This window comes from Dipodomys spectabilis, unplaced genomic scaffold (genome assembly GCF_019054845.1).
Source record: "Dipodomys spectabilis isolate Male_0828 unplaced genomic scaffold, ASM1905484v1 ptg000009l, whole genome shotgun sequence".
In the NCBI taxonomy this organism is placed as follows: domain Eukaryota; kingdom Metazoa; phylum Chordata; class Mammalia; order Rodentia; family Heteromyidae; genus Dipodomys; species Dipodomys spectabilis.
Genome location: NW_024870686.1, coordinates 29,962,319 through 30,034,407, shown reverse-complemented (window position 1 = coordinate 30,034,407; position 72,089 = coordinate 29,962,319). Strand labels below are relative to the sequence as shown.

At 38.5% G+C, this 72,089-nt stretch overlaps 2 protein-coding genes across 3 annotated transcripts; one reads left to right on the top strand and one right to left on the bottom strand.

The window, feature by feature from the left end:
* Nucleotides 1–44,836: 44,836 nt before the first annotated feature.
* Nucleotides 44,837–46,963, bottom strand: Tktl2 (transketolase like 2). Its single transcript, XM_042700788.1, has one exon. The coding sequence runs from the start codon at nt 46,961–46,963 to the stop codon at nt 44,837–44,839; it is 2,127 nt and encodes a 708-aa protein (XP_042556722.1).
* An 11,755-nt stretch (nt 46,964–58,718) lies between these two features.
* Tma16 (translation machinery associated 16 homolog) lies at nt 58,719–71,771 on the top strand. Of its 2 annotated transcripts, XM_042702040.1 has the most exons (7): nt 58,719–58,829; nt 65,169–65,281; nt 66,741–66,778; nt 67,269–67,353; nt 68,418–68,566; nt 70,245–70,287; nt 71,546–71,771. In XM_042702040.1, the coding sequence occupies exons 1-7, from the start codon at nt 58,827–58,829 to the stop codon at nt 71,739–71,741; spliced, it is 627 nt and encodes a 208-aa protein (XP_042557974.1). In that variant the 5' UTR covers nt 58,719–58,826; the 3' UTR covers nt 71,742–71,771. The 2 variants fall into 2 exon arrangements, with proteins under 2 accessions (XP_042557974.1, XP_042557975.1); XM_042702041.1 differs by lacking the exon at nt 58,719–58,829 and having other exon boundaries at nt 65,200–65,285.
* The last annotated feature ends 318 nt before the right edge of the window (nt 71,772–72,089 follow it).

Below are 72,089 nucleotides of genomic sequence, written 5' to 3'. Positions count from 1 at the left end.
GTATATGTATATGTATTACATTATATGTATATATGTGTATATATGTATATATACATATATATATATATATATATATATATATATATACCTTTCTCAGAATCAGTCATGAAATAACTGTTTAAAAACTGTGAATTCCTGGTTCCCACTCACATCAGAGGAACTGAAAGGCAAGTAGAAACAAAGAAAGCTTAGTTAAAAATATCAATTATTATTTGCTTTAAACTTTTAGAAATCTTCCCTGAGTTCATGAAGTTATAGGCATATTAATTCATAGGAGAAACATAACTATTAAATCATTTGATCCTTTTTATTGTCAAGGTGATGTACACAGGGGTTACAATTACATAAGTAAGGTAATAAGTACATTTCTTAAACTTGTTACCCCTTCCTTCAGGTTGTACAGATCATTTCCAACACATTGTCTTGTGTATATCACTATTGCATTGGTTCCCCCCTTGTCCTTTCTCTCACCATTCTGTTATTTCCTTTTCCTTCCTTAATTCAAATAAGTTTATATACAACACAAGGGTACCAAAATCAAATACAATGACAACAGGGCATATAACATAGGGGGGAAAACATACAAAAGAAACAAAAAACGTAGCATATTAAAAACAACAACAAAGAAAAACCTCTTTTGTACATGTCTTAGAGTTCATTTCTCTTAGCATCATCTTATATGGTACATATGATACATATGTACATAGCTATTGAGTTACTCTGTTCATCTGCTGATTATCCTAAATGTATAGTAATTATTGCAAATAAGGAAAACCATGGGACCTAGTTTCTTTGGGTCTGGCTTACTTCACTTAATATGTATTTTTTCAAAGTCTTTCCATATCCTTACAAATGAAATTTTCTTAATAAAGACACAGAAATACAACAGATCGAAGAAAGGTTGGACAAATGTGATTGCATGAAACTGTAGAGCTTCTGCATGGCAAAGGACATAGCTAGCAAGATCAATAGAAAGCCCATGGATTGGGAGAAGATCTTCACTAGCCATACAACGGACAAGGGTCTCATATCTAAAATGTACTTAGAGCTCACAAAATTAAATCCCCCAACAACAAATCCTCAAAGAAACAACTGCTCCATTAATACGTGGTCTAAAGACTTAAAGAGAGACTTCTCTAAAGAGGCAACAAGAATGGCCAATAGACACATGAAGAAATGCTCAACTTCTCTAGCCATAAAAGAAATGTAAATCAAAACAATATTGAGATTCCACCTCACCCCAGTTAGAATGGCTATAATCAAGAACTCTAATAACAGCAGATGCTGGAGGCAATGTGGCCAAAAGAGAACCTTATCGCATTGTTGGTAGGAGTGTAAACTTGTTCAACGACTCTGGAAAGCAGTATGGAGGTTCCACGAAAGACTACACATAGAGCTCCCCTATGACCCAGCAATCCCACTTCTGGCATTTACCCAAATGACCACAAACAAGGCCATACTAGAGCTAAAAACACAACTATGTTTATTGCAGCATTATTTACCATAGCCAAGATATGGAACCAACCCAGATGCCCCTCGTAGATGAATGGATCAAGAAAATGTGATATATAGATATATAAATATATACACACATGCACACACAGAATGGAATTCTTGCTTCCATCAGAAAAAAATAACTGCCTCTTTTAAATCATTTTAAAGTAGAGGAACTAGTTCTAAAACAAAATGAACAACAGTAAATTTGACATTCATGTTTACTCCGTTCAGATAAAGTTATGACTGTTTGCAGTTTTAAAATCTTCTCTGAAAAGCTGGTGTTATAGCTCTGTTAGAGTATTCGCCTAATATGCATAAGGCTCTGGGTTCAATGAGCAGAACTGCAAGTAAACACCACCACCACCGACAACAACAACAAAACCAATCACTACTCAGAAATTAGTTTCTTGGCTTTAAATTTACTAACTAGCACTGCTTATATTCACCTATTAGAATATATTTCCCAGCCTATATCTACTCCAGTAAACTTCAACTTAGTCATTCTTCACATTTTTCTATCTCGCATATTTCTTCTTTCTAGAAACTGTCACTGTTAGCCTGTGGCTCTCTCTCTAGCTTTCATTAAATTTACCCCCTTGGGCTAACAACATAGATTTAAGCTAAAATTCTCTCAAAGGGCAACAGAGACATATTTTCTCCATGAAAATACATAGGCTAATAATTTTCAGCAGTCAGACTTTCATTTAAAATATGAAATAAACTGATTCTGTCAGCATGAATCACTTTCTTAGGGGAGAGTGTTTTATTTTACCTTGATGGATTTTCATTATCCTAATTTGAAAGATTCTCTTTGCTTAAAATAAGGTTCTTCTTACCAAATCTCACAAAAAAATTCTGCTCCCATCTGCTGCTATTTCAAGCAAGAATTTGTGTATCTAAAAAACCTACAGAAGCCATCTGGCTTACTTGGTCCACTGTTGTCTTGGGGACAAAATAATTTGACCAAACAGTAAGCTTTAGGATGGAATATCTTCCACTCCCACTTTCCTCTGAAGACATTCCTTCTTCCGTTTCAGGAACTTATTTCCTAGCAGTGATGGGGGAGGGGGTGACTACTGAAGGCTCATGGATGTCCATCTTCAGGAATTGCCCTAACTCCTCCAATGGATCCTCTTCGGAGGATGGCCTGAATGATGTAATTGGCTAAGCTGAGATACAAAGTTTTCCTTTCTCAACTTGGGGCAAACCTATAGGGGCATCACTGTCTATGGGATTTGTTAGGAATATTATGGGAATCACTTTTCTTCCTATTTTTCCCAGTTTTCTTGGACAGTATTTTCCAAAAAAACCTGCTGAGCATTAATCTTTATCTGTTCTCTAGAAGAAAACAAACAGATGTTTCCTGACCTGAAACAGCTTATCTTGTAATGCCTGAAAAAAATTCAAAATCATTTCAGCCTTAGACGATAAATATCTTCAGCTCTAAAGGGTCAAAGTAACAAAAAATGGATTTGGGATCTGAATACAAAATTTTAAATCTGTGAGAAAGAAAAGTCCTATGGTCATGTGTTTGTTCACCATTTTGTAGACAAGACACTGAATGTGTAGTATAATCTATATATAGAAGGACAGACAATTAAATCAGGCTTTATCAAATTTTTAGAACTATTGCTCTTCACAAGACATAGCTAAGAAAATGAATAATAAGCCCCAGACTAGCAAATAATCTTTCTCAAAGCAAACTATCTGCTAAGAAAAAATTGTGTTAAGATCCATAAAGAACTTTGAAACATTAATAAAAAAATGAAGAACTCATTGAAGAAGACACTGGCCGCACTGCATATTGGTGGGAATTTGGAGGAAGGAGAACTATCATCCAAACTGTGTGAGAATATAAAATGCTCAGTCTAGAAAACCATTTGGCTGTTTCTTAAAGGTCAAACATACCCTTGCCATAGAACCAAACCAGTGCATTCTGGGTAGTTCTCACTTACATAAGAGAAAAGACAAATACTTATCTTTAAACATATGCACTTACATATTTACAGCATTTTAATTTTTAATAGCTAAAAGCTAGAATTAATTCAAATGTTCTTCAGCAAGTAAATGGTTAAACGATAAATGGTTATAGAGTCATAAACTTGAATACTACTTAGCTATAACAAATTAATTATCAATTCAACACATCTATTATACATGACAAAAAATTCTAGAATAATGTAAACAAGTTTATGGTGATAGAATATAGATCCATTTTTGTTTGAATCGCTTTTTATTACAGTTACATAAATAAGGTAATAAGTAAATTTCTAGATCCATTTTTGACTAACAGTAGAGTGGCCATAGTTGAAGGAGCATTGTAGAAGATTGCAAGGAGATAGGCACTCGTGGCTCACACCTGTACTCCTAACTACTCAAAAGACTAAGAGCTAAGGATTATGGCTCAAAACTAGAAAAGTATCAGTGAGAAAAGAAAAGTCTGTGAAACTATTATCTCTACTCAATAACCGAAAGGCAGAAGTAGAGTCATGGCTCAAGTGGTAGAGCATCAGCTTTGAGCAAAAAAATCTAAGCAAGAGCAAGAGTAAAAGATCCTGGGTTGAAGGCCCAGTACTGCACTAGTGTGTGCACACATGGGTGTACACGCATGCATGTGCACACGCAGGCGCGCGCGCGTGCGCGCACACACACACACACACACACACACATACACACGTTACCAGAATAGTTTTGGGGTAATGGATATGGTCATCTTTTTAATGTTGATGATATCGTTATGCATATCCCCAAACCTATTAATAATACAGCTTATTTTAGGTCAGTGTTGTCTCATTAAAGCTGTTTTTAAGGCTCAATTTAGTTTTAATGTATACTTTAAGCACTACTGAAGGAGTACTGACAGAGTATGTAGAGAAACCCTGTAGTTCTGTGCTGTCTCTCATATTGTTGGAACATGACAGTTGCAAGTGACAGTTGCAAATGAAGTTTGGGGTGATTTCACCAAATATTGAAATAGCAGGAAATAAAAAAAGTTGAGTGGTAGTCCTAAAATGGGTTGCATGGTTTACTTGATTAAAAATGATGAAAATTATTTAGCCTGGAAAAAAACACCAGCTAATAAAATAAGCTACAGAGTGAAAATCCCTTAGGGGATGGTGCCAGTCCTTAGATAAAAGATTTCTAAAACCACTAGCACAGTAATTCAGTCTGTCTCACACCAAAGATACTAGACCCCCAAATCAACCTGAGATGTCTGACAGTAGTGGGGAACAGAGGTCGTTTATGATTTTATCTCCAGACCCTGAGAGCTAGCAGGTGAAAGTGCATATCATGAACTCTTCTTGGAAGACTGATTACCTGAATACACAAGAGCCAGTTATAACTTCTCTCTGTCATGATTAGAAATACTCCTAGAACTGCTGTACACATACATCTTCGTGTATGTGGCAGATCTGTTTTTATGTGGGTACCAAACAAATATTGAACAATCTCACTGAAACTTTTGTCTCTGGGAACTCAATATATGCTATAGCTTCTATATAATACTATGTTTCTATTGCCATGTGTTAGGGTTAGTTAGGTGGCCTAATTAATGTTTGTCTAAGCTAAAAGTAATGTTTGTTGTTTAGTTTCATACAGAGCTTATATAAAGAAAAGTATAGTGATTTTAAATAGAGCTTAGAGACTAGCAGGGAACTAAATTGGGTCTTTTATTTGAGGCATGCCTCATCGAAATTGTGAGTGAATCCTAGATCCAAATCCAGTGACCACTGAATTAGGTAAAAAATAAAATAAATAAAGCCAGTACCAGTGGCTCACGCCTGTAATCCTAGCAACTCAGGAGGTTGGGATCTGAGGATCATAGTTCAAAGCCAGCCCAGGCAAGACAGTCTGTAAGACTCTTATCTCCAATTAGCCACTAGAAAACTAGAAGTAGTACTGTAGCTCAAAGTGGTAGAGCACTAGCCTTGAGCTGAAAAGATCAGGGACAGTGCCCAGACCCAGAGTTCAAGCCCCACAACTAGCAAAAAGATAAAATAAAATAAAATATTAAAAAATTAATACAAAAAATATAAGCCTTGTTTGTCTGGCTAGATTCATCCAGAACAATAAAAGGGTAAGCCTCTTTTGTATGCTTTTAAACGCCAGTATAAATGTGAAATGTCTTAATCCTTTCTTTATCTCTTGCTTGTAATTTCAAGGTTATTCAGCAAAACTATGATACTGATATTGGAGGAAAGGGTTAACATCAACAGAACATTCATTTTGCAAAAAAACACGAATGTGAAACCTGAAGAAAATTATCCCTGATATAAATCACATTTTTGAAGTACAGATTTGGTTCCATGAAAAGCTGATTCATTTCTATTACCATGGTGACCCAAGAAGAACATGAAATTGGCATGGATTAATGGTTTTGCTTAGGGGTCAATTTTCAAACTAATAGATAGATGTCCAATTCAATCCCTTCCCTTGTTAACATTTACCAATGGTGTATAGCAACTTTTAAAAGATATTGTTTCTGTTTTGTTTTTAATCACTAAGTCACATGAATGAGTTCAAGATACTGAAACAGAGAAAATTATTTGCCTCTGACATTTCAGGAGATATTCCCCCAAAGCATCTAGTGAATACAAAAAAACATTCAAGCTAAGTCCATTTTCCCTGACATTGAAAATGTGGCAAAGACTGCTAGCGTTTCATTAAAATCCATTGTCCTCTTCTTTCTTGGCACAAAAACCTGGCTATTTCATTGCAGTCAGCTTTAGCTTTGTGAGTTGGGTCGTACCCAGTGGAGGTCACAGGTGCCATTTCAATTATAATTCACCACGTCTCCTACACATGTTCCTCCAGGTTCCTTCCCCCTTCTGGCTGAGGGGAAGACACTGCCCTGGGTGCCCTCAGATTAAAAATGCCCGAGAAGCTGTCAGCTTCATCAAGCAGTCATTTTATAAAGAAAAGCCTCTTCGCTCGCTTTGATGCCTGTACCTTGGTACAGTTACAGAAGGAAAAAGAAGCGTCTTGCTTTACAAAAGTTTCTAAATTTAGGGAGTTGTTGAAGCTTAGCCCATTCTAGCTAGTATTATCTTCACCATGTAGTAGGGAAATAAATGGCATGTGTGTGTTTCCTATCAGCCAAAACCATGAGTTAATAGAAGTTGAATTATAAGGGACATAAGAGGAAACAGATGGAATCTTTAAAACTGACCTGATATCAGAGAGTAACATCAGCAATTTTTTAAAAAGTGTTTTAAGATTATTTCTTCAGTTCAGTTATAAACAAATTGGACAATGTTCCAAGTGTAAGGTATTTAGGAACTGAACTGTGAAGTCTCTGATCAACAGTATGCATACACCTTCTACAAATTTAGGATTCTGTCATTGGTTGGAGAGTTCTATATGCTCACCTACCTGGATGGGTCAAATTGTGACAATTTGTCCACTGTCTCTTTAATTACCATAAGTAAGTCCTAAATGGCTTCAGTATCATCATTTTGATTCATTCCCACTCCCAAATGCACATATGTAACATTAGGTAAGAATGATAATTTTAAGGGTAGTTATCAGCAAATATGGTACATACTTGCAAGCATGAATTTCCTTTATTCTTCATAATAAGGTTGAGGTCAACATTAAGGATCTGCCTCGTGCATCTGAGAAATTGAAACTCAGAATTGAATCACTTGTCCAAAGCCCTAAAAAAGTATGTTGAGCAACATACTCTGGACAAGAAATCAGATCTGGACAAGGCCTTGACTTCATTGTTTATGCTCTTAATTTTCCACAATTCCACCTCAGAGAGCAACATGCCAGACACAGTCATTTTTGCAATTTTCTCTGGGTGTTTTACAGACAGTCCCGTGAATGTTGAAGGCACTGTGACTTCATATGGCTTAGCTACAATGGGACTCTCAAATCCTGAATTGCTTAAGTCATCTCTCCTGACTCAAAATGAGAACAAAATGGCATAATTTCAAAATGACAGAAAGTTTTCCTTAAAGTCATAATAATTAAACCTTTTCAAAATGTTAAAATAACACATAATACTTTTTGTTATCCTATATCTACAATAGAAAGCACATCTCATATCAAAACACTTTTCTTTTTAAAAACTTTGATTGTGAAAGTGACATACAGAGGCGTTAGTTACATAAGCCAGGTAATGAGTACATTTCCTTTTGCAAAGTGTCATTCTCCAAGTGGGGGGGGGGAGGAAACTGGGAGACAATTTTTCTTTATACAACAATAATCTCAGGTCTTTACTCTTACATTTAATCTGATTTCCATACAGAATTCCAAATGCTACCTCAATATGAGAATGAGAAAGATCTGACTAACAGCTCTTATGTACGCTGTCTCTCTCTTTGTCTCTCTCTCACACCCACACCCACACCCACACCCCCCCACACACCCACACCCACCCCCCCCACACACACACCACACACAGACATACACACACACACACACACACACACCACACAGACATACACACACACACACACACACACACACACACACACACACAGACATACACCCACCCACCCACACACACACACACACACACACACACACACACACAGACATACACCCACCCACACCCACCCACCCACACACACACACACACACACACACACACACACAAATTCTTATCAGAAAATGGCTTCTCATCCTGATCTTATCATTTTTGGCTCCAGTGAAACAACTGACTCCAATGAAGCCTTTGTGGTACTTAGTTTGTAGTATATTTAAGCCATTTACCAAAATGACGTGTATTTCATTATTTTTTTGGGGGGGGTCCGGTCGTGGGGCCTGAACTCTGGGCCTGGGCGCTGTCCCTCAGCTCTTCAGCTCAAGGCTAGCGCTCTACCACTTGAGCCACAGTGCCACTTCCGGCTTTTTTCTTTTTGCTTATGTGGTGCTGAGGAATCGAACCCAGGGGCTCAGGCTTGCAAGGCAAGCGCTCTACCACTGAGCCACCTTCCCAGCCCCGTATTTCATTATTTTTATTCCTGCTTCTAATTGTCCATAAACTGTTGTGTGCATATAACCTTCATTCAGAAGAAATTTTTAAAATCTAAATTTGGCTATTCAGTTAGTTAGCTACAAATTAACATTGAGAGCTGATAGTCTTTGAATTAGGTAAGAACTCTGGTTCCATATTTATCTTTACACTTCCAAAAGGACCTAGTGGATGACCTAAATTTAACTAGGTCATGATAAATATCTGCTCTGTAATGAATCACACATAAATATTTCAGTTTTAAAACTCCCTGACACTCAAAGATAATAACAATTCTGAACAAAGAAGATGCAGTCATCAACTAAAGTACAATTTAATCAAGCACAGCATCAGGACATAGCTGAAATCCATATCCATTATGATTTGAAGAATATTAAGATAATGATTAAGTTTCTGCCCAAATGGTAGCTAATGTAAAAAAATCTGTGATCCTGGGAACTATAACATTTAACAAACATGACATTATATACTAACAGGTATTTCTGGAGTGTGATTTTTAAAGCAGTAAAAATGAGAACAATTAAATAAGTGTCAGTGTTTACCTAGTAGTATGCAGATGACAGATATCCTGGATTATTTACTTGATAGACATGAATATTCAAGTCATTGCTAGAAAAAAAATGTTCTCTAATGAGGAGGAAAAGCTATTCTTCAGATATAATAGGTTAATATTATTCATATCCATTTGCTCAATATTCTGATGCCATTTTTGTTACCTATTGTGGATTTTAAATTTGAATAGCAATAACCTTTGAGGAATTACAGTTACCATTTCCATTGTAATAATTTTTTAGCATGCAGAGAAGTAACTTAGTGTGGAACAGAATTTATGTGTATTCCTAACTTATCACTAAGAAATTACTGTAATCTTTGAGTCACTTAATATCTGTCATCTACTTTCCTCTTCCACAAAATGAAGAAGTAGAGCTAGCATTATTTTACTGTATTTTTTTTAAACAAAGCATTTGGTTAGAAAACATCTTGATGTGAAGCAGGACACTAGTTGAGTCAAGATATTTTCTGGCAAGACAATGTTAATTGTGATGAAATATGTTCATTGTGATGATAACTTTGATAAAGAAAACTAGAAATTTCTAGAGATGAATAGGCTTTGAAAGGTTGGAAGCAAAAAATAAAATATTTTTTAAGGCTAGAACCCATTTATCTCTTCTTTACATGCATTTAGGGAACGTATTTCTTCAAATTAAAGTTTTATCCAAAATACTAATCTTTTGTGTGAATACCAACTGAAGTGCTTTAAATTACATGATAAACATTCATCTCATTTTTAATCACAAATGGGTTTTTGTAAAGAGCCAGGACTCCTATCCAAATTAGCGTCCTCTCTTCATTTCATATATTTAAAAATGAATAGGGAGGGTCACATATATTTTGATGGAGGGAAAAACCTGATTCTAAGTCTGTGTGAAACCCAGTTCAGTCACGGTATAATCTTTAAATTTAGAGATACCTCAGAAGCATTATTAAAAGTTTTAGATTTATTGTGTTCTACAATAAACCTGGCTTTTCAGGGCTTCCCAAACCGCAAACCAGATGAAGTCGAGCCATAGTATGAATTCTCTCTACTTGGGACCACTTCTCATCTAAGTTTGTGTGAAACATATACTAAACCGGAAAGCTCATTTTTGCTAGCCACAACTCAACACTCAAGGTAACAGACTTTTCTGTGTTTTAGAGATTGGTATATCTAAACACCTGGGATTTACAGTTTAGAGTATTTCCCCTGCCAAAGACCAGTTTTAACTCTATATACTGCATCTCTGGTGTTTCTTGTCAGTTAGCAACAATTTTGTCATTACAACATTGCCTTATCAACAGGTAATAGCATCTATGTTTATATTTTATCTGTCTTCAATTTCTGCAATTTGTGGCTTCCCAGCTTGTTAATTTAATAAGTTAAGTGGCTTGTGAGCAACAATAAGTTATATGGGGAAAGTTTCCTAAAAAATTAATTAAATCTATGTGAAATTTGTTGGCTAAGATATCTTACAGTGAGTACAATTTATTTTCTCAAATTTTATTCATCAATACATCCCACATCAGCATAGTTCTTCCGACATTTCAAAGAAAACTGTATAAAAGCATGAAATGTGAGTATGACAGAACCAACTTATTATTTATTCTAAAATCCCTAAATTTAAGAATTTTTATAGTAGAATCTGATATTAGAAAAAACAGTATTTACAAAGCACCTGAAAAAAAGCTATTTTGAAGAATAAAATTATCTTGGAAATTCAGTAATATTTGAACAACAAAATCAATGTAGATCAATATAGCTTTCTCTCTTTTTTTGATTTGTACTGGTACTAGGACTTGAACTCAAGTCCTAGGCCCTGACTCTTAACTTTTTTCCCCCTCAAAGCTGGTGCACTACCACTTGAGCCACAGCTCCACTTCCAGTAGCTAGAATTATAAGCATGAGTTACTGGCACCTGGCTTAAATGTTTTTTCTTTTTTAAAATTTTCTCTACTTTCTATTCTGTCCTACATAGCTCATTTTGCTTCCATTTAAAATAACATTAAAAATTCAATAGATTGAGCCAGGCACCAGTGGCTCATGCCTGTAATCCTAGCTACTCATGAGGCTGAGATGTGAGGATCATGCACCGTTCAAAGCCAGCCCAGGCAAGAAAGTCCATGAGACTCTTATCTGCAATAAACCACTAGAAAACCAGAAGTAGTGCTTTGGCTCGAGTGGTAGAGTGCTTGCTTTGAGCTGAAGAGTGCAGGGAGAGCACCCAAGCCCAGAGTTCAAGCCCCAAGATCAACAAAAAAAATCAATATATTGCATAAGAAAACAAGAAAAATATGTATTTGAAACACTGGTTCTATCCTGCATCAGGAAAGGCTTTATTAAACTGTCAATATTACATAAAGAAAAAAATCAAAGGCTTTGAAATTAGAACCTAATGGAATCCAGTAATTAGTTATTTTTACTATTACATGTGAAAAAAATCACTAGTTCCTTCAGTATTTAGAAGAAATAGTAGCTTTTGTAAGTAGTTCAAGACTATAGATGATATATGCAAAATAATGAAATAATTCACATGCCTTTGAGATTTTAGAGCATACTATATGTACTTAATAGACAGTATTGGCCATTACTACTAGCAGAATCTTACTATAAAAGACTATGGATATGTGGATTCTTTTTTTTTTAATTTAATTTAATTTTATTTGTGAACATACTGTACAGAGTGGTTACAATTACATGGGCAGGATAATGCGTACATTTCTTACCAAGCATTGCAGCCTCCTCCTTTGGTTTACCCTTCACATCCCTTCCCAGACTCCCCCCTCCCCCCCAATCCCAATCCTTCTCCTTCCCCCCTTCCACCCCCCCCCCCCCCACCGACGTTGTAAAGCTCGTTTTGGACATGACATCTTGTACTTCTCATTGTTGCAACAGGTCCACCTGTATCCTTAAACAACTGGTTTTTCCCCATCTCCTCCACAAGTTATACTGACATCAAATATAGTGAAAGCAGGGGTTATACTGTGGGGGAGGGACATACAAAGCAACAAAGAGATAATCTTATAAATGCGTTAGAAACACATGCATGTAAGAAAAAAACATTAAAATACATATCTAAGGGTTCATTTTCCTGACATCACATTATCTGACCTTTTCCGTTTGACTCATATTGACTAGATATTGCAAATAAGGGAAACCATGGGACCTACGTTTCTTTGGGCCTGGCTTACTTCACTTAATATAATTTTTTCCAAGTTTTTCCATTTCCTAACAAATGGGGCAATGTCATTCTTTCTGATGGAGGCATAGAATTCCATTGTGTATATATACCACATCTTCTTGATCCATTCATCTACTGAGGGGCATCTGGGTTGGTTCCATATCTTAGCTATGGTAAATAATGCTGCAATAAACATTGTTGTGCTGGTAGCTTTAGTGTGGTCTTGTTTGTAAACATTTGGGTAAATGCCCAAAAGTGGGATTGCTGGGTCATAGGGGAGTTCTATGTGAAGTCTTTTGAGGAACCTCCATACTGCTTTCCAAAGTGGTTGAACAAGTTTACATTCCCACCAACAATGAAGTAAGGTTCCCTTCTGTCCACATCCCCTCCAGCATCTGTTGTTGTTAGAGTTCTTGATTTTTGCCATTCTAACTGGGGTGAGGTGATATCTCAATGTTGTTTTGATTTGCATTTCTTTTATGGCTAGGGATGTTGAACATTTCTTCATGTGTCTATTGGCCATCCTTCTTTCTTCTTCAGAGAAGTTTCTCTTTAAGTCTTTCGCCCACTTATTTATTGGGCAGTTGTTTCTTTGAGGATTTGTTGTTGGGGGGGTTAATTTTTTGAGCTCCAAGTATATTTTAGATATGAGACCCTTGTCCGTTGTATGGCTAGTAAAGATCTTCTCCCAATCCGTGGGCTTTCTATTGATCTTGCTAGCTATGTCATTTGCCCTGCAGAAGCTCTGCAACGTTAGGCAATCCCATTTGTCCAACCTTTCTTTGATTTGTTGTGTTTCCGGGTCTCTATTCAGAAAATTTCGGCCTGAGCTAAGGAGACCTAGGGTTTCTCCTATTCCATCCTGTAATGTTTTCAGAGTGTCTGCTTTGACTTCAAGGTCTTTGATCCATTTGGAGTTGATTCTGGTGCAGGGTGATATATAAGGATCTAGCTTTAGTTTTCTACATGTAGTTAACCAATTTTGCCAGCACCATTTACTGAAGAGGCTGTCTGTCTTCCATTCTATTGTTTTAGCTCCCTTATCGAAGATTAGATGGCTATAGGTCTGTAGGTTCATTTCTGGGTTTTCAATTCTATTCCATTGGTCCTGAGGTCTGTTCTTATGCCAATACCAAGCTGTTTTGATTACTATGGCTTTATAGTAGAGTTTGAAATTTTGTATTGATATTCCTCCAGTAGTGTTCTTTCTGTTGAGGAGCGTTTTTGCTATTCAGGGTCTTTCATTGTTCCATATGAATTTTTGGATTGCCTCTTCTATTTCCTTGAAGAATGAGGTTGGCATTTTGATAGGTATAGCATTGAATTTGTAGATAGCCTTGGGAAGTATTGCCATTTTCACGATGTTAATCTTTCCAATCCAGGAGCATGGGAGGTTTTGCCATTTTTTAAGTTCTGTGTTGATTTCCTTTTTCAAGATTTTAAAGTTTTCATCATAGAGGTCCTTCACTTCTTTAGTTAAGTTAATTCCTAGGTATTTTATTTTTTGTGGGGCTATTACAAATAGAGTTGCTTTCCTAATTTCAGCCACACTTTTCTCATTGTTGGCATACAGAAAAGCCATTGATTTTTGGGGGTTAATTTTATAACATGCTACTTTGCCGAAGTTTTGAATCAGCTTGAGTAATTTGGAAGTGGAGTCTATGTATGGGATTCTTTAAATACAAGATCATGTCATCTGCAAAGAGGGAGAGTTTTATTTCTTCTTTCCCTATTTGGATCCCCTTTATGTCTGCATCTTGTCTTATTGCTGTAGCTAGGCATTCTAATACTAGATTGAACAGAAGTGGAGAGAGTGGGCATCCTTGTCTTATTCCTGAGTTAAGAGGAAATGGCTTTAGTTTTTCACCATTGAATATAATGCTGGCTGTAGGTTTGTCATATACAGCCTTTACTGTATTGAGGAATGTTCCATGGATTCCTAATTTTTCCAAAACCTTCATCATGAAGGGGTGTTGGATCTTGTCGAATGCTTTTTCTGCATCTATTGAGATAACCATGGTTCTTATTCTTGCTCCTGTTGATGTGATGAATAATATTAATTGATTTGTGTATATTGAACCAGCTTTTCATCCCTGAAATGAATCCTGTTTGATCGTGGTGTATGATTTTTTGGATGAATTGTTGAAGTCGATTGGCCAAAATTTTGTTGAGAAGTTTTGCATCAATATTCATCAAAGAAATGGGTCTATAGTTCTCTTTCTTTGATGAGTCCCTGCCTGGTTTTGGGATGAGGGTTATGATGGCTTCATAGAATGTGTTCGGTAGTACGCTTTCTCTTTTAATTTCATTGAAGAGTTGGAGGAGTATTGGTGTGAGCTCTGCTTTGAAGGCCTTGTAAAATTCCTCTGTAAAACCATCTGGTCCTGGACTTTTCTTAGCTGGGAGGTCTCTTATTGCTGTTTCTATTTCAGTACTTGATATGGGCCTGTTAAGATAGTTTAACTCATCTTGGTTTAGTTTTGGCATATCAATATTTGCTAGGAAAAGGTCCATTTCTGTCAAGTTCTCAAACTTATTAGCATAAAGTTTTGAGAAGTATTCCCTTATAATGTTCTGAATCTTGGTTGTTTCCGTGGTGATGTTTCCATTCTCATCTCTGAGTTTATTTATTTGGGTGTGTTCTCTTCCTTTTCTGATAAGATTTGCTAAGGGTCTGTCAATTTTGTTAAGTTTTTCGAAGAACCAACTCTTTGTTTTGTTGATTATTTCTATAGTTTTTTTGGATTCTAGTTCATTTAATTTTGATTATTTCTTTCCATCTACTGGATTGGGGTTTATCTTGCTGCTCTTTTTCAAGGAGGTTTAGATGTGTCATTAAATTGTTAGTTTCAGATCTCTCCAATTTGTTGATGTAGGAGCTCAGAGCTATAAACTTGCCTCTGAGTACTGCCTTTGCTGTGTCCCAGAGGAGCTGGTAATTTGTGTGTTCATTTTTGTTGAATAGCATGAACATTTGAATTTCCTTTCTAATCTCTTCCATGACCCACTCATGATTCAGCAGTGTGTTGTTCAGCCTCCATGTGATGCCGGACTTTCTTTGGTGGCTTTTGGTGTTGAGTTCTAATTTTATTCCCCTGTGGTCAGAGAGGATGCAAGGTATAACTTCAATGTTTCTAAATTTAGACAAGTTTGCTTTGTGGCCTAAAATGTGGTCTATTTTAGAAAACGTTCCATGTGCTGCTGAGAAAAACGTGTATTCTGATGCTGCTGGGTGAAATGTTCGGTAGATATCTGTTAGGTCTAGTTGATCTATGCAGCTGTTTAGATCTGCGGTTTCTCTGTTGAGTTTTTGCCGAGTTGATCTATCTAGTGGGGAGAGTGGTGTGTTAAAATCCCCAACAATTAATGTCTTTGGATCTATATGGGATTTGAGGGAAAGTAGTGTTTCTTGGATAAATTTGGGTGCTCCATTGTTTGGCGAATAGATATTTAGAATTGTAATATCCTCCTGAAGGAGAGCTCCTTTAATTAGTATGTAGCGACCTTCTTTATCTCTTCTCACGAATTTTAATTTGAAGTCTATTTTATCTGGTATTAGGATTGCAACTCCCGCCTGTTTATGGGGGCCGTTTGCTTGGTAGATTTTGTTCCAGCCTTTAACATTGAAAATGTGTTTGTTTTTATGGGCAAGATGTGACTCCTGCAGGCAGCAGATAGAAGGGTCTTGTTTTTTAATCCAACTAGACAGTCTATGTTGCTTAATTGGAGAGTTCAGTCCGTTAACGTTAAGAGATAGGACTGAGAGGTATTTGGGAGTTCCTGCCGTGTTATCCACCTTCTTGGGGGCTGCAAAAACTGGGTTCTTCCTATGGTTCTTGGATTCTCAGTTTGGGTGCAGTTTCTTGGCCTTTATTGCAGTCTTGTTGGTTTTCTATGTGTAGGACATCTTTAAGAATCTTTTGTAGGGCTGGTTTGGTGGAGATGTATTGTTTCAATTTTTCTTTGCTATGGAAGGTTTTTATTTGGCCTTCAGTTATGAAGGAGAGTTTAGCTGGGTACAGTATTCTTGGTTGATAGTTGTTTGTTTTTAGGGCATGGCATACATCATTCCAGGCTCTTCTTGCTTTGATTGTCTCTGCTGAGAAATCTGAGGTGATTCTAATTGGTTTTCCTTTATAGGTGATTACCCTTTTCTCCTTGACAGTTTTAAGGATCTTTTCCTTGGTCTGAGTTGATCCTGTGTGGAATATAATGTGACGGTGGGATGTCCTATTCTGGTCTGGTCTATTTGGGGTTCTCAAAGCTTCTTGTATCTGAATAAGATTATCTTTTTGCATGTTTGGGAAGTTCTCTGCTAGGATCATGTTAAACAAATTTCCTAGACCATTAACTTCTGTTTCTAGGTGCTCCTCTACACCCATTATCCTTAGATTAGGCCTTCTGATGGTGTCTTCCAGGTGTTGGATAGATCTATCATATTTCTTGGACTTGTCTTGGATGGTTTTATGTTCTTTCTCTATAATATCTAGGCTGTCTTCAATCCCTGAGATTCGATCTTCTGCATGGTCTAACCTGCTGTCAAGACTCTCTACTTTGTTTTTTATCTCTTTTCCTTCCATTTGGTCGGCTTTGATGGCTTCAAGTTCTTTGTTGAAGCTCTGTTTTAGGTCTTGTATGAATTTCTTTACTTCCTTAATTTGGTGTTCAGTGTTTGTCCTCAAATCACTTAGTTGATTGGTTATGGTTTCTTTGGACTCCCATTCCTTCTGTTGGGTTCCATTCAGCATTCTCTTTGTGGCCTCCCTGACTTCCTTCAGCTCTTTGTTAATGGATTCCATGAATGCCTTTAGTGATCTTTGTGTGTTCTCTACCTGGTCTCTCAATTCCTGTATTACTCTTTGATTAGCTTCCTCCCGTTCGTGGGATTCCTGCAGTTCTCTTTCCTCCCATTCATGGGATTCCTGCAGTTCTCTTTGAGTGTTCTCAGCCTGCTCACGCCATTCCTCCCTTTCTCTTTGAGTATTCTCAAGTTGTTCACGCAAATCCTGTATCAGTTTTTGAGTAGCTTCCTCACGCTTATGATATTCCTGTATAAACTTTTGGGATGCCTCCTCTCTCTCCCTTTCATGCTCATACAGAGTCCTTTGTAAGTTGTCAAACTTCTCATTTATCATGTTTGCCAGCAGTGTTTGTAGAGCTATTTGGGAACTCTCCTCTGGATTATTCATTATGTGTTCTGACCCTTGATTATCAAGATTGGGAATTGAGATATCCGGATTTGCCATTTTTCTTGTGTTTTTCCGGCTTACTCTGCCCATTTGAGATGAAAATAGCACCAGTTTTGTGCTAGAACACTATCTTAAGGCAACCATCAATCAAAGTTTGCATTTGTACAGTCAATAGTCTACAGATACAATCTAGTTCAACAGATACATCTATTCAACATCAAACAACTATATGTTAATGGGCTTTGAACCGCAGAGAAGAATTTGGAAAACCAGAAATTCTTAGGGTTAGGGAGAGATGTGGGTAAACAATAGGAATAGATTGGTGTGGGGAGGCACAGGGAGAGTTAACTATGTCCTAATCCCAATGCAGGAAATAGGTTGGGTAGGATGCAAGTAGAGAGAGAGAGAAAAAGAAGAAAGGGAAAGGGAAATGAAAAGAGACCAGAAAAAAATAGAAACGTAAAAATTAATATTATTATGGAGATTAAAAGACCATCTATTTAGAGAGGAATGTGAGTATATTAAGAGAACGGAAGGGACATAGAGGAGAAGTGAAAAACTTAAAAAAATGCTTAAAAGACTCTCCACCGGAGCGGAGAGGCTCCATCCCGCCAAAGCCGTCCGGCACCAGCAGCGCCACAAAGGGACCTGTCCACAGACCACCCGCCCAATCGCGATCGCAACGACCCGGCGGGCGGCCGCCCAACCCAGCCCGCAACCACCCCAACTGAACTCGGACTGCAACAACAACTGACGGACTGCAACAACAACTGACGACCTACAGGGTGAGTACCCATCAGGGGACAGTGAATCCATCAAGGGAGACCAGAGCTGGAGGGAATCCCCAGACCCTGACCTAGACTCCCTACCCCAACACCCGGACCACAGGACCCACTAAAACTGGGAACTGTTCGAGAGCTCCACCAGCCGGTGGAGCACACTCTGCTGGCCAGGCCAGAGCAAGAGCGCCCCTGGAAGGGAGCTTAAACGCTCAAGCCAGGAACAGTGCCCCTGGGTCAAGACTACCAACAGTAGAAGAAATTTGAACTGTGTCCTCCAGGCTGTATAACCAAGGTGGTATACACATTAGCACAGGCCTAACGAGCGCGCTCCAGGCTGGGGCCGGAACCAGGCCAGGGGACCGGCGCCTGAACAAAGCAAAAAGGGTCAGAAGTGGGGCTGTGGCTCAAATGGTAGGGTGCCAGCCCTGAGCTGAAGAGCTGAGGGACAGCACCCAAACCTAGAGTTCAAGCCCACAACCAGCCCAAAACAAACAAACAAAAACACATCAGGAGCCCATAGCAGACTCCAGTATTTGGGAGAGTGCATCCAGAGCATCTGATCTTCCCAAGAGCACCCGCAGGAGCAAACACAAGCAGTCTAGGCTGCTCAACCCTTCCAAAGGCGGGAATTGCTACAGCAGAGAGCTGAGAATCCTAAGTGAATAGCAGCTGGAAATAGGCTCCCAACAGAATCCAGATCAGGCACAGACTCTCTCTACCAATACAGAATCAGCAACCAAGCAAAGACAGACACACCAAAACAAGATTGAAGAGCAGTCTCCTGAACCCCCATGCGAAAATCACAGAGAAAAATCACAAGGTTTACCACTACCCAGGACAGCAAGCTCACCTCAAAAGCCAGCAGCCACGCAGGGGAGAGCCCCAGTGGGAGCAAAGCAGGAATGGAAGACAAAAACTACATCCAAGGGTTGCTGGAGGCAATGACTCAAGAAATAAAGCGAGAAATGGATCAGAAATTGAAAGAGCACAAGGATGAACTATCAAAAGATATACAGGATATCAAACAAAAATTGGATGCCAAAATAGAAGCTGCACAAACCTCAGTAAGAAGTGAGATAAACGTCAAATTAGAGGTAATGCATACTGATCTCACCTCATTGAGAGGTGAGATCAGTACTCTGAGAACCAACATTGAATCCATAAAGGGATCCATTTCCACCATGCAAACCACAATAGAAGCCACGGTCAACAGAGTGAATGAAATGGAAGGTAGAGTGTCAGATACAGAAGACAGAATACACCAACTGGACCAAAAAGTGACAGATATGGAAAAATCACTCAAATTAAACCAAAGGGAAATTCAAGAGCAAGCAGATAATGCTAAAAAATTTAACCTTCGCATAATCGGAGTGGACGAAGGTGAGGAATTCCAGAGCAAGGGAATGCAACACCTATTTAACAAGATAGTCAATGAAAATTTTCCCCACCTCAAAAACGACCATCTTAACTACATCACAAAAGCTTATCGAACACCCAACAAGCAAGATCCCAGGAGAAACACTTCTAGGCACATAATAGTAACAATGATGGATCTGAATAATAAGGAAACAATCCTGCATGCAGCAAAAATGAAGAAGGAGCTATACTACAACGGGAAAAAAATTAGAATCACTGCAGATCTCTCCACACAAACAATGAATGCAAGAAAAGCCTGGGAAAGCACCATACGAGCCCTGAGAGCCAATAACTGCCAACCCAGACTGATATACCCGGCAAAGCTAGCATTCACATTCGATGGAGAACTGAAAACTTTTAATAGCAAAGAAAAACTAAATGAATACATAAACATTAAGCCAGCATTACAAAGAATTCTAAGAGGGGGGACACAACCTGAAGAAAGCAACCAGGAACTGGGACCTGCCCCAAACAGGCATTACTCAAAGTCTAACTGAGCAAGCACAGGAGGAAAGGAAAGAAGAAAAACTTAGGAAAACGGAATGGCAGGGACAACAATGCATCTCTCTATACTTTCTCTTAATATAAATGGGCTGAATTCGCCAATTAAAAGAAAACGAACTGAGGACTGGATCAGAAAACAAGACCCATCTATCTGTTGCCTTCAGGAGACCCACCTCTCAGCCAAACATACAAACAAACTCAGAGTGAAGAGGTGGAAAAGGATCTACCAATCAAATTCCCCCAATAAGAAAGCAGGTGTAGCTATGCTGATATCTGACAAAATAAACTTTTCATTAAAATCAGTACAGAAAGACAAGGACGGACACTACATATTAATAAAGGGAACAATCCAAGAGGAGGATATAACCATCATCAACTTATATGCCCCAAATATTGGTGCACCCAGATATGTTAAACAAATGCTCTCAAACTTACAGAATAAAATAGATCCCAATACGATAATACTAGGAGACTTTAACACGCCACTCTCACCAAAGGACAGGTCTACCAACCAGAGGATTGGCAAAGAAGCTACCGAATTAAGTGAGGCCATACTTCAAGCGGAATTAACTGACATCTACCGAGTATTTCACCCTAAAACAACACAGTACACATTCTTCTCAGCAGATCATGGAACTTTCTCCAAAATAGACCATATCATAGTTCATTCAAGGAACTTAAGCAAATACAAAGGGATCGACATAATCCCCTGTATCCTATCTGACCACAGTGGAATCAAGCTAGCTCTCAATAACAAAGCATACCGCAGAAATTTCTCTAATACATGGAAATTGAACAGCACACTCCTTAACAAGGCCTGGGTAACAGAAGAGATCAGAGAAGAAATAAAGCATTTCCTAGAACTCAATGAAAATGAAAACACCTCACAAAGAAACTTGTGGGACACAGCAAAAGCAGTCCTGAGGGGCAAATTTATTGCCCTCAGTGCCCACATCAAGAGAATGGAGACAGACCAAGTAAATAATCTCATGTTGCAACTAAAACAGCTAGAAAAACAAGAAAAAATGGGACCTAAAGCTACTAGACGAAGCCAGATAACCAAATTGAGAGCAGAGATTAACCAATTAGAAAATCAGAAAACCATAACCAAAATAAACCAAACAAAAAGCTGGTTCTTTGAAAAAATAAACAAAATTGATGGCCCGTTGGCAAGATTAATTAAAAAAAGAAGAGAGGAAACCCATATTAATAGGATTAGGGATGCCACGGGAAACATCACAACACGTACCCAAGATATCCAAACAATTCTAACAGACTACTTTCAAAAGCTATACTCTCTAAAGGAAGAAAATCTGGCGGAAATGGATGCATTTTTAGAGAAATACAAGTTACCCAAACTGAGCAAAGAAGAAGTTAACCAATTAAATAAGCCAATATCCTATAATGAGATACAGGAAGCTATCAAAAGTCTTCCAACAAAAAAAAGCCCAGGACCAGATGGATTCACAGCAGAATTCTATAAGACCTTTAAAGAAGAACTAATACCCATACTCCTCAAGCTCTTCAGAGAAACAGAGAAGGAGGGAGCTATCCCAAACTCATTCTACGAAGCCAATATCACACTCATCCCCAAACCAGGCAAAGACCCAACCAAAAAGGAGAATTACAGGCCAATCTCCTTGATGAACACAGATGCAAAGATCCTTAACAAGATTCTAGCTAACAGAATCCAGAAACACATAAAAAAAATAATACACTATGATCAGGTAGGCTTCATCCCAGAGACACAGGGATGGTTTAACATACGTAAGTCAATAAATGTAATCCAGCATATCAACAGAGCCAAGGTCAAGAATCACATGATTATCGCCACAGATGCAGAAAAGGCCTTTGATAAAATTCAACATTCATTCATGCTAAAAGCTCTGGAGAAAATAGGAATAGAAGGAACATTTCTAAAAACAATAAAAGCCATTTATGACAGACCAATAGCCAATATTATACTTAATGGGGAAAAGCTACAACCAATCCTCCTAAAAACAGGAACAAGGCAAGGATGCCCACTGTCTCCACTCCTCTTCAACATAGTCCTAGAACCCTTAGCCAGGGCAATAAGGCAAGAAAAAGACATTAAAGGGATCCGCATAGGGAAAGAAGAAGTGAAACTATCCCTTTTTGCAGACGACATGATACTATACCTCCACGATCCCAAAAACTCCATCCCCAAACTTTTAGAAATCATAAGTCACTTCGGCAAAATAGCAGGATACAAAATAAACCCACAAAAATCAGTTGCCTTCCTATACACTGATAACGCACAGGAAGAGAGGGAAATAAAGGGAGCAACCCCATTCACAATAACCTCCCAAAAAATAAAATATTTAGGAATTAACCTAACCAAAGATGTAAAAGAACTATTTAATGAGAACTATAAAAAGTTAAAGAAAGAAATTGCAGAAGACACTAGGAAATGGAAAGACCTCCCATGCTCCTGGATAGGCCGACTTAATATAGTAAAGATGGTGATACTTCCAAAACTAATATACAAATTCAATGCAATTCCTATTAAAATCCCAATGACGTACATCACTGAAATACAGAAAACAGTCCAAAAATTTATATGGAACAACAAAAGACCTAGAATAGCCAAAACAATTCTAGGGGATAAAGACAATATGGGAGGGCTATCCATGCCAAACTTCAAACTCTACTACAGAGCTATAATCACAAAGACAGCATGGTACTGGCACAAAAACAGACCCGAAGACCAATGGAACAGAATAGAAGATCCAGATATAAATCCACAGGCCTACAGCCAGCTGATATTCGACAAAGGAGCCAAAGACATACAATGGAAGAAACACAGCCTCTTCAACCGCTGGTGCTGGGAAAACTGGGCAGCCACATGCAGAAAACTAAAAGTGGACCCCAGCCTATCACCATGCACCAACATCAACTCAAAATGGATTAAAGACCTTAACATTAAACCTGAATCTCTGAAACTACTGCAGGACAGAGTAGGAGAGACACTTGAACTAATAGGCACAGGAAGGAACTTCCTGAACAGAGTCCCAGGGTCACAACAAGTTGGAGAGAGACTCGACAAATGGGACTACCTTAAAATAAAAAGCTTCTGCACAGCTAAATCTATCGCAACTAAGCTAGAAAGACAACCAACTAATTGGGAAAAAATATTTACCAGCAATATATCAGACAAGGGGTTAACATCCTGTATATACAGGGAACTCAAGAAACTAATCCCTCCCAAACCTAACAAACCAATTACTAAATGGGCAAGGGAACTAAAGAGGGACTTCTCAAATGAAGAAATAAAAATGGCAAAGAAACACATGAGGAAATGTTCATCATCCCTGGTGGTGAAGGAAATGCAAATAAAGACAACCCTGAGATACCACCTTACCCCAGTCAGAATGTCCCACATCCACAAATCAGCCAACGACAAATGCTGGAGGGGATGTGGAGAAAGAGGAACCCTATTACACTGCTGGTGGGAATGTACACTTATACAACCACTTTGGAAAGCAGTCTGGAGGGTCCTTAGAAAGCTAAAGATTGACCTCCCTTACGACCCAGTCATACCACTTCTAGGCATCTACCCTGAACAACAGGAACCAATATACAAGGACACGTGCACCTCCATGTTTATTGCAGCACTGTTCGCAATAGCTAGGATATGGAAACAACCTAGGTGCCCCACCACAGATGAATGGATCCAAAAATTGTGGTATCTATACACAATGGAATATTATGCAGCCATTAGAAATGACAAAATAATGGCATTTGCAGGGAAATGGATGGAGCTAGAAGGAATCATGTTGAGCGAGGTAAGCCAAGAACGAAGAGACAAACGGTACATGGTCTCCCTCATAAGTGGATGCTAAATCCAAAAGGTTAGGTGATACGACAAAACTAACAGGACTTAAGAAACAAAGAACTCCCGCTCATCTGGTTGAACCACTACTAAATATCTTCATGCTGCTGATCACAAATATGGTATATAACATGTGAACACTGTTATATATTACAGACTGTGGTAGACAATTTGCTCCAGGGAAGTTAGAATGAACTTGTGACTTTGAAATTATGTAATCATTTAATCACAATCAAAAAAAAAAGAACCTCGGGGAAGGGAGGGAGGGAGGGGATGGTAGGGGGAAAACAATGGAGGGGGTAACAATGTTCAAGAGGAAGTGTACTCATAACCTCACTCATGTAACTGTAACCCTCTGTATAGTAGCTTTACAATAAAAAAAAAATGCTTAAAATATTATCTAGGTATAAAGAGGTAGTACTGCTATTAAGGAATTTAAGTCTCAGAGGTTTTGAATTGAGTAATAAGTTTGTGGATTAAGTGTGTACACAATGGGGGATAGGGTCTACTAGTTAACTACGGGTTTATCTGAGGATGTGCAGGACAAGAGTTAAGTCACATAAAGAAGATCAAAAGAGAGGAAAAGGTGAAAAGGTTAAGAAAGGGAGAAAAAAAGATCAGAAGTTCAGTAGAGCTAGACAAAAAACAAAAAGATAGTTAAGAAAGAAAGAAAAAGAGAAAGAAGACAAGAAAAGAAAGGAAAACGCACATTCACGTATTCCTAAAATAAAAATTATAAGAGGAAAAAAAAGTTACTGGAAAGCAATTATTTTTTCAAAAAAGGCAAAAATTAAAGATTAATAAAATTTTTAGAAAAGGAAAAAAATTTTTTTATATATATAAGGTACCAAAAAAAAAGAAAAGAAAAGAAGAAGAAGAAAAAAAAAAAAGTTCTTTGATTTTTTTTTTTTATTTTTTTGGGAGGGGTGGGAAGAATCCTGTATCTCCCTTTTGTCTGTAACGAGCCTCTTGTTGGAGTCTCTGGTCAGCTTGAGGTTCTGTGGCTTGATTGGTTTCTTAAGTCAGTTTGTTCGAACAGGCAGAAAAATGCTCTGCTTTACCCAAGATTTTGAGATCCCCCTCCCAGATTAGTTTAATGGGAGGGTGATCTGCTTTGAGAATCACAAAAGAGGGGGATGCAGTGGTGAGGCTAGGTTCTGGGTAGAGTTGAGGCCTTTCAACAATCAGTAGCTTTTCCCTGGGGCTCTTTTGTGAAAAAACTCACAGAGCCCAGCCTGGAGCCATTCTCAGGGTTTCTGTTTTTCAATTGATTGTTGAGGCTGCTAGAGGGAGGGGCAGCCTCTGGCTCTGGTTACCCAGTGAGGAAAGCCACTCCAATGGCTGGCGCCTGAGCTGGGTGACTTTTCCCTGGATGGAGCTGAGTCTGGCAGGTCACTTCGCCGTTAAGTTCTTGTGACCTGCTAAATGACTCGTTTTATTCCAAGGCCTGAGTTGGAGCTGGCAGCTCCTCCGAGCTTTGTCAGTATTCAAGATGGAGATCACCAGTGCTGGGGGGGGGAGGGGTGGCCTTCCCTCCTCTGCTCCCTGAGAAGGAGTGAGGACGTCGGGCTTCTACTCACGCCGAGTCTTGGATCCTGGGTCGTCTCTGGTCTGCAAACTGCAGGATGAAGATGTCCGCTCCTTGTCGGTTCTTGCTGGTGTTGAGTAGAATCCACTCGCCTGCTGCGTCTGGCTCCTTCGTCCTGGACTCTCTGTGTGAGCACTCAGGTATGGCCCCGGCTGCGGTCTCCGCTGCGGCGGCTGCTGGCAAGCGCTCAGATGTGTCTTCTTGCCTTGGCTTTCCCTCTCTTGTCTAACTCTCTGTCCTGTGATGGCACACTTGGTGTGATTCTCTGGCTTAGGACTGTTCACTGGAACTCTAAAACTGCTTTCTATGCGAGAGCTTGTTCAGATTCCAGCTTCTCCTCCGCCATCTTTCCGGAACCCCCCCCCCCCACACACAGATTCTCGATATGTGGATTCTTATAAGAGTCTACACTGAAAAATAATGACTATCTTTTGGGACAGATAGTTGGAAGCTAATAGAAAATAATTATATAAATCATCACTGGATAAAGATGGGTGGAAACTTCAGTTTGGAAATAATGTTAACTTATATTTGTAACTTTTGTAACATGTTTGCCACTCTCCCACCAAATTTTCAGATCAATTTTACAAAGGAATTCAGCAAGGGGAAATTAAGCTTTTATGTCATACTGAGCATCAAAATAATAGATGGAGAAGGTAAAGAGACATATATGGTCTAATTCTTGCCAGTAAATTATTTGCAGATGCATTAGGAGATAATGGAGACATTTTGAAAGTTAACTCTAAAGGGAAAAATGTAACAAATAACCAAAATGATGTTGCAGCTAATAGATATGGAAGGAGAGCAAAGGAAGAGTAGACAGTGATAGCCCCTGGTAATGGATCAGATATGGCCATATGGATTAAGAAGGCAAATCCAGGATTGCAACCAAAGTGGCAAGACGAAGACTGTATGTAGAGCAGAAGAGCTGAAGGTGAGAGTGGGGAGATGGAGAGACAACCAATGATGTGGGACCAGGTGGCAGAACCTGCCTTGGGTCAATTGACACGTAGGATTTCTGTTAGGTTTAAAAGTAACTGAAATCAGATCGGAGCTCAGAATCTTTCTAGGACATCATTGACTTTTAGAGACATGCTTATATCTCTGCCTTTCTGAGTCTTCATTTGTGATATGTGGAAAAGAATAGTGAAGTGAAAGTTGCGTGCAAATACACGATTGTATAATTCTCAAAAGACTATAACCACAAAAACAAGTCCTACAAGAAAGGTAAAGAGGCTGGGCCCCAGTGGCTCAAGCTATTCCAGAGGCTGAGATCTGAAGATCATGGTTCAAAGCCAGACCAGGCAGAAAAGTTCACAATAAAAGCCAGAAGTAGAGCAGTGGTCCAAGTGGAAGAGTGTTAGCCTTGAGTAAAAAGTGGCTCACGGACAGCACCTAAGCCCTGAGTTCAAGCCCAGGACCAGCAAAAAGGAAAAAGAAAGAAAGAAAGAAAGAAAGAAAGAAAGAAAGAAAGAAAGAAAGAAAGAAAGAAAGAAAGAAAGAAAGAAAGAAAGAAAGAAAGAAAGAAAGAAAGAAAGAAAGAAAGAGCTAAATAGGATGAAAAGGTTTCCATATGAGACTAGAAGGAAGGCGGATAGATTTATATATGGAAATCTTACTAATTTAAACTAATAAGTATAATTTTTAAAAGTTTCAAGGGTATGGCTTCCAAGATTTGAAAATTAAGAAACCAAGTGCTTTGGGGAAAAAGCTTTTATTTAGAGTTGGCTGACTGTCACTGGTTCGCTCACTCTCAGCCCTGTCTCCCTTCCATTAAATCATATCTCCTTTTCCAGGTATACAAGGGTCTAAATGTACAAGAAGCCATTTGGAAGTTACTGATGTCATAGGAAATCACAGACAAATAAGTATAACTTTGTATTCTACATTATCTTGCGTACTGTGATGGTATTTCATGTTTTTCATAACTCAATCACAAACCAAGATAAAGATTTGAACAGAGAAACCTACAAAGCAATTCTTCTCATAACTTTGTCTCAGTAATGAAATACATAGGAGCAATCTACTCAAAAAGAGGAGGCAATCTGCATAAGATAATTAAGTATTTGAGAGAACCTTCAAAGCCATTTGAACTGTAATAAGATTTCAAGGTTAAGGGCTATATCATCGTGTTGAAGGGCTGGCAAAGTCTGCAGGAACCAGGAAACTCATTTGCTTCATGATGATGAATTCTAGGACCTTGAAAGATACTCTTTACTATGTGGAGGGTTATTCCTTTTAGAGAAAAATATTACCTTCCAGAAGTTAAAAAGCATTTCAGTTCAATGCTGGTAGATCATTCCTATAATCCTTCCTGTTCAGAAGGCTGAGATGTGATGGGCCGTGGTGCCAAGCCAGGCTAGGCAGAAAAGTCTGAGATTGTCCATCTCCAATTTAACTAGGAAAAAGGCAGGTTGGAGCTGTGGCTTAAGTAGTAGAATGCCAACCATGAGCAAAGGAAGTTGAATCCGAGTGGCCTTCAGTTCAAGCCATGAAACCAGAAGGGGGGGAAAAGTTAAAAGCATTTCATGTAGTTGTGATTCTCACCTTTTAAAAACCAAAGTGTATCAAATGATGGCATACACCTGTCATTCCAGTACTTTCAGGGGAGAACTGGAGGATCGCCAGTTCAAAGAAAGCTGGGCTGCATAGTAAGACCCTTTCCAAGGAACAAAAATCCAGACAAAACAAAATCCCACCAAAATAACTACACAGCAGTCACAAAATAATTATTACCTGCAAAGAAACCCTCTCTAAGAGATAAAAATAAAAACAGAAACAGCAGGACTTCCACCTGAAACAACTCATAAAAATGACAGTATTGTAGGACATGTAATTTTATAAAAGAATAAAGCATAGATCACGATCTAAGATGTTAAAGTAAACAAGGCCCCTTAAAAAATGGATCAAGAACGTTGCTCATGAGTAGACCTTGGCATTTAAATACGATCACCAAAGGCACATATCTTTGGAAGAGGCAGAGCAAGAGATTCCACAGGTTGGGAATCAGTTTGAGGAAGACATTGTAAGAGTTACCAGCCAGATGATGGTTGTCTACACTAACAGGAGGTTAAAAGCAGTCTTGAGCTATAAAAACAAGAATACAAGGGAATGGAAAGAGATTCTGCCAAGCTGAAGGTACTCCAGCAGAGTGGGCCTCAACAGAAACCCAATGGCATCATGATAAGAGATGTTTTGTTCAACTTGAAGCACTTCTATTCTGTAGGGATGAAATCTACGCCAGGCAGAAGTTCTTGGTGCTCACCTGTGGTGGAATGGCACTTGTACCCATTACCTTCCCTCAGGGGAGTGGTGAACTTTCTCATGTCTAGAACATTACTCTAGATTTGCATTTTATCTTTGTGTTGCCTTTCAGTTTTGGCCCTAAAACAACTTGTTTTGTAAAGGAAGGTATTATTTAGGATATTAGTATGAAATTGTATCTACCTTCTCAGTTTAATAAAGAAAAGTTTCTCCACTATTTTTCTTGTTTTTTTTAAATCTGTCTTATTTTGTTTAGATTTATTTGTTTGCATATGTTTTTCCTACTATTTAAAATGCAGGTGAGGGAGTTAAGCCAACAGACACTACTCTGTCTACATAGAAGTCACTTAGCTTCTGTGATGAAACTCCATAGGAGACTGGGACACATTCTCAGTAAACCTCGGGCTGAAATTTAATTTTGCCATCTTCAAAGCATAAAAGAGGATTTCTTTCTCAGTGTGTTACTGGCTAGAGAAGGAAGCTTCTCAGAGTTCCTAAATTAAATCAAACCAAATGTTCCTTCTCTCTCTATACCAGGTAAAGAATATTTTTTAATGCACTGTCTAATTAGTCCACAAAGGAAGTGCCCTAACAGTTATAATGTTGCTTTCAATAACCTGAAACTATTCAGAGCTTATCTTATCAAGATTTCTAATACCTTAGTTTCCATAAGAGATACAATTTCTTAACACAATGTTTCATGTTATGGTGGCATTCTCTCTTCCTAAGAAAAAGGAGTGTTAATTTATTAGACCTGGTATCATTTTCCAAAGATTTTTATAATTTCCCTAATGTGAAAAGCCTCCAGTCATAGCTCTGACAACAAGATAAAAAGAAAAAATTATGGCTAACCCAAGATTTTTACAGCAAATTTCTCAAGAGAGAAGACTCCTACAGGCTTATAAAAAATCTTCAAAGGGTACAGATAAGAGATGCCGTACCAATGATTATCCAATTAAACTATATTTTTGTTGTGCTGCTTAAAGAAGAGAAAGTGGGTATGATAGGCATGACTGGCTGGAGAAAAATACTAAAGAGATAAGACTAAGTCCAGAGTTCTGAACTCACATTAACTTCATCACTCACAGAAAAACATGCACCCAGCATTGAGCACTCTCTTCCCTGTGAATTCCAAAGAAGATGAAAGATGAAATTTGTTAAAGGTCAAATTTTTTGAATGTTTGAAATATCTCTGAAAACAAGGTAAGTAATATAAAATTGACCACAGTGGTCATTTCTAGAAAAAGGAACTCGTCATCTGAGAGGAAAGAGATAGGAGAAAGACTTTACTAAGCTGTTGGACTCCTTCAAATCCTTTGAATTTTGTATTGTATGACCAACTCATAAGTAACCCTTCACATTTATGAGTGCTTCCATTCACCCATAGAGAAATAGAGTATAATCATAGATACCATGGGCCAGGTATGCTATGTCCCTTGTCTCATTCCTTTTACTCAGTGCCACCTGCCAATGTGTTTGTGTGTTTTGAAGTAAAAGAAATACAACCATGTTTATCACAGCATTAATCACTATAGCTAAGATATGGAACCAACCCAGATGCCCCTCAGTAGATGAATGGATCAAAAAATGTAGTGTATATACAGTGGAATTCTATGCCTCTATCAGAAAAAATGACATTGCCCCATTTGTTAGGAAATGGAAAGACTAGGAAAAAATTATATTAAGTGAAGTAAGCCAGGCCCAGAGAAACATAGGTCCCATGGTTTCCCTTATTTGCAATAACTAGTATACATCTAGGATAATCTTACCAGACAAGCAGAAAAGGTCAAAAGCTATGTATGTATGACCATATAAGATGATGCTAAGTGACATGAACCCCAGGATAGGGACACAAGAGGTTTTTCTTCTTTGTTGCTGTTGTTTTTAATGTACTGCGTGATTTTTTTGTTTCTTTTGTATGTTCTTCCCCCCATGGTATAACCCCTGTTGTCACTGTATTTGATTCTGGTTCCCTGCATCTTGAATATACATTTTTCTAATTTGAGGAGAGGAAGGGAAATAACAACATGCTGAAACAAAGATACAGGTTGGCCCATGTAACAATGAGAACTATGTTGAAAATGAACTTTACTACTTGGGGAGGAGGGAAGGAGGACTTGGGGAAGTGGGGAGGGAAATGATAGTAGAGGAAAAACAAAGGAGAAGGTAACAATGCTCGGTAGGAAATATACTCATCTTACTCGTGTAACTGTATTCCTTCTGTACAGTATCTTTACAATAAAATATTTTTAAAGATAAATAAAAAATTAAAATGAAAATTAAAAAAGGAGTTAGATGGTCAAATCTTTCCTTTCTTCCCTAAATGCAAAGGAGAAGGTGACCCAGAACAACCTGTTTGTTAATGTATTAACTGAACCTCTGCATAAAAAAGTCTCTAAATTCATAATATTACTATCTAAAGATATTTTAATAGCATATGTGATTAAGCATAACATACAATGAATAAACACAGAAGCTATAGTCTTAGGGGGATAGAAAATGTTACAAAAGGTGGAGATGTGCTGTGTACAGTACACCCCAAATATCTTACTTTGAAAGTTCACATATTATTAGAGGATCTGTTTGATGCAGGGGGCAAGACAAGCCAGCCTTGAGATGTTACACTTTCTATGTGTTGCCTTGGATCTGTCTAGCTTCTAAGACCTGTCTTTCTTCAGAGATTTTTCAATTTAAACTTACTGCACTAGTCAAGTTTCTGTCGCGATGACGGAATACCTGAGTCCGCTTAAAGGGGAAAAGGGTTATTGTGATCATGATTTTTCAGTCTGAGGTCATCTGTTTCACCACTTTACACTTAAGGAATGGCAGGAAATCATGGTGGTGGAAGCGTGTGGCGGAGGAGCTCACTCACTCTATGGCGACCAGGAAGCAGAGTGAGAGGAAAGCTTCAGGGACAAAATATACCTTCAGCTCTGGTATTGCCCAGGAATTGATGTGAGGAGAGATCTCATGTTCCAGTCGTCTCTCAATGGCCACCTCTGAACCCCGCTCCCCTGGACATCAAGCAGCCCACAGATGGGCCTCAGGAGGATTCCAGAGTTGAATAGTAACAACAAACATTTTGAACAGTACTCATATGATGATTTCAAAGCCGAAATTTTGTTAGAGAGACTTATCTGAAAATGAGTACACCTCTAATTATTTGTGAGAAAGAGAAAGAGATTGTCAATAGACAAAGGTGAGACAAGATCAGAGGAAACATAGAGTGAGCCCCAGTGAATGGTCATTATTCCAATAATCATAAAGATTTGTCGCTTCTAACTATTATAAGGGTACCCTCTATTAATGCATGACTTCTGAAATCCAAAAGTTTTTGCTGTACTTGGCCTCTAATTTTCCATCAGCCAGAGGCATTGGTGACTGAGATCAGGACACCGAGATAAAGAGAGTCTCCTAGATTAGTTACACAAGTTATCCAAAAAACCTTACAGAGGTTAGCAAGAGTGTCAAAGTCAAGAAAAAGGTATAATGACAGAATCAAAGGTTGGAGTGATGGATGTATTTTAAAAATGGAGGAAGGGGCCAGAAGCCAAGAGTCATCTAGGAGCTAGAGAAAGGAACGGATAGGAATACTTCCTGGAGCCTCCAGAAGTGTATTACCTTGATTTTTGGTTTACTGAGCTGTATTTGGAACATCTAACATCAAGAGCTATAGCACAATAAATGTATGCTTTCTTATGTCACTAAGCCTGGAAGACTCAGAAAAGTAATAGAAAAAGTAAAACGTACTGACTTCACAAAGTCAGGATCATCCAAGGGAAATGCTGACACCCTGTAATTCCTCTAGTGATATCAATTCCACTAGTCATCTCCATGACAAGGGAGAGGCAGAGCAATGTTTTCATAGAGGAACACAGTCTCAGTTAAATGGACTGTTACTGAGAACAAAGCATTTTCTGGAAACATTTCAGTACAAAACATTTTTAAAGGTTTTGGCGCATTTATTTTGGCCTCACACCAAAAATAAAAGAGTAAATGTGCTTTCTGCTTTTCTTTCTTTCTCTTTTGTTTTTTAGAAAAGAATCACTTTGTGAACCTCACACTGAGTATATCTAATACCTAGCATTTACACAAATGACTTCTTTAATCAAAGGCGATGCTTTATAGGAAGTAATTTTACAGCCTTGATCGTCATTTGAATATAATTATAGCAATTTTTTTCAGATGGGAAAATTCCACTGTTTTGATGGCTTATCAGGTTTATACAGAATTGAAGAATAACAGAATAAAGGCAGACGATGTCCAGAATCGTCCTTGCCACTCTTTCAGATTATATTCACCAATATACTAATATTTAACATAAACTTTCCAGCATCACTATGACACACTCCTTGACATCATAATGATGTTGTACGTTATATATATATACATATATATATGGATTGATATTTACATATTGCCAAGAATATATATGCATTTTTAATTTACTTTGCATAAAAAATATACTGTTACTTTTCCATCTGGTAGTACAAAATAAAATTACCTATCTCTTTTATAAAACCAGCTGGAGGAAATAACATAATTTTGTTAATGGAAAGGTCCTTGTTTTGTAAGCCAGTGTTGCTCTTTGTGAAAACAGTTCAAAGGCAACCTAATCATTTGTAAACATCATCTTCATAATGCCAGACCTATTGTAGCTATTTAATTTATTTGAAATCACACTGTTCTCATAGCTAGTTCCTGGCAGCTGAATATTTGTTTTTATTTTTTAGATACAAAATGTAGAAAGGGAATTACTCTTTAATGACACAGGTTAACTGTGTGTACATAAACTTTGAAGTCATTTCTACAAAGCACAGGTCTTCCCAGCTTAGTGATATAAACTGTTTCATATTCAAGATAATTCAATAGATTCCAAGGCCATCATGTGAATTATACTTAAGTACAAGGCTAATAAGTTATACTACTCTTGATTGTTTTCAAGTCTAAATGGCAGATTTGGTGACCCTGAGAAAAACTCAAGTGATTTTTGTTGTTGTTGTTGTCAGTTGTGGGGCTTGAACTCTGGGCTTGGGCACTGTCCCTGCGCTCTTCAGCTCAAGGCGAGTGTGCTACCACTTGAGCCAAAGCACCACTTCTGGTTTTCTAGTGGTTTATTGGAGATAAGAGTCTCATGGTCTTTCCTGCCCAGGCTGGCTTTAAATTGTGATCCTCAGATCTCAGCCTCCTGAGTAGCTGGGATTACAGGTATGAGCCACTGGTGCCTGGAAAAATACTCAAGTAATTTAACTCAAATTTCCTAGTTAACCCTTAGTTTTCCAGCAGAACCTTGGTGTTGATGCTCCCTTTGCTCTTATATGCCTACAAACATATTACTGTTTTAATGCAAATTATGCAAACAACTACAAAGTATATGCAAACAACTATAAAGTCTACAACTACAACGTCTAAAGTGATGTCCAGATCTCCCCAAGCCTTTACTTTTGTAGAGTAGGAAACTAAACTGCATCCAAGTTATTTTTTATGAATAAAAATAGCATAGGAAAAGTTAGAAGATTAGATTTTTTAGCCCTGTGATCCCATATTTGTTACACACACTTGGTTTATCTTCAAATCAGCTCAGTCAAATATATGTGGCTCCATGAAATCAAACACCACAACGTATAAGTAAATCAATTACATTAACTTGGGGTGACTGTCATATAGGTAGAAGGAAGGAGACAACTTGATGTAGGTGTAAAGGTTTCCCTGAAGACAATCTTTTTTTTTCTTTTTTCTGAAACATGTTCTCACTATGTAACTCTGTTCAGCCTGGAACTCATGATTCTCTTCCCTCTACCTTTTGAGTGCTAGAGTTACTGATATCATACCTAACTTAAAACTCAATTCTTACATGGAGTTTCATAGGGGAAAAAGTATTCATCCAAACAAACAGGAGTAAAGTCTATTACATAGAAAAAAATGGCAGAAATCAAGATAGAGTACATCCTTTTCTATTACTTTCCCATTTCCTCCATATCTCTAGCAGCAGAAACTAAGAGGGAAACTAGTAACTTCCTCTACTTTTCTTTCCTCTGGTCCCTCAGATATAATCAATAGAAGTCACTTAGGAGCTACAGTATATTCTGTGAAAAAGAGACCAAAAATAGAATTCTAAGGAACATGGCCCCTTGTTAGTCTCTACCTTGCTGTTGAAAAGAGAGTTTCAAAAATGAACCCATATTTAAAAGGCTCTTAGCATCTTCTAGCCCCAATATCATACTATGCCTGAGACAAGAAGGATGGATCACGTAATAAAAGTCATTATTTTTTTTTTTGTTTCTGCATGAAGTCTAACAGTTCCAAATCAACCTTCATCTTCTAGTTTACCATTTAGTTCTGTGTACAGCTGTCTGGAGCTCCTGATGACTTCTCACGGTGACAAAAATCATCTTGTTTGTTCTCAAGAAAGCCATTGCTAAGCCACAATATGTCACCATGAACTTTATAAAAGGTATTTTTGTCTTCCAGTGTGAGAGCTCCAAGTCAATCTACAGGTCATGAGTGCCCCTCTGGCTGGATTTTTTTTTTTTTGCCTCCTTATCCTCTAACACTAGCAAGATACAGATTCTTCAACAAGTGGTGCTCATTCGTTTCTTGGAATATTCCCTTTACCTTTAAGTGAAACAAATCTATGCTGAAGGTATTGCTTCTCTTGCATTCTTTCTAGGAATGTATATTTTGCTCCCGCATTGCTTTTAGAATATTTCCTATTTACAGTAATATAGATACCCACAAGTCAAAGAGCACATGATTTCCAGAATCAAACATGGTTGGGTTCATTGTTTGCTATACAAGGAAAACCATTGATCTTGAGAATACAATGAAGTATCTCACTAAGAGCAAGCTGTGAACAGATTTTTCCTGGATGAGTTCTGGTAGGTGATTCTGGAGAAAATCCAATTAAGTTTTGCTGTTCTAGGTATTGCAGAAAGTATGGTTAATTCCTTTATTGCATTTCTTAATTTTTATTGATCGAGTAGTTGGAAGGGAAAGATGCTAAAGCTCTGTTTGGTAAGAACTTAACAGTCACTCATGTTGTATACAGAGGATGATGCTTGAAATTTATTGTAGTTTGTATAATTTTCATCTCTTTTTCATCATGCTCAAACCTAATTAGGGAATATTCTTGGTTTCTCTCACTCCATTACAGGTATTCACAGGCTTTTCTTGTCTAGTGTGGCTCTTTTCTGAAATTGTTTATTCCCTGTCATGCCATATTAACAATCATCTGATATATGTAAGATCAGGAGAGCTGCTTTTCTTTCTCAGTAGGCCTCTTTGTAGAATTGTTTTCTGCCTTAATTGTAATATTTTAACATTTTTAACATTCTATAACTAATTAATGCTTTCTTTAATTTTTCATAGTATTTTTAACAAAGTTAAATTTATTTTTATCTTTCTAAGAATGGTTGTCACAGGTAGGTATTAAGCTGAGCCTGTTATAAAACTAGAATTAATTAGTTGGGGGTCTGTAACTCTGAGGACTTCAGGTCAAAGCTAGAGTGGAAAGAAAAACTTGAGAGATTCCATTTCCAATTAACCAGCAATAAAGCTGAACTTGAGGCATGGCTGGATTGGTAGAGCACCAGTTGTGATAAAAAAAAGTTGCACAAGAGTACAAGACACTGAGTTCAAGACCTGATACCAGCATACAAAGAAATGAATATGATTGATAGGTTTAAGAAACATGTATGTGTCATATGTTTACAATTGCCCCTTTCATCCATAAGAGATACACTCTATAACCTCCAGTGGATATCTAAAATCATGGACAGTATCAGGCCTTATATACACAACATATATATATGTATATATATATATATGTATATATATATGAATAGCATACTTACTTCTTGCAATAAAAATGTATTTTAAAGCTTCATTTTGGAGTATTTGAATGCCAGCATTACCACTCGAACTTTGAGACAATTCTTAAAAGTTAAATAAGAGTTTCTTGAATATAAGCAGTTTGAGTCCAAGGTTTGGATGGGGAATGTGATCATGGAGAAGGCCACTGTATAGCATGCCTACATTGAACAAAAAGACAATTCATATTCCAGGATAAACAGGATGATGCAAGATTTCATCATACTATTCTGAATGGCATGCAATTTATAATTTAGGAAAGCTGGAATTTTTTAAACACAATTGGCTACAGGCAGACAAGGAATCTCTGGATGAAGGGAGGCTTTGTATCTCTAATTTATTCTATTTCCTAGATCTCATTGTTGTCAGATTCTTCATCCTCTAAACTATCCACTACTTTAACAACATAACTAAATTAGTCTAAAGCTTATTTAGTCATTCCTATTGCTTACAAAATAAATTCCAGAGTCTTCTGCATGAAAAGTGCCTTCAGTTTCCCTTGGCATTCCCTAATGTACCACCTTTCAATTTATATTTAAATATTCCTATGGTTTTAACAGATACTTTATGGCACTGATCAAATGTCATGCAAATTTCTAAGTATTGTGATTATTGAAGTGAATGAAGTCTTGGCCCTGACCGACCTTAAAAATCCAAAGTGCCATGATAAAAGATAATATTCCTATCATATATTTCTTTAAAGTTCCTTTGGCCATTGTGGAACAATGGATGCATCTTGAAGAATGACAGTGGATTACAATAAGAGTAATCAGACAGCCATGCCAATGGCTATGAGTGCTCCCAACATGGTGTCTTCCCTGGGGCCTGTCAGTCATCCATCACAGCCTATCACACCTACTCTGTAGCTACTGATTTTACAAATGATCATTTTTTTTCTTATAACTGAGAAATAGAGAACTGAGCCAATTTCTGGAATGATGACAGTTCAGCCTTTACACATCTAACTCAGAATTATGTCAACTTGACTCTATTATTGTTCAATGGACAGGACACTAGATAATCTCACCATCTCCCAAGACACCTTGATTGGACTTGCTGCTTGGACCTAGAAAAGAGGAAATATAAATACTCTAGATGTTTAATAAGAATTAGAGAGTCCAGAGGATGAGAGACAATGTGAAATTTTCTGGGTTGGGGGTCCAAAGTGCTTTTAACATACTACAATGTCACCTGTTTCAGTACCTAGCTGTGTACTATCTATTTTTTGTTTGTAAGTGAATATTTTTAAATCTTCTTTTAGAAAGATATGATATACTCTATACCAGCTTTCAGATGACACTTCACTTCCAGGGGAAAATCAAAAGTTCTGAAGAATATACTGACTTGATGCAGCTACAAAGACATCAACCATGCCACCAGAAATGAAGTGGGTAGGAGGCGGAGCGAGCAAGCCGAGTGTGATGATGGGTATGATGTGTAATGTATTTTCTCTTCCAACAGAAAAATTGAGATGCAAGTAAGTTACTCAAATGAAATTGCAGGGCTTAGAAAAATCCAATTTTACAAAAGCTAGAGAAACTCTGCAGATAAAAAACTGGTTAGTCCCAAATTTAAGAAAGAATAACAATGAAGAAACATTGACTTAAAATCATAGCTGGGTGCCAGTGGCTCACACTTGTAATCCTAGCAACTCAGGAAGCTAAGATCTGAGGATCATGCTTCAAAGCAAGCCTGAGTCGGAAAGTCCTTGAGACTTTTATCTCCAATAAATTGCTCAGAAAAAGCTGGAAATAGTGCTATGGCTCAAGTGGTAGAGCACTGACCTTGAACAAAACGAAAATAGGAGAGCACCCAGGCCCAGAGTTCCCACGAGCAGAAAAAAAAATCATGTAGTATCGACATCTAGGAACTATCAAAAGGCCATTTAAAAAAGAAAATTATTTATATCAGATTAATCAGTCCATATATTTATTTAAAATCCGTGACTTTAAGACTAAAATATAGTAAGTAAAATCAATTTTTACTCCTCTTGTATTAAGTTTTTAAAACTAGATTTAATTCTATCAATTTGAATTTTACCAAAAACAGTCTTCAGTTCATTATGTATTACCCTGCAATATTCCACATTTTTTAGCTTTGGATTAAAGCAGACAAATATATCAGATGAAAAAATATATTTTTAACAGATTTTAATAAATAGCTGTTGCAAGTTTATCATCTGTAAAGTATTATGCTGCAATTTAAAATATACTACAGTATGTAATCTGCATGTTACAGATTTCATTATGGTCATCAGAAAAATGAGGAAAGTTAAGCACCTTGTCCCAAACTAGATAGATTATGTGGATCTGTGTGAAATCCTGGGCTCCCACGTATTACCCTCTGTAGCAGTTATTTATTTTGAAATAAATCTATGCTTTAGCACAAATTACCTCTCAATTTAAGAGCTCAAGGAGGTTATTCTGGATTACAGAAAGGTGAATTCATTTCTGTACTGGCTTTTGCTCATTCTTCACAGATATTTCTCTTAGGAAAGGTTAATCTGTATAATCTATGTAAATTCTTCAAAAATATCAAGTGCTGATATTTTTTGACACATCTAATGGAAGACACAATGTTCAATCTTACTTTAAATGATAAATTGTAAAGCCAAAATTAAGTGCTGGTATAAAATCAAAACATTAAATGTTAACATTGTTTTGTTGTTATGTTTTTGGAGACACAGTCTTGCTACCTAAGTATGGCCTGGAGCTCACAATGCCTCTGTTTCCTATGTGTTGGAATTACAGGCACATGCCATCAAGCCTGGCTAGATAGATCTTCTTAAACAAGGCGAGAGCATAGAAGACAAAGAAAGCAAAATATTTGACTACTTTTTCATTCTCAAGAATACTTATTGCTTCGGTGTACCCAGAGCTGCTAATATTTTCACCATCATATTATAAACAATTTCAAAATATTATTGATGGTCTTTTAAATATATCCTCATGTTTAAAATAGATTAAAAACTTATGGATTAATAATAAAATTAATAATAAAAACAGTCATAGAAGATAAGCAACATGATTCATAAAAATCATTTAACAGGTAATTCACAGGAAGGTAAACATAAAATAAAATCACAATAAGATTAGTTGTTTTTTTTGGCGGGGAGGAGTTTAACAGTATTGGATCCTGGACTCAGGGCCTTGTATTGTTGCTTAGTTTTTTCACTCAAGGTTTTGTACCCTACCACTTGAGCCACATTTCCACTTTCAGCATTTTCTGACTAATTGGAGATAAAAGTCTTTTAGACATAACTGCCCAGACTTACTCAGCTTTGAACTGTGATCTTTAGATCTCAGCCTCCTACTTAGCTGGGAGTATAGGCAGGGACCACCAATTTCTACTATTTTTCTTACAATATCTTAAGCATTTCCAAAATGCTACATCCAATTGATAGAGTTAGTCATAGTATTATGGTTAAGTTTCAGAGACATGCTAATCATTTATCAATTTTGACCTACAAAAATGGCAATTTCATATGTTCTAATCTAATATCTCTGCATATTTTGTACCACTGTTAAGGATGTATAGTTCTAACCAAAGACCTTGAATAGCATCCAAATCTTTAAAAAAAACACACACACACACAAAATTTTGTCTCTCTAAAGGCCAACATCTTGGACATAATATATATTGCCTATGGAATAGAATGAAAAAAATAAAGATACAGAGAAATTCTGAAGTAGAGAACAGATTAAGTGGTTTTTAAAAAAAAGGACATGATAAAGAAAAGCTCTTTGAGAACATGAAAGGAAGGTCTGGCAATTGATGTATGATTTAGCTAAATTTTAAAGAACAGAAGTCAACATTACTCATAAAATGCATCTTTCAATTGCTGCCTTCAGGCAAAAGGCTATTCCATGTATATTGATTAACTTGTACATAAAACTTTTCCATTATGATTTCTCAGTATATAGTCATGCTGAAAGACCCAAGTCCAGATGAAGACCAGCTCCAAATGGCTGGAAAATATGTTATCATCCAGTCTGATTTCAATTCTATTTTTTAAAATGAAAAAATGATGTCAATCTTAGTCTGATGAATGCTTGGAAAGTGCACTTAAAATCAAAGAGAATAGTGAAAGGAAAGCTTTCAGGAGAAGGTTTTCAGGGTAAAGACAGTATTGTAGAGCAGCTCTCCATCTTCCCGTTCAGTATCTGAATGGCTGGGAAAGTGTCTTCGAAACTCCTGTATGTAGCTAACTTAAGCAGGAGTCTTAAAGTTAGATGGAAGCCAGAACCAACTATATTTGATTTGTTTATTGAGAAAGAAAATGAATTTTCAGATACAAGTGCAAAGCCAGGAGTTCAAAATGAAGATGGTTGCTATCATGAACATAGGTGACTTTCTGAGTCACTTCTTTAGTTCTCATTTCTTTAGTTCATGGAAAGAGATCACCAAATGGACATGTCCACCATCAGCGTCACCCACATACAGCCTGTGCAACAGGACAGAGCTCTATCCTTGGTTTAATTTCCACAAAAGTTTCTGTATTTGTTTCATACTGAGTCCTTCAAATCATGCAGTCTTATTTGTTGATAAGCTGAACATGATAGCATATCTGTATGCTCAACTACCAGGAGGCTGGGGTGGGAGGATTGCTTGAATCTATCAATTTTAATCCACATTAGACAACATAATGAGAAAGAAGGAAAGAAGGAAAGGAAGAGGGAAGAGAGAAAGGAAAGAAGGAAGACAGGAGGAAGGGAAAGAGGAAGGAAAGAGAGACATTTATCCTAGTATAAAAACTTTAGAAACTTTTATCATCACTCTAATCATCTTATCTCCTTTTTACCCACTCCACATAGGCCCTATTTGTATTGGATACCAGTCAAATTTGATTTCAGAATTATAATTTCGACACTTTCTGTCATAGAACATAGTATGTTTTGGCATCTACTCCCAAGTTGTTTTGTATCTTTATACTTCCATTGGGAGGGGCTTCAGGCATGATCTCAGCCTGTACCTCAGACCAGCTTCCTGCCTTAGCATCCACAGTCCTGATTCATTAGCATTCCAAGTTCTAAAATTAAAGCTGTGCATCATGACACCAGCTAAAGTTTTACAGTTTCTCACCAGTTTGGTTTGTATCTCCATCGCTAATAAAAGCTATTTACTCCTTGAGATGATGGCCTCACAAGTTGACATTTGCCAATTACAATGCCTTCAGCAATGAGCCAAAAAAAGTTACACAGATTTAAGATCATAAGGATGATGGAAGACAGGTAATATAATTGCCTTCAGCTCTTCAATTCAAATTTAATGTTATGGAAAAAGAAAGAAAAAAATCTCAAGCTAAAATGGATGATCTTTATGGGAATCCATGCCTGACACCAGAAGTTGCCATCTCTACCTGCTACAAATGGGTCCCAATTAACTAGACCACTTGTCTTTAAAAAAACTTATCCCCTACATACAAATTAAGGTTATTTCAATCAACAGCTGTAGCATACTATATTATGAATTTGCTTTTGCTTTTATGATATCTATTCTAACTCATTTCAATATAACTAATGGAATTAGAGTCAGATCAAATCTGAGAGAAATAAATTAATTCTGACTAAAAGAAGCAAATTCTCTAAAGCTCAGGTTACCATGCCCTAGACTGACCTAGAATGCAAATAGGAGTACATTTTGACCTGCACCTGCTCTTAAGATTTCTGATAATAGGAGAGTTTCTTATCTAATTTGTAGAAATTATCATCAGAAATAAGATATTAAGCCAAAAGGAAATGTAAGGTTTACACAGGAAGATTGTCTCTTAAGTCCTCTAGTTATCTAGTAGCCTCGACAATATATCTAAATAAAGTGAGTCTAAAACCAGTAAGCACATGGCAGGAATGTAAGAGATGACCGGCAACAATAAGTAAATAAATAATAAAGTTTATCAGTGATAGTGAGGATCTTACACAAAGGAAATCATATAGCCGTGCCTCACCCAGGAATCTTGTCACGTGTCAAGTAAAACATGTTTCCCAGTGAATCTAAACAAATTGCTTCGCATTGGTCTATCAAAAATAATCATGGAATTTTAACTTCCTCTGCTTTTATATGTAAAGTATAACTGCAGACTATTTTCACACATGAATGAGAGTCTTTACTGGGTTCCTTTTTAATGAGAAAGTTGATAAGTCCTTAACATTCTCTTGTGAAAAATCATAAAGCATGGAGACTTTTCAAAACTAGTAGTATACCAGGTAAATAAGTTGCTGTCATCTTTAGTATTTCTTTCTGGTGTTCATCTTTCTGTCAAGGGATTATCAGCAGCAAAGCTGAACAATAGTGGTGGGAAGGGGATGGGAGAAAAGAATGTCTATCATAACCAGCACTCACAACAGATCTTGAATTTAGACCATACTCAGGATGGCAAAACCACCTTCCATATGAAGGCTTTACCTCTACTGAAACTAGAAAGAAGATGAGGAGAGACACAATGATTAACTGTTAGTAGTTCATTAGGACTTCACTGGTTTTGTCTAAACCAGTATTTTGAAATGTTCCCTTGCTTGGCACTGAGATGATATCATAATTTAGCCGTGAGTGATAATATTGTGGACAGATGAGAAGTTTGCCTTCCTTTTAAAAGTAGAAGAATGACAATTATCAAACAGGATTCTAGAAAGGGTCTCAGTGATATGCCCAGGCAGATCAATGTTAGGACCGAAGAGCCTAGAAGGAGATTCCCTTAATTTTCATGCCTGTACACCACTGGGAAAGTCTTTAGTTCCCCATAAGACACATTTACCTCAGCTTGACGATTTTGAACCTGACTTGCTAGAATCACTTTAGTAATTTAGATATCTTTAGTGTAACGTCCTCAATTACTTTCAAAAAGCATGATCTCTCTTTTTTTTGTCAGTCACTGGGCTTGAACTCTGGGCCTGGATGCTGTCCCTCAGATCATCAGTTCAAGGTGAGCGCCCTACCACTTGAGCTACAGATCCTCAGATCTCAGCCTCCTGAGTAGCTAGGATTACAGGCGTGAGCCACCCATGCTCGGCTTCAAACTACATTTTTAAGATGTATATGTAAATAAAGGACTAAAATAGCCAAAAAAATGTTAACATAGAACAAATGTAGAGGAAGTAGAGGACTTAAACTCCTGGATATTAAAAATTGATGACAATGAAAACATGAAACATGGGAATAAGAATAGTCCAATGGATGAACAGTAAAACACACCCACACATGTAGAGTCATCTGGTCCATGAGATGCCAAGAGTATCATTTATATATACACGGTTAAAAGTAAGGGTTCTGCTTCAGGGACTTCTTTTCATCTTATTCATTGTAGTGACTTAGCCCTGACCATGTTTTGTCAAATTTTTTGTTGGATGATGTGTCTCTCTCTGTTTTATGTTGGTACTTATTACAATTTTATCAGGGAAACCAAATCACATATGCACAACAGAAACTAAGACAGCTTGTTTATAAATGCTTTATTATACTATTTTCCTTGTGTTGATCAATATAATCAAGTTAGCAATCTTGCTTGGTCTTGAAAAAGAAAAAAAAAAGAAACTCACAGTCCTGAATTTTCACAGGACAGTGCATGCACTATGCAACCTGGAACTAGTTTTGTTTTCATTTCTTTACAGAATGGCACCTCCAGCAGTATGGGCCATCCGAGTAACTTTCACTGTTATTCTTATTGCCCTTAGACTTCGGAGGGGAGATAAACTTGAGGACACTTCAAGGCAATTACTGTCAAACATCAACTGGAAAATTCCAGGTGTAGAATGGCCATTGAATTACATGAACATTCAAACTTGCTTCAAACTCTGGACTAACAAAGGCTACAATTAAATTCACATTTTCTTAGTTTACAAAGAAATGATACACAACCCAATGCTATATAGTCTTGCCCGAAAACTTTGTATTAGATAAGTGTCTTAGTTCCTATTCTTCAACCTAAAATTTTATAACCCACTTTAATCATTCAAAAATGATTAGCTTATAAATATATATATAAACATAGATACACATTTATAGTCAGCTTGTGATTTGAATTTTTGAATTAGAAATTATGGTGCTAAATAGCTTTGCTCTTAAATATGCCCGACTATACAAATAAATATGATGGTTACATACAAGTATAAATTGAATATGGAGACTCCAGTGTTTTAAGACCAACGCAAAGAGATTTAGAGTTGTTAAGAAACGAGCTATTTTAGTTCTTTAAAGTATATTTCACAGCTGCTATGATGTGTCTGGCACTGATTCCAAACATATCCAGCAATTCCCCAGGTTTCCCACTTCGAGGCAGCTCTGTCACCGCCAGCCGATGAACGTGGATGTCGGGCTCTCCAGAGACGGCTGCACACACAGCTTCTCCAATGCCACCTTCTAGGTAGTGGTCTTCCACGGTGATAATCCGGCCACCTGTGGCTTTTGCATTGGAGATGATGGTGGCAGCATCCAATGGTTTAATGGTGAATAGGTCAATGACACGAACAGAAATGCCTTGCTGGAAAAGATCATCAGCAGCTGCTAAGGCTTCATGGAGAGTAACTCCAGCTCCGATAACTGTCACCTTGTCCTGGGCACTCTGGTGGATGACCTTGGCCTGTCCGACCTCAAAAGGTTCATGTGGGGTATAGATCACGGCAGTTTCTGGCCGACTGGTCCGAATGAAGCACATTCCCTTGGTACTGGCAGCCAGATAAACAGCGTGCTCCGTGGAGACGGCGTCGCTTGGATAGAAGATGGTACAATTGGGAATGCTTCGGAACATGGCCAGATCCTCTAGCGCCATCTGGTAGGGTCCATCTTCACCAAAGGACACCCCGCAGTGAGAACCAATCAGATTGATGTTGGTGTCCGAGATGGCACCCATTCGGATCTGATCGAAGGCGCGGGTGAAAAAGGCAGCAAAGGTACTGGCAAAGGCAATGGTCCGCCCTCGTGTAGCACACCCCAGAGCCACGCTCACCATGTTCTGCTCGGCCATCAGACACTCTATGTAGCGCTCGGGATGCTCTTTCTTGAAAATCTCGGAGAAGATGGAGTTCTTCGGGTCACAGTCCAAAACAATAACTCTTTTGTGAGCATGGCCCAGTTTAGCCAGGGCCAAACCAGAGGCTTTTCCGGTGGCTATCTTCTCGCCCAGTCTGTAAGCAGGAGGCGAGGCCATTTTCACGTTATTGGTGTTGATCTGCGGCGAGTCTTCCACGGGGGCCTTGGGTGTGAGACGGCGGTTGGATCTTATTTGACTCTCGAGGGATGCGATAACTGCATCGGCTTGCTCTTCGGCGTCCTCCATGTGGGGCACACCCCGACCCTTGAAGGTCTTGGTGATGATGGCGGTGGGCTTGTTCTTCACTTGCGCTGCTTGCCAGAAGGCCTGGCACAGCGCCTCCACGTCGTGGCCGTCCACCGAGTAGGCGTTCCAGCCGAAGGCTTCGCAGCGCCGCCGGTACTCGTCGGTGCGGTGGCCCGGCGGGGCGGCGCCGCTCTGCCCCAGGGGGTTCACGTCCAACACCGCCACGAGGTTGTCCAGGTTGTACTGGGAGCCGAAGGCCAGCGCCTCCCAGACGGAGCCCTCCGAGGACTCGCCATCTCCCAGGAGGCAGAACACCCGGTAGCTGGCCTTGTCCAAGTACTTGCCGGTGAAGGCCAGGCCGCAGGCGGCGCCCAGGCCCTGCCCGAGGGAGCCCGTGGCCACGTCCACGAAGGGCAGGCGCGGGGAGGGGGGGCCCTCCGCGGCACCGTCCGTGTTCCGCGGGGTCGGCGCGTCGGGCTCGCGCGCGCGGCCCGCCTCGGCCCAAGCGGCGTCCAGGAGGGGCGCGGCGTGGCCCTGGGAGAGGACGAAGCGGTCGTTGTCCGGGTGTCGCGGCTCCGTCGGTTTGTACCTCATGGTGTGGAAGAAGAGGACAGACACCATCTCCGCCGCGCTGCAGCACGACGTAGGATGCCCGGAGCCCGAGGCACACGTGGCCCTGATGGAACGGATCCGCAGGCGGTTGGCCACGTCCTGCAGCACCTGCACCGTCTCTGCGTCGGGGTTGGGGCCCTTGGCCGTGGCCATGGCGGTGCTCTGTCCGTTGCTGCGGAGGGTGCAAACGTAGAAGTGTGAATGCGCATGCGCGGCGCGCGGTAGGGCGCCTGCGCGGTAGGGCGCCTGCGCGGTAGGGCGCCTGCGCGGTAGGGCGCCTGCGCGGTAGGGCGCCTGCGCGGTAGGGCGCCTGCGCGGTAGGGCGCCTGCGCGGTAGGGCGCAGAACAAGCCAGCTTGTCATCATGTGACCACCACGATGCTGTGTCACTGTATGCCCTACCTACGCCTGCACGCAGGTGCATGCATGCATGGCTGGCCTCCGTGAGGCTTATACCACCTCTCTTTGTCACACACAAATGAATCTATGATGATGATGATGATGATGTAGTTGTAGAAAGACATTACAATCCCATAAGCCGAGTTATGAGTACAGTGCTTCTTGGTCAATGTCACCCCTTCTTTCATCCCCCCCATTCCCGCCCTGTCTCTGCCCTCCAGTTACATACTATGGTTCATATTTTTATATGTAATGTACACTGAATATGACTCCTGTTCTGGCTGGCACGTTGGCATTGTCAAAGTAATTAAATCCCTTTCTACCTTGGTATAAATAGTGAAGGGCCCGCATTCTTACATGTTCTATGGAAGCTAGGGCTGAGATCGTGCCTTTCCTTGATGAACAAAAGCTGTGTGGGAGACATTCTTTTATATTAGAACAGTAAACATTAATAGATCCAAAGTCATTATTAACCCAACCAATATGGCAACACTTTCTCAACAGGGACTTTCTCAGAGCAACTAAAGTTTCTGAATCTTAGATTAAAAATAATAAAATAATTTCATCACAGGAGGAAAAAAACTCAAACTACTCACACATAGAACGTCTAGAGCCTTTCTTAAGAAATTCCATTATTACATTCAGGAAGACAGCTCGAGTACTCTACAGGAACCCAGTTCAGGACAAACCATTGATACAACATTTGTTAGTCAGAACTGTCCACTAACTGCCGAAAACAAAGAGGATTTGGATGCTGCAACTGTCATCAAAGATTTTATTTTCGTTGATCTGTCTTCACCCTAATAAAAGTCTCCTCCTTTGCCCCATTTTTTGGTGTTCCTGGACATCTGTAAGAACTTGATGCATGAATCACTGCTCAAACACATTCTTTAATATTTTAATATTTTTCAGTTTGCTTCTAATCACTGCTACTACAAATAATTTTCAAAACAAAATTAATTAACTGAAGTTGTAAAACTGAATTTTTGCCTGTGAATTTTTCTGGTAACCAAAGATTTGCTATATAAAAAAAGTGAAAATATAATGGCAGCATCATTCTTCCCTATGCTTTAATGTTAGAACCCTTTGGTTCTCAAGCAATAATTCATAACCTTGATTTCACATTAAAATCAAGCCCAAAAACATAATTGAGTTCCATGCAAGTTGACTTGAATTTTCGGAACTTGAGAGAGTATATATTTATATTACTTTTTTTTAGTGAATAGTAGAGTCTCAGATGTTAATTCGGGGTCTCAAATTTATTAGGTAAGAGCTCTCTCACTTGAGCCAGCTCTACCCCTTTCTGTTTTATAATGCAGTCACATTTTTCTTTAATAAAGGGCCAGCTTCAATCTATGATTCGTTTATCTATGCTTCTCACATACCTAGGATTGTAGAGTACATATCCATGTCCAGATTGTAGAGTCTTTATTATTTTAATTTATCCATGAATTTGAGCATTAATGTTAAGAGCTGATAATCTGGTTAAATCAAGATTAGGAACAAGAACTTCTCGACATTGGTGTAGTTTAAAATCATCTGGGACACTTAGTTAAAAATTATCATGTCCAGGCTTCACACCAAGTCAATTAGAATATAAGCAATTTCAAAAGCTCCCTGGACAATTTCAGTGCATAGGGCTGTAAACAACTTAAGAGACATTTGTGCTAATCTGTATATTTATACTGCTTTACTTTATATTTCACAAATATATTTCAACTAGCTTTATCATGACTGTCACAGTAACAGTGTGGCAGTGAAGATTTTAAGAAAAAAAAAACCTAAGGAAGAAATGTTGAAGTGACAAGTCCTCAAGCATCATACTGCATTCATCACTCCCCATGACCTTTACAAATTAGTGCCTGTTTATCTTTCTAAAAGCAAGTGGTAGAAAATGCAAGCATACTAGACTAAGATTGGCAGTAAGGAAGATGGATATTACAGGATTACAATAATCAACAAAGCTAAGTGTGGCACAAACACCTCTATTCCCACCACTCAGAAACAGAGGCAGAAGGATCCTGAGTTAAAGGCCAGCTAGTTATCTTGATTCAAAACCTTTCAATAAATAATATGATAATAATAATGATAACAGCAGAAGCAATAATTACAGCATCAAAATAGCAAGCTATGGGAAACTATAGGAAATACTTTTAAAAAATAGCATACTATAGGAAAACAGTGACTAGGAACATAGGTATCAGCAGTTATTTTGACTGAAAAATGCTTATCTATATTACTGGTAAACACAGTGTATAAAAACAGCCTATGAGTTAGTGCTCACATGAAAAATAGATAAGAATAGATTCTTCCATGTAATTAAATTACTATGTAACTATTTCCTGAAGTATTAAATAGAAAGGTTTTGACATTAGGAAGGTCAAATTTGTTAAGAAAAGAGTGTGGTCGCAGAGATTTAATGCCCTAGATAATGAGTAACAGTTTCTCTTAGTGAGACTGTGTGGTTTTTTTTTAACTATGTAGAAAACATCACTTTGTAAACTATTGGTAAAGAATGCATGAAGTGTTGTTTTAATGTTTTTAAAAGGAAATGTGGGAACTATATATGTGTGTATATATATCCTTATTAATTATTTTTCTTAAGTATTTTAGTCCTCTGAAATACATTTTAAATGGCATAGTTGTGAATATTTAAGTATAACGTATGTACAATTTGATTATGTAGAATTACTCAATGTGACCAAAACACAACTTAGTCAAATAAAAAAAAAAACATAATACCAAATTGAAGGGCCTTATTTAGAAGTCTATTACTAAGAAAAGGTCAATGAAAGTTTTTAAGGCAACATGCCAAAACCTCAGTTGTCTTGGAGAAGAGTACATTATTCAGTTTGGAAGTTCTTTTGGAAACCAGCCAAATATTTCCCACAACTAGGAAAGAATTACTCATTTTTAACATTTTGGTTTATTCTCATGAAGTAGGGATTAACATATTCAAGTGCCTGGGAAAATACAACAACTACATAATTGTCATGTATACTGTAAGAAGACTGAACTAGAGAGGGCTGTGACAATCTATGGAATACAAGTCCACTGAAAGGCATTCAAAACTGAAAACCTTGGGGACATTTCATTGGATAAGTAAACAGTGCCTCCAGTCCTCTTGCCTTTAGTTGGTTCTTGAGGTCGGATCCTGCACTATGATCTGCTATCTACATGTAGCTAGAATTACAGGCTTGTACCTCTATGCCCAACCCTATGCCAATTTTGACTCCTGATTTAATGTCCATTTAAAAAAAAAAAAAGGAACAAAAAATTAAAAGTAAAAAGCAAATTCCCTATCATATCTTTGCTTATATTTTTCAGTACAATTTCTTTCATACTATGTAGAGTATGCTAACAGGTGCTTTCAATAAAAATAAAACCTAGCAAGATCACTGACACCATAACTATGTGGAGAAAGTGGCATATAAATAGCAGAAATGGATAAGTACAATTTCTACTGGGCTGAAGTACTGAAAACAGAACATGTTATTACCAATTACTAACGGAGGCCTACCCACTTTTGTAAAAAAAAAAAAATGTATTTTTACTATGTGAGAAGTTGAAAACACTGAATTTTTACTTACATATTATCTAAACCATAGAATTGTATTAAATGGCAGTTAATTCCTCAAATTTTCCAAGGTTTGAATTTGGTTGAATTTAGTAAACAAAGGGGGAAGATGCCACTATGCCTTGCCTCAAGCTTATTGAGGAGGGTTATTTCCGTGATAATTATGGCCAATATTATTATTGTTAACCTACTTTTCCTATGGTTTATAAATTGTATTTTGGAGGGAGAGAAGGGAGAAGAAAAAGATGTTTAGAAAACTAAGCCTACCTTTGCCCCTGTAGACAAGCACCATTAACTGAAGACAAGCAACAAATAGTATTTAGTTTCCCATGCCAGGAATAGGGCAAATGAGAATAACTTCTATGAAAATCTTCCTTCCTGATAAACAGGAATGAGTATCAAGGAACTGGGATGTCTTCTTTTGATTCTTCCTACCACAGTCACTGTCACTACAACCTTTGACACCAGAGGAGGTGATGGGAAAGCCTGGGCAGCCATCTTGTTGCCAAAGGCAACATACTTCAAAATGAAAGCTAACGTTGGCTTGGTATGGTGGAACTGAAGGTAGAGGAGTTGGAATACATCATAATGTTGTGCATTCACAAACAGCCTTTGGATCACTACTTCCAGAATATTCACTAAGAAAACATTAACCTGTGACTTAGCCTCATGGACTGATTTTCCATTATCTACAACTGAAAGCATTCCTAACAGAAAGTAGGTCATTGAAGCTTCTAGAACTCTAATAATCAAGGGGAAAGAAGCAATTAAGAAGTTCAGAGTACTGAGATCTGAGGATTGTGGTTCAAAGCTAGCCCAGGCAGAAAAGTCTGTGAGACTCTTATCTCCAATAAGCCACCAGAAAAACCAGAAATTGTGCTGTGGCTAAGTGGTAGAGTACTAGCATTGAGCTGAAGAGCTGAGGGACAGCTCCCAGTCCTAGAGTTTAAGACCCACAACTGACAAAACAATAAATAAAGCAATGTACTCATTACCTGACTTATGTAAATGCAACCACCTTTATAATAGTAATACAAAAATTTTAACTTTCAAATAAATAAATATAATACAAATATTTAAAAAAAGAAGTTCAGAGTAGAAGAGAAAAGGAATGAGTCCAGTTTGCTAGGTAGTTTTTTTTTAATTCCATGTATTTTTGTATTATCTTTACATAACTGTACTAGAGTGTTTTAATTCAATGTGTCCATTTATGAGTATAATTCATCTTGATCAGTATCCCTTTAATAATTTCCAGAGAGCCATGTAGAAGCAATTTTTGTAAGCATTCTGCCCTCAAAGTTCCTATCTAGTTCTGCCTCCTGAGCCTCAATCTCTGTGCTGGGATGCTCTGTCAGACACACTCCCCACAGCTCCATCTGAGGCACCACAGAAGGAAAGCCACAAACACATCATGCTTTCCTGCATTTATGTTTCTTCTTTCAAGGGGGTAGCCCTTGAAGGTAGCCCCTTTCCAGTGTGTGGAATTCTTCACCTTTTGTGGTGGGGGTGGTGGTGATGATGATGGTCTTCATCTAGTTTTCAAGTTGTTCCATGAGTTAAAAGTCTCATTCCAGTTATTTTTACCAGAGCTTCAGAAAGGTAGCTCCAATGGTGTTTGAAGTTCATACCCTATGCAAAGCAAACCATGGACCAAGTAGCCCTGCTCTCATCATTCACCCCACTGAGGAACACACCTCCAAATGACCTCTGAGGACCATGATGTGTGGGATTCTTTTTCTGCTTAGGTGGTGCTGAGGAATTGAACCCAGGGCCTCATGCATGCAAGGCAAGCACTCTACCACTGAGCCACCTTCCCAGCCCTACATGTGGGATTCTTAACCACCATTTCTTACTAGAATGGTGGAGCCATTAATAAGAAATCCGTCTCCTAATAAAATCTTAAATTGTTACAAACCAGCAAAAAAAATCCTATCATTAAGACTGGAGATGTGACTCAAGTAGTAGAGTGATTGATTGCCTAGCAAGTACAAGACCCTGAGTTCGAAGCTTAGTATCACCAAACATTTCATTGTTACGGCTACTTAACATTTCTAGAGATATTTCATACTGCTCTGTGAAACACACGCCATTTGCATTTGAATGGTCTAAAAATGAACTTTTAAAAACACATCAAATCACAACTCCCTTTCATATGGAGCATTAACCTTGGTTTTGAGGACTCATGGTCATCATTTTAAATACTATTATTCTGTATTGAAATTCAATCACATAAATCAAAATAGCTAGTGAGAATAGTGTCCAAGGAAGGTCATTTCAAGCATCTTTGTTTGGAATAAATGTATCCTTTTATTACTGTACTTCAGTATATTTTTCAGGTTATATGGTGTGATAATGAGATGACAAGGGAGAAAATGGAAAGTGATTTAAGATTATTTTGCTGTCACATAAGTTTTCAGATTATAGCGAGGTCCTGCCTTGTCAGGCCGCTCTGCTGAAAGACCCTGCATTTTATTTTGTCTAGTCATTGGCTCAATTGTTGCTCTCGACTGTAAAATTGAAGTCAGCAACCATCTCAGCCAGCTGACCTCTACAGGAAGAAACAAAAAGAATACAAGAGGCCAATCCATTTCTCTTTCAGGAAGGGACTCAGAAAATTCAAATTTCACTTCTTATTTTCCATTAGTGAAAACTGCACTCAATATAAGAGACATTGGGAAATGTAGCAAACTGGCACTGTCTGTTTTGACTTAGAGTAGAAAATTATGAAGACAATTTATGGCAAATATGTCTCAACTCTTGGACTGTCTCAAGAGTTAGTATTTTGGCTGTACTGTGTAGACACAAACACTTATTCTTTACCATTTTCTCCAAGCCAAAATAATTCATCTGCAAAGCAATGAATTTCATGCTTTTGAACCAAGGTAGATTTGTCATTATGTATTAATGATGTGTATTTCTTATGATATACTTGATAGAGGACAGTCTTTATGTAACGCTCTGCAGAGGAATGAAAGCTAGTTTTCCCTGTATTTGTAATATGAAGCATAAGGTGGGAAGACAGGATTACAGCCCATGTCCATGAGCATTAAACAGGCAGAGGTTCAAATGCTCTCTCTCTCTCTCTCTTTCTCTCTCTCTGGTGAGCAGGAAGATGTGTGGAAGGGAACTCTCTGACCTAAGCTTTGTAAAGAGAGCAGAATATTGGTCAGATTAATAAGGGAGAAAGTCAGTGAGCAACATTATGAGTGAGGAAAGAAAATTTCTACTCTGAAAGGAAGGAACAATTCATGCTGAGAAAGTCAGCAGTCAAGCCAGAAATCAGGGGTTGAAACAGAACCCAAGTGGGTTGTTTTGGTATTTTGTTGATTTCCCTTGCTTTTGGATGGAGGACAAAGTACAATGGAAAGCTGTTTATCATCTGAGGGTCTTGACTGTAGGAGTGTTTTAGGAGATTGTTTGGATAGTGTTAGGAAAAAATAGGAGGAGTTGTGGGAAGAGGTGATAAAGTAAGGGAGATGAAATGGCCAGGAGGATGAGTCGGTCAGATAACAAAAGACTGATTTAAGACATTCATCTTCTTAACTCAGAACAAAATTGGATGGAGGGTATTGAGCCTAATTTTAATGCAGGTTACTAGCTTATTTGGTAAGACAAAGGATAAGAAAAGAAGAAAAACAGGGCTGGGAAGGTGGCTCAGTGGTAGAGCGCTTGCCTTGCATGCATGAGGCCCTGGGTTCGATTCCTCAGCACCACATAAGCAAAAAGAAAAAAGCTGGAAGTGGCGCTGTGGCTCAAGTGGTAGAGCGCGCTAGCCTTGAGGTGAAGAGCTGAGGGACAGAGCCCAGGCCCAGAGTTCAACCCCACAACTGGACCCAAAAAAGAAAAGAAAAAGAAAAAAAAAACACAACAAAACAGTGCCCTGGACCTACTCTGGTGAAATGTACTTAATTCGGTAGGAGATGTCAAACAGGATAATTTAAATAACAATATTTTAGTGTCACAGAGATCTGGAGATGAGGAGTGGAATATCAATGTGTCAATAGATACGATCCCTTCTGAGGGCTGTAAAGGAAGAGCCTTCATTGGTCTCTGTGCTCTGTGGGTGATTGTGGGTAACTGTGGGTAACTGTGGGTTTCCAGTCTCTTCTCTCTGTGCATATCTGTTTGAATTTTCCTTTCCTTTTATAATGTTGTTTTTAGAGTCTTACTGTAGCCCAGGCTGGCCTTCCATTTGTAATTTCCTGTTTCTACCTTGTCAGTGATGGGAATATAGATAGATTACATAATGAGAGTCACCAAACAAATCTTCAATTTCTATAAAGACACTAGTCATAATGACCTCACTTCACTTTAGTTAGTTTTGGAATGGCTTTATAGTGTGTGTGTGTGTGTGTGTGAGAGAGAGAGAGAGAGAGAGAGAGAGAGAGAGAGAGAGAGAGAGAGAGAGAGAGGGGGGAGAGAGGGAGTTCTATAAGATTACAGCCTAAGGTACTAGAGGTCAGGATTCCAACATAGTTTTTTTTGGGGGGGAGATATAATACCCCCACATATAGCACACACCCACACTACCATAACTCCAGTTTTCATATGGAGTTTTCTCAATGTAAGCATCTGAGTCCAGTTCTTTTCTACCCTTCCCTCCTTTCCTCTCCTTTCCCCTTCCCTCTCCACTCTTCCTGTCTCCTCTCCTCTCCTTTCCCCTCCATTTTCCCTCCCTTTTCCCCTCCTTCCTTCCTCTTTCCCATCCCTCTCTTTCTTCCTCTGTGTCTCTCTCTCTATCTCTGTCTTTGACTGTCTCTTTCTCTCTCTCCATTTACCTTTTTCTCTCTGTGATTTTCGTAGTACTAGACTTTGAACTCAGGGCTTTGAACATTGTATGCAGATGTGTTTGAGTCATGCTCCCAGCCATTTTTTCTTTAGCTATTTTTTTGGATAAGCTCTTGTATTTTGCTTAAACTGTCCTTAGACCATATCCTCATCTCCTTCTACACAGACAATGCAGATATCTGAGATGACAGATGTACACCACTGTACCTCGCTTGTTTGTTACGATGAGGTTCTCCCTACCTTTCTGCTGGGCCTGGTCTCCAGCCATTTTCTGTGTATCATCTTTTCCTTTTGCACATGAATGATACTATTCATTGGATCAATCTTCTTTCATTTAATTGGAAAAAAATTATAAAATCTCAAGCACTCTCAAAAAACACAGTGAAAAGTTTCTTCTTCCAGAGTCTTCCTTGTTTGAATCCTAATTTTATCAAGTGAAAAGTTTATCCTGATTTGTTTCAGTTCTCTTCTGTAGATGGACAAGCATCTGTGCTTATTTTCATTACTCATTTTATTGTAAGTGGGAGTGTAGTGTGTACTCTTTTATAGTTCATTCTTTACCTAAGTTCACCAAATTTTCCCGCGTGCATACTGACCGATATCTTTTCTGTGACACTGGGGTTTGGATTAAGGGCCTTGTGATTGATTAAGCAAGTGCTCTGCCACTTGAGCCATGTCCCCAGCCCTTAGCTATCAATTTATTAAACAGTAGCAACTAATTATTTCTAATTTACCTACCTAAAGGAAAAAAATTCCATTTAGGAGATTGAACGAGGAAAAAATATATGGCCACAAGATGGCACTAGCACGCAATTTATTAAGGAGAACTAGAGAGATTTGCTCACCTCGGTAGAGGATTGGGCAGGCAGTCTCTCAAGGCTTTGTATCTTCTAAAAGCCAGAGTGCAAAGATCAGAGTCTGGAGAAGATGCAGTGTTTGTGTGATGCCACATCATATGGTAGAGTCTGTACAAAACTCGGAGAGTAGCGATGGCTTGGAGTCTGTCAGATCCCAGCTTTTGTTCATCTGTGGTATCCATAGCTACCAGATGTTGAATGCAGATTGAGGGTATGCAAAGCAGGCAGGCTTTAAATGACTAACAAGAGACATTTTTGGTGCTGTATTTAAAACAAATTGAATATGTAAAATTTTGGATTTTTGCATCCACAGGTCTTTGAGTGAATAGGCCCAAGCCTGCTGCGAAGTACACATAGGCTAATTTACAGGGGCCATCTTTAATCATTTATGTTTCAACTAGCTTCATCCTGAAAGACATCTTTACAGTAGGGGCATGGAGGAGTCATGCAAACAGTTCAAAGTAAAACTCACTCTTTTATATTATATATGACAGAAGGCTAATTTTCTGAAAATAATCTGAGCTCCTAAGGGGGGGAGGGGAAGGAAAAAAAGTAGAAAAAAGTGATGAGGGGGAACAGGCTTCACTGAAAATGAGCCCTGAAAAGTGAATGAAGCATAAAAAAATAGATTGATTGGAAGAAAAATTCCAACAGAAGGTCTCAGGCATTGCTAGAGAGGAGCTGTTCTGGACAGTTTGTAGGCTCTGCAGTGGTTAGACTTCTAGATGTTTCTCTTGGACTTTGTCTTGAAAATGAGCAACATCATGGTCCCTCGTGCTGTAAAACTACCACCACCTATATTAAGAAATATTGCGTAACTGGGTACTTGTGGCTCATGCTTGTAATCCTACTCAGGAAAATGAGGTTCCTGCCGTCCTGGTTGGAAGCTAGCCTAGGTGAAAAGTCCTTAAGATTCCATCTTCAAAATGATCAGCAAACATTGGGGATAAAGTTGTGGCTAAATGGTAGGCCACCAGCCAGACCCTGAGTTCAAAGTCCAGTACCTCCTTCTTCACAAAAAATGATCTCTGTTCCTAGATCAAGAGTCTGCTGGCCACACACTCTTGTTTGCCATTTAAACAACTGTTGAAAAGTAGGCATATAGTATTCACTCGTTAAAAAGATACCTGCATCCCTATCTAAGCATGCCAACTCTACTATGGTTGGAACTTCTTCCCATGGCTGGTTTCCTTATTCAGGCCTCTGCTCATTATCATTTCTAAAAGTTTAGAGTGACCATTAATTATGAAACAGTTTTCCTGATCCTTTCAACAGTTCTATTTTCTTCAGATCTCAGATGGTATTTAAATATTTGTTGGCTTTACTGTGTGACACTCTGGTATCAGAGCAAAGGTCAGGAGTAAAGATAGGGCTAGAGCATCCAAGATGTGTAGCATAAGGTCACACACAATATTTGTTGCATGAATTGCCTATAGAATGCCAACATTCTGGGGGGGTAAAAACCCACAAACTGAGCTGGAAAAGGCTTGTAATTATGAAGAAAAAAACAGATTCGCTTTTTTTAACTTTTATTTTTATAAATTATCTTTAAGTAGTTGTACAAGGGGGTTTCAATTCAATATAACAATTTAGAAGTACAATGCATCTTGATTAATCTCACCTCTTCCATTGTTTTCCTCCATCTTTTCCAACTCAACTCTCCCCCGTCCCCCAAGTTCCCTGATTTTATTACATATCATTGAACTTTTTACTGTATTTATCCACCATTCATCTTTCCATTCATCTACCCCCACTACCCTAGCCTTTGGTCTCTCACTCTTGACAACACATTACAGCTTCCTGGTATTCATCTTGTTAAACTATTATTTAACTGTTCAAAAGTTACGTCATTTTATCCTCCCCTGTAAATACCACACTTTTAGACGCTACACTTATGTCTATATGCTTTTATATATGTTTATCATTTAGATGTATTTAGATGTATTTGAGAGAAAAGTTTGTTTCCTTGAACTCTTTGAGCCTGAGTTCAATTAATTTTTTTTACAGTCCATCCATTTCTCTGTAAACGGCATATTATTATTCTTCCTGAAGGATAAGTGAAAATCCATATATCCATATATGTGTGTGTGTGTATGTATGTATGTATGTATTCCTGATCTATTCAATTTTTGTAATGCATCTGGACTGTTTCTATAACTTGGCTATGGTGGGTAGTGCAGCCATGAACACTGTGCCCTGACCTGTAATCTCGGCCTAGGTATTTAGGTACAAGGAAAGGCAGATGGCAGAGCCTTTCACTGTAGTAAGGCCTGGTGCACATGTCGGAGCTTGCCTCATTGAGGGGTTCACTGCCCACGAAGAGGGAGCCCCGCAAAGGAAAGGGTTGTCTGGGAAGGCTAGTAGGCTGTGGAGAACAGCTTCTACGCAATGGCAGCCCTAAGGCCGTTCTCCAATGCTCCTGCTAACCCACTAGGTAGGCCAGCTTTGGCCTAGGGCGAGGAAGTCCACCGCGGCCCAGAAAAGACCAAGTGTCAGATTCCGCGGACGATTTAGAGGAACGCGCTCGCCCCGCCCCTTCCGGTCCGGTGGGCCAGGCTTCCTCCGCACCCATGTGTATCCCGGAAGGAGCGTGACCGCGCCGTGTTGCAGCCGAGGCGGTGACTTTGCGGGCCTTGGGGTGCGGAATTCTGCGCTAGGACGTCACGATGGTGGGTCCCCTCCCGCTTCCCGAGCGTGCTCGTTCCGTCCCCGGAGAGGTTCGGGTGGGGCGAGGCCGTGAAGGGGTTAAAGTCGCGCTGTGGCGCCTTAGGCCGGGCGGCCGGGCCCGGGCGCGCATGCGCGCCTCGGGGCCGCAGGTCCCCGCTCCCCGCCCCCTCCCGGGTTTTCACGTTTGGAGGCGTGGGGGGCGGGGTGTGAGCGGCCGCCCACGGCCGCCCGCGCCCGGGGCGCAGGCAGGACGCAGAGTCTCGCCCCGGCGCACCCTGCTGTGCTCTTGAGTCCCAGTCCTGGTCCCCCACGGTCTGCGCACCCTGCCTGGCGCGTCACCCCCGCCCTGCCTCCAGCACGCGGGGGCTGTTCTGTCCTCGTGTTAGAAATCCAGTAGTTACAAGCTTGTCAGTGCAGTGATTGCCTCTAAAGGGAACTCTTCCCTTACTCATGTGATGGAGGGAGTAAAATGTGACGGTCTGCCAGAGATGGACACACTCTAAAACTCTAAAGTCTATGTTTGTGATCCCTGAAAACCGAAGCTTACGGAGATAAGATCAAGCTGTGGGAAGGGCAGTCTTCCCTTCAGGAACTCAGGTGAAGAATGTATTTCCTTCCTTTTTAACTTCCCCATAGATTCCTGGTTCTTAGCGTCTTCCATGTTCAAAGCCAGCGACATCGAATCTCCAGTGAAGATCAGGCCTATTCTAAAACTCCTTGATCCTCCTACCACCTTATTACGAACCCTTAAGATTTCTTTTGAGGTCTACATGGATGGTTCGAGAGAGTCTCCCCATCCCGGGATGTTCAGTTGATTCTATGGAGTTCTTTTCTCCTGTATACAATGACACAGTCACAGGTTCCAAGAAAATAGGGCAGGACATTCTTTTGCCTGCCATGCACACACTCAAAAAGGAATTTTTCTTCCAGGTTTGTTGCCTGCTGCCCCAGTTCACAGTAAGAGACTCTTATCTGTTCCTAGCTATAGGTTCAGCTGTATGTGCACATGCCAGCAGATACATAGATCTTCTAATGCTATTTGTTCTAATTCTATCTATATATATACAGTGTACTGTGTATGCTCCTGTGCGTTTTGCTTTTCTCAATTTTGGAAATGTTTGAGTCTGGTCTCCCCCTACCCCCCAATTTCATGTATTGGAAACTTGAGTCCTCTGTGTGGCAGTGTTGGAAGAAGAGGACCAATGACAGGTATTTTTAGTCCTGGAGGAAGAGTAGATTAATGCTGTCGTCAGCCGCTTCTGAGCTACAGGAGACCCTCACCAGACACAGTTGTGTTGATTTTGGATTTTCTGTCATCCTGAATATCCAATCTCAGGGACTCTGTTACAGTAATAGAAATGGGAGGGTTGTGGGTATGGCTCAAAGGGGAGAGCATTAGCATCTCCCTAGCAAGTAGATGGCCCTGAGTTTAAATGCCAGCTCTGCTCAAAAAAAGGAAGGTAAGGGAGACAAACCAAAACAATAGAAATTGTCCTGACTTGGTTTTTAAACAGCTAGCACCCCATTGTGTACTTTCAGAAATTTTATCAGATCTTTGTTGATCATTTAAACTGTTTCTGTTCAGTACTGCCAGTAATGCAACATGGTTGTATTGTCTTTTTCTTTTGGCATGTGTATGTCAGTAAAATAAATGAAAAGATATAAAACCCCTTAGTCATAAAAAAGTATGATTTTTGTCTTGATGGAAACTATTACATTGCTCTTTAGCAGACTGCCACTCTGTTACCCACCAATGTATGAGAACATTAACTTGCCTTCACTAATGTAGTGTTAATTTTTTACATTGGCAGTCATAATGTTTCTTTTTTGTTGAAACAATTTACACTTACTTGAAACCAGAGCACCTATCCTTTCAAATCTGGTTTTGTTTTTAACAGATATTCTTATTAGTTGTACAAGTGGCCTTTCATTGTGATGTTTCCATCTCTCAACATTCCTCCAGCCCCTTCTGCTTTGGTTATTTTTGAGATAAGGGTTCTTCTTTTTTGTTGTTGTTTGGTGGTGGGGCCCAAACTCTGGGCCTGGGTGCTGTCACTCAGCTCTTCAGCTCAAGGCTAGCGCTCTACCACTTGAGCCACAACGCCACTTCCAGCTTTTTTTTTTTCTTATGTGGTGCTGAGGAATTGAACCCAGGGCCTCAGGCATGTGCACTCTACCACTGAGCGGAGGGTTCTACTTTTTGATAGATCCTGGATCATGATCCTCCTAAATGGAAGGGTGCTTCCTGGTTAGAAAGACAGGCCTGTGCACCACTCAACTTTTATTAACTGGGGAGGGGAAGATGTTAGAACTTTTTTCTCAGGCTAGCCAAAACCATGCTTTCTAAATCTCATCCTCTTCAGTAGCTCCTGGTGACTTGTCTGGGCACACCAGCTTCAATTCTTTAAGGCATTTCTTTTTATTTTTATTACTTGTATTTTCCTAATCTTTTATGTTAGATTGCTGATCTTTTTCCTACTGATCGTAGAACTTTTATGTAAAAGGGATTAACTATTTTGTTTGTGCTACAAATATTGTCTATAATTGGCTTTTGATTTGGTCTGTCATATCTTTTGTAGGCCAGACTTAAATTTTCATGTAGAGTTGTCATTTTTTAAAAAAACATCTTCCAGATTTTATATAATGTTTAGAGAGATCTTTCTCAATCTGAAGTGAGAAACAAAAATCTCAGTTTTCCAAGACCTACATGGTTTCATTTTATGTTTCATTGTGGTCTATAAGGAATTTTAAATAGACTAAGGAATGTTATATCAAACTTAATTGATTCATAGGCTGTTCTTAACTTTTAAAAAAGTACCCTGCATTACTTTTTTGAGTGTTTAAAATGTTTTACTTAATTCAAATCTAAAACCTGAATGCACAGGAGATACTGTACCCTACACCCACAGAAATTACAGTCAAGCTTTTGAGTTATAAAGGGTGAAAGATAACAAAAGCTATTTGCTATCTTAATGTGCGCTTTGAAAACTGTGCCTTATTTGTATTTTTATGTATTCATCATTCTGAACCCTTGGCTTCAGCAGTGATTATTCTCTAAGGTAAAGTACATTTGAAGTTCTAGGATCAGATTTAGAAATGAAATATCCTAATCTGGAGCTCATTTATCCAATTGATAGAGTTTTTAGCCTCTCTCTCTCTCCCTCTCGCCCTCTCTCCCTCTCCCTCTCTCTCTTTCTCTCTCTCCTTCCCTCCCTCCCCCCTCCCTCCTCCTCTCCCTCCCTCTATCTCTCTTTCTCTCTCCCTCTCTCCCTCTCCCTCTCCCTCTGTGTGTGTGTGTATGTGTGTGTGTTAGTATGGTCCTTGTGGTTGGTGAATTGCTTTAAACTAGACAGCTCCTTTTACAAGTACTGGGAAGGGTTATTGTTCATCTGTTTGGGCAGTCAATCAACCTACTCTTTTTTAGTACCAGAAATAGTGACAGAAAGTTGGTTTTTTTCTAGGAGCAACTAATTTAAATAGAAACAGTTTGTCTTGCCAAACTGATTGGAGCTGGAGTTTTACTGCTTAGTATATTAACATCTTACTGAATGTTTGACATCATGGTTTTCTTTGGTGAAGCATTTTTTAATTGTTCCTCAAAAATAATGAAAATGTCTGAAATGTAGTAAATCTTATTGCACATATTTCCTTGCCTTATTGTATATTCATATTCTGCCTCGAGGCAACCTTTTCATAAATAAATTACTACCAGGGAATCATTAAGCTATAGCTGAGTCGGAATATAAGTTGAGTTTTGTAACACTTTTTTGTGCTGAGTGTTGGAAGTTCTCTAAAGAACAAAAGCTATGACGATGTTTCCACATTCAATGGTTGTGAGTCATTTCTTTAAGTCTTTAAAGGAAATTTTGTGTGGACTTAGATATGTTGCTGAAGGGTAATGAGTATGTAACTTCAGTTGTAATTCCCTAACAGCTACCAAGAACCTTTGTCTCTTCCTCCCTTCCCCTGCCTTAGGATTTTGTGGGCTTTTTTGTTTTTTCTTTCTCAAATCATTTTAAAGCAAAGCAGTTTGTTTATTATGATGTATGAGGTCCAGATACCTTTTCATTGGATACATCTTTGATTTGATTTGGTTGTTTTTTTTTTGTCCTTGCATGGATCATTAAATATTCCTTAAGACTGTGGCCTAAAATAGCAGTGTAGTTATTTTAGTTACCTGGATGCCTTGCCTTAGAGGTTTTCATGGTTAAGCTGTCACTAGGGGCTGCGATTTCAAGGCACAGCTGGGAGAATCCAGTCATGTGTTCGAGAAGACGGAAGATGGGAATCAGAGCCTTTTTCATAGCCTAATCTTAGTCACTTAACCAAATGCTGACAGCTGACACTGAGAGGTAAGGGAATGCATGAGGCTGTGAGGACCAGGAGGTGCCAAGGCCTGGGTGACCATCCTAGAGGCTGCCTGTCACGTGACCCGCAAGTTTTTACTTGATGGACTTTGCTTAGTATTAGTAGACTTTATGCTCTTAAAATTGTTACCACATCATCCCTGGCATGCTTCCCCCTTGTGTAGAGATACATAGGAGACAAGTGTGACATACGCAAAGGGATGCAACTTTCTAGATCATGTTCTTACACGAATGGCCTGTGTTGTCTGAATTATCTTTCCCACTTGGCATTGACTGGTCTTAAGGTATTTTGGACTATATGGATTATGTAGTCTCTCGCAAGATGGTAAGAGCCTGGATCCCTAAGGGGTCTGTGGAGCAAAGCTCTAGCTCCTACTTTCAACAGGAGAGAACTAAACCTTATGTGGATTGAGCCACTTTCTAAAATTTGTGGTTTCTATTCTAAAGGACCAAAGCTGAGAGTTTTTTTCTGGGGTCGAGGTAGGGGATGTTACTGGATTTGGACTCAGGACCTCACACTTGCTAGGAAGTTTGCTCTATCACTTGAGCTACACCTCCAGTTTTTTGTTTTTATGTTTTTTTAGTTTTGTTTTTTGTTTTGCTTTGTTTTCTAGATAGGATCTGGGCTGGTTTTAGATAGCGATCCTTCTATGCCTCCGAGTAATTACAAGTATGCACTGCCATGCCTGGCTTATTTTCTGTGATAGAATTTTTCTGCCTTTTTTCTTGGACTATCCTCAAGCTGTGATCTCCTATCTCTGCTTCCTGAGTACTTGAGATTACAGGTGTGTGCCACTATGCCTATCCAAACCTGATCAATAATACAGGTGGGAAAAGATACAGGAATGTGTAGGAGAAAAAATACTGAGATGTTTAGTTAGGAAGACTGAAGGAATCGTGACCTAGTTCCATGGTAGGCATTTAGGGGAGGATAACTGGTTCCCATTTGTATATGCTGATTTTGATATGGCTTCTGTTTTTTCCTTTGTTCCTAACTTGTACAGACCATGAGGCCAGCTTTGATTTTTTTTTTCTTAATTCACTGACCACTCTCATCCATGTGCTATGGCTACACTGAAATTGCTCAAATTATTCACACTAATATCTTGTGCTCCCTATCCTTAACCTCCTGAATTGTAATACACATTTCCAGCCCAAGTCTCACTATTTGTAGTCTAAATACCTGCTCTGAAAGTAGAAGTGTTGAAGAACTAAATTTACTGCGCTTGTCTATGCCTTTCTTTTTTGTCTTACATTGGAGAATTGCTGTGAATATATCATTTCTGTTATAATCCTGGAAGCAAATACTATTAGAATTACCAAACAAGTTATTTTTTTTATTGTGAAAATACTGTACAGAGGGGTTACAATTACATGGGCAAGATAATGAGTACATTTCTTATCAAGCATTGTAGCCTCCTCCTTTGTTTCCCCTTCCCATCCCTTTCTATCCTCCCCCGCCCCTCCACCGAATCCTCCCTCCCCCCCTGCACCAAAGTTGTAAAGTTCATTTTCGACATAATGACTTGTACATCTCATTGTTGCAATGGGTCCACCAGTATCACTATTTAAACGATTTGTTTTAAAAATCTCTTTATTCAAAATGCAATGTTTCTGCTTTATTTCATTTTTATTTTTGTTCTTAAAGCTTATTTATTTATTTTATTTATTTTGTCGGTTGTGGGGCTTGAACTCTGGGCCTAGCTCTGTCCCTCAGCTCTTCAGCTCAAGGCTAGCGCTTGAGCCACAGTTCCACTTCCAGTTTTCTGAGTGGTTTATTGGAGTAAGAATCTCAGGACTTTAATGCCTGGGCTGGCTTTGAACCGGGATCCTCAGATCTCAACCTCTTGAGTAGCTAGGATTACAGGCATGAGCTACTGGCCCCTGGTTCTTAAAGCTTATTTTTAAAGAAAATTTTTGTGACTAGATTCACTAGATTATGTTATATGTGCCCTTTATTTTCCTGTGTTTTAGCCTAAAGTACTAAAGGGAAAAAGTACAGGACGGGAAAAAAAGGTCATCCATCCCTACAGTAGAAAAGCAGCTCAGATTACAAGGGAGGCCCACAAACAAGATAAAAAGGAAAAGTAAGTATCTTTTCATCATTTGACATAAATTGGGCCATTTCTATATTACTTATTCCTTGATTTTCTCTCCTCCCTTCCTTTAACAAATATTTGTTCAGTGTTTTCTTTGTACCAAGGGAAAACTGAACACAACCTCTACTCTTATAGAGCTTATCAGAAATGGTTAAATAAATTGAAATCGCAGTTTGTGATGTTTTCAATAAAGAAGGATTCTGGAGACTGAAAAAAATGTTGTTTCAAAGATTCCTTACAGTGAAGTAAATACCATATAAAAGATATTGGCTACAATGCTTGATAAGAAATGTACTCATTACCTTGTCAATGTAATTGTAACTCCTCTCTATGGTATTTTCACAATTTTTTTTTAAAAAAAGGAAAAAAAATAATAAAAGGAATTCTTCCTCAGCAAAAAAAAAAAAAAAAAAAGATATTGGCTAGCCTTACATTATAATGGATGTTAGATGTATTTGCATACTAGCAGGTGGAAATCTGCAAGGTTATAACCTGTATGGTTATATGTTGATGCTTTGCCCAAGACCTAAAGCCTGTGGCTTTGCCTTTCCAACAAGTTTCCAGATGGTGTGGATGTGGTTGCTGCTGCGGTGGCACTTCCTGATGATATCTACTGTCCTGTACTACTACTTATTAGTATTTGATTTTTTTTTTTTCCCCTTGAATATCACTTTTTTAAAAAGATACTTTATCAAGTGTCTACTTTATCAAGTAGTCAAGTGTCTATCAATACTATTTTATCAAGTGTCTAATTTACCAATACTACTTTATATCCAGTAGTATTACGAGCTATGGATGGTCTGAGCCTTAGGTATGCTTGTGTTCTTGGTAGTGCAAAGATTGTTGAACTTATATACTAATTCTTAATGTAATCTGTTCTTCATGTAATCTGGCAGTATCAAAGGAGGATGGAGGAAAAAGCAACTTGGTTATTAGTGAATGGTTGGTTAATTCCTTTTTTAAACCTACATAGTGACCATTGTGGTGCCAGTGGTATATGTTCAATATTTTAGGAAATATAGGTTGAAAGTATCCTTTATCAGAAATGCTTCATACCAGAAGTATTTTAGATTCTGGGTTGATACAGATTCTGGAATATTTGCATATACATCTATTCAATATGCATATGATGATAATCAAGTCTAAACACAGAATGCATTTATGTTTCATATATACCTTATACAAATAGCCTGAAGGTAATTTTATACAGAAGTTTTAGTACATCTGTGTTTTGCATGAGATTAGGTATGAAATTCTCAAGGATGATGTGTTAGTGCTCAAAAAGTAAGTTAAATCAATCAAGTTAACACTTAGTGTTAACCATCACAACATTTCATGTATGACATTTAGATCAAAGTTCTTTGGTCAGTGTTTCTTTTTGCTATTTTGACACATTTCTAAAACTTGATTTGGAAATTTTCTAATGTATGTACACTTTTCTTTCAAGAATGAAGAATGAAAAGGCCTTGCGGCTCAACCTTATTGGTAAGTGCATTTGCTTATTTGAAACCCTGGCTAGAGTATAGTGCATTTTTTCCCAATGTCAATTTTTCTTTTTACTTGCTTTAGTGAAATATTATTTTTGTTTGCCTGTACTGGGAGTTGAACACAGAGCCTCACACTTGCTTTCTTTGCTAGTGCAAAGAACTCTAGCTAGGATTTTTGCTGATTATTTTGGAGTTAGAGTCTCAAGGATTCTTCTGCTGAGGCTGAGTTTGAACTGTTATACTCCAGATCTCAGTCTCCTTAGTGCCTAGGGTTATAGGCATAATCTAAAGGTACCCAGCCAACTTTGAAATGTTGTTTTTATCAGTGCAGCCTTGATTAATTTCTGACAGACTTGTTTAAGTCTACGCAGAGCTTTATATTTAACATTAAAGTAATTTTGCTTCAGTTTTACACTGAGAGTTACAATGTACACCTCTTTGCCTAAATGATGACTTGTGGGCTAAGCTGTCTTGGTACTTGTTCATAGGTGAAAAACTGCAGTGGTTTCATAATCATCTGGATCCTCAAAAAAAGAGATATTCAAAAAAAGACGCTTGTGAATTAATTGAAAGGTAAACACTGGGCATATGAGCTGAGGATCAGAAAAGGGACACTCTAGTCTGTATTTTAAGAAGATTTGTAAAAGGACAATTAAGTTTTGTTAACAGAAAGTTCCTTGGTTTGTAATCTTTTGTGAGTCTCAGAGAGTATTACAATAGGGTCATTAGAATGACTTGCTAACAAAGTTTCCTACGCACTGGCTCCTTGCATGTAGGGGTTAGTAAATAGAGGGAAGCTAGATTGAAGAGCCCAAGAAAACAGCATGTGTCAGACCCAGGGGTGAGAGTGAGCCTCGGAGGTTTTAATGGCCGAAATGACAAGTTCCGAAAGGTTAGCATTCAAGTGCTATCGGTGACACTTGGCTAATGAAAGCCTTGGCGGTCAGTCTAAGAGTTTGGACCTTATTTAAGGATATTAAGAGCTGTGGGAGACTTTTGCGCAGCAAGGACCCCAAATGACCTTATTCGAACTTCAGGAAGGTCAAGGAGGAAAACCTACTGAGAAGGGATTTGGCTTTGCAAGGAGGCTGTTGAGAGGCTGGCGTCACTGTGCACGTGTGGTGATGGTGGCCTCGGTTTAGTTAGTAGCATTTGATGAAGAGAAATGGAAGATTTCCAGAGAAATTCCTCAGGTAGACATTTCACTCTTTAATGACAACTTAGGTGTAGAATAACAGGGAGATAGGAATCAAATAGGCTGTCTACTTCTCTTGCTTGGGCAACTGGATGAATGGGGAGCCCAAGAGTGGAGCAGGCTTGGTGGAGAAACTGGAGACAGACGCAAATCAATGTCAGGTTTCCTGTATGAGGAGGAAACTCTTGGAGATAATCTGAATGGAGAGCCAGTAGCTGATTGGACATGTTCACTAGATAGCAGGATGTGATTTGGTCCCTAAAGTTAAAGAAGAATTGAGTAATCCAGTAAAGGGGTGAAGAGGTTTGAGGACATGATGAGCTTAGGAGTGTAAACCTTTAAGAACCGGGGAAGGCTGGGGATTAAGTTCTGCCTGAGCCCATGTGAACTCAGGTAAAGCTTACGTTGATTTTGTAACTCAAGTTATTGTTCTCCTTTTCAGTTACTTAAGTCGATTCAGCGGTGAGCTGGAGCAGATTGAGTTACATAACAGCATCAAGGACCGGCAGGGCAGGCGGCACTCCTCCCGAGAGACAGTCATCAAGCAGACCATGGAGCGGGAGCGGCAGCAGTATGAAGGCTATGGCTTTGGTACGTTCTTGGTGATTTCTTTTCCTTTTTCTCTATTTTTTAATTTTCTTATTTTTTTATTTTGTATTATTCATTTTATTCGTTTTTTTTAAGTTCTTATAATACAGAGTGTATCCACTGTGCAACTCACTTCGTGGGTTTAGTTTCCTCTATTCTCTTGATTTATCTTGATCTCCTTTGTGAATAATTTTTGAATTGAAGTTTTTCTACATTCCCAACAAAATTTTCATTTTTATGACAGTGACATCCTGTCTTTCTACTGTGTCCATAGTATTTTCCTTTCCTCCCACGCATGAACCTACTTTTCTTTGTTATAGGGTTTTAAACTTGTCTCCAAATGTAACTTAATTTCTTTAGATACTAACTCCTCATTTTTAAAAATCTTACTCTATACAGCTACTCTTACAATCATTTTTGGAATCTACAGAAATCAAATTTTAGTATTCTAGCATGTCTAATTATTCCTAAAGAGAACGATGCTGTTAGCCTATCAACACTGTCTAACGAAAATTATGTAATAGGGGGGGTATTTTGCTACTGGGACTTGCAAAGTTGCAGGTAAGTGGCTCTTCAATGGCTGGATGGCCTGCATCCATTAATTAGCTTATTAATTAATAATTAGCTTATAATTAATTAGCTTATTAATTAATTAATGCATTGATTAGCTTATTAATTGTCAATATAAAAATAGCATAATCAGGAATGGAGTAGCAGCTTTCACTTGTAGACTTGAGCATGTATTCTAATGTTTGTTAGGAACCTAACTTTTCTGTCACTCATATTACTTGACTTAGTGTTTATTGGCACTCAAGTTACATAGGTTTTTCTTGGATAGTATAATAATATAGCAAAGTAAAAATTTAAATAAAACAACATGAAAGTATAGGACCTTAAAGGAAGTGTTCTGTGGATAAAACTAGAAACTTTGAAGTAGATGATGTTCCTCTTCATTGCTAAGAAGTGAATTTCTTATAAGTACCACGCGCTAACCGATTGCGCCACTGGAGCTCCAAGAAGTGAATTTCTTAACTGAAAAGCAACAAAAAAAAGTAGCTCTAGAACTAGATAGATCCACACATATATCCTTGTACCCTACTGTGTAATAAAATGTAATATTTAGTTAACAAAACCTTGTTTTCCTAAGTTTACAAATAAGGTGTCTTAGCACTCTGGAAGCAGAGTCAAGAGAATTGTATGTCAAGAACAGCCTGGGCTACATAACTTCTTGTTCATGTTAGAATGTATTATTTAATAGCACTTTTTCCTCTTATTTTTTGTTTGTAGTGCTGGAGATTGATTCCGGGCCTTTGTACATGCTACGCAAGTGTTTTCCTACTAAGTTAGCCACATCCCCAAAGTTTCACTATGTAGTTCAAGTTGGTCTGTGATTTAACTATATAGTCTGAGTTAGCCTGAAGTTTCATTTTTCTTGCCTCCACTATTGGAATTGATAGATGACAGGCATAAGCCAACATGTCTTCTGCTCAGCATTCTCCTGAAATTGCCTTCTTAAACTAAAACCTGTTTTATACTTGCCAAGCTTACTTTTTTGTTATAGCAATGCTTAAAATCTTGTTTTAGTGCTATTAGTTTGTTTATCTGAAATAGTGGTGAAGAAAGTATAAAATGATGTAATTTGGAAATGAACCTAATGGCTGTATATTATTTTCTTGTCCAGAGATACCAGACATTTTAAATGGAAGTAATCTTAAAACTTTTAGGTAAGTATCTTTTATGGTTCTCTGAAAGCTGGATGTAAAACATGTGGAGCATAAATACCTTCCTTTTGAATCAGTACATTAGAGGAGAAAGAAAACCAGGTCTGTCTTAACCTTTTGCATTTATTAGACAAAGTAAAAATTTCCACATTTATGTTAATTTGAAACACCTGATAGTGAAATAATGATGCTGTACCTTTTGTTTTTCAAATCAGGTACTTTAGTGTCATACTTTAAAGCTGTTACACTTCCTCTCCAATTCTTACTTATATATTCATTTAAAAAAAGTAAAGTAACAGTATTAGACAGATGAGAAGTCATACCAGGGACAGTGTGTTGTCATTAAGCATTCTTTGGTCTCGCAATCTCTGTAATTACAAATCTTATACTCAGGAAGAACACTGAGTAGGATTTTCAGTTGGTTTTTGTTATTGTTTTTTCATATAGCAATCTCTGTATTTATATAGTGTGCGGTACCTGGGCTTGAGCTCAGGGCCTAACAATTACTCTGCTTGCTTGCTCACAGCCTGCTACCGCTTGAGCCTTGCCTTGTTAATTGGAGATGGAGTCTCATCAACTTTGATGTTCAGAACAGCTTTGAAACATTACCCTCCAGATCTCAGGCTCCTGAAATTAGCAGAACTGAAATCCAGGCATAATCAAATACAAATGTTTTTCTTATTTCTGAAACACTTTATGTTTTGCCTCTTCCAAGGAAAGCCAGAAGTGAGAGAAAAGATGGACAGGGTCTCTTAGTATTGATCAGAATTCGGCATTGGAGATAGTTGTTTTTTTTTTCTTTTTTCATTTCTACTAATGTAATTGAACAGAATTGTCTCAGAAAATACTAAGTTTGAAAAATTGGAAATTTCTCTTATATCAATTAATCAAGATTCAACTACAGTGTACCATTGTGTGTGAGAAGAAAATCTTTTCCTCACTGGTATTTAGGAGATTTGCTGGGTATGACATGGTTCTTGCATTTGAGATCCTCAAGAACATATAGCTAGCATAGGGCATTATTTAGGTTAAGAAGAGAACTTACTACTTAAGAACTTAATACTTCCTGGTTTGAAGTTGTGAACGTGTGGGATTCCTCATACAGGGGTTGACGCTGTAGATTGAGAACAGGCATATGGGTATAGGAAAGCAAGTATCAAGGGTTGGAATGCTACTTTTGTTTTTGTAATTCTGCTGTGTTCAGATTTTTTAGCTTATCTTCACCTAAGTTTCAACACTATGTACCCTTCCTTTTGTCTAGGGAATGGGATTTTGATCTGAAGAAATTGCCAAACATTAAAATGATCAAAGTATGTGCTGATGATGCAGTTCCAAAGAAACACAAGAAGAAAACTAATTTACCTATAGACCTAGATTTAGGGGAATTGGAATTAGCAGGTCAGTCTGACTCAGATGAAGAAATGACTCCAGTGCCTTTTTGTCTTTCATTGAGTTGAAAATAAATAATTTGAAGATTTTTAATTCCATTCATTGTTGTAATTACCTTGGTGCAAGAATGTGGTATTCATTATTTCATAGAGTCCCATTTGCAGTTTCAAAAACGGTGTTAGCGTTTTTATTTAAAAACCACAGGTTGTTCTTCATTTGCATTCACTTGCTTTAAAAATAGAGGTTGGATCAGTCATTTTTTTCCATTGCTATCCTGAAATACCTGACACTGGGAATTCAGAAAAGTTTGCTTCACTCGTGGTTTAAGGGCTGATAGTCCAAACTACATGGAGCCAGCTGTATCATGTATTTACTGTGGGAGACGTGACCCATGGGAAATCCCAGGCAATATAGGA

Excerpts from the sequence above, each read along its gene's own strand:
- Tktl2 (XM_042700788.1), bottom strand. The coding sequence starts at position 46,963 with ATGCACCTGCGTGCAGGCGTAGGTAGGGCATACAGTGACACAGCATCG.
- Tma16 (XM_042702040.1), top strand. Across the intron at positions 66,779-67,268 it reads CTTGCGGCTCAACCTTATTG|GTGAAAAACTGCAGTGGTTT; the intron begins GTAAGTGCATTT and ends ACTTGTTCATAG. Across the intron at positions 68,567-70,244 it reads GTATGAAGGCTATGGCTTTG|AGATACCAGACATTTTAAAT; the intron begins GTACGTTCTTGG and ends TTTCTTGTCCAG.